Source organism: Rhinichthys klamathensis, unplaced genomic scaffold (genome assembly GCF_029890125.1).
Source record: "Rhinichthys klamathensis goyatoka isolate OS25496 unplaced genomic scaffold, OSU_Roscu_1.1 h1tg000271l_1, whole genome shotgun sequence".
NCBI lineage: Eukaryota > Metazoa > Chordata > Actinopteri > Cypriniformes > Leuciscidae > Rhinichthys > Rhinichthys klamathensis.
The window spans coordinates 1,832,788-1,904,876 of NW_026606791.1; the positions used below are offsets into that span (position 1 = coordinate 1,832,788).

Consider the following 72,089-nt stretch of genomic DNA (forward strand, 5'->3'; position numbering starts at 1 on the left):
TGAAATGCCGTAATGCTGAGCACAGCTAACTGAAGTCTCCTCCCTGACCTGCTCTCTCTGTTGTAGTAATAAAGATTTCTTTTTTTTTTGGTGGTCCAGCGTTAGTGACTACGTCCTCGGGTTGCATACGCATCCAGAACTTTATGTCTTAAACAGTTTTGAGTGTATTGGATGTGCATCAGTGCAAGTGGATCCGCATGTCATTGTACATGATCCGATGTCTTAAAGTGAACGTTGTGTAATAAAGTACAATGCGGTCTGTGTCATCAAGCAAAAAAAGAAAAAGAGATTAAAATTCACTGCTCGTTAATAGCTTTAATAAGGATTCATTATAATTAATTAATACAAATAAATATGTCTGCTGCTTGAAAGAATAAAGAATGATGTATGCAAGTAGTTATAAAGAATGCATGCATCATTCATTGAAAAGAAGACTATTCTACTTTAGGAAAAGTGGTTTTATTTAATTTTAAGATGTTTTTTAAGTCACAGTACTTAAATCTGTATATTGCATGTTCAAACTTTAAAATCATTCATATTAACTGGTTAATAGATGTTTTCTCTATTACAGTATAATTATGGGTTTGTACATTTTTGAGAAATTCTAAATTAATGCATTATTGAACTAAACCCATTATATTTTAGTCATCTGAACTGTTTTAGTTTTATTCTAGCTTTAGTCGACGACATACAATAAGATTTTAGTCGACTAAATCTAGATAGGGGTTGCATAAAGGACAAAAGCTTAGGCCGTGCCACAGGGGCCTATATGTATTGTAAGCATGTTATCAATAACCTTCATTGGAATATAAATGTACATAAGCTTAACAAGAAAATTAGTGTACCCAGGGCAGGCTTAGTAACAAAAACCCTAGAAATAAGGTACAGGTTCAAAAAAAACTTTTCCTTTTCCTTTAATTTACATTTTTCATTTACCTCAAATATGGCAGTTGTTAGAAAAATGCCTTGAGCCACATACAATAAAAAAACTCATTTTGGTGGGAATAAATCATAAAAAGCAATATTGATGCCAATATTTTAGAGTCCAAAACTAGATCAGTATGTCTCTAACAAAAACTGCTTTTTTTCCCCAATGTATTCTGTTGTAAAAGTTTAAATGTATGTTTTTAACTGAATATAGATCACCAAAACCCCTGCTGGCTTCCAGTGAGGAGGAAACGGACATCGAGGGAGATGTCTTGCCACCTACCCCTCCCGAGGCGTTTGTGTCTAAGAAAGTGTGGAGTGCAGGTGAAGACCGGACAAAAAACAGGGTTAGTGATTAAGTGTTTGAAATGATTAAGTGAAACGAGACCTACAAAAAGGAGAAATGAAAATGTCCCTCCTTCAATGAGAATGTAGATATAGTAGCATATGGTCAGGATTTAATTTATTTTTACTTTAAAGGGATACTCCACCGTTTTTTCATATTAAACTATGTCATTCCCTTTACTAAGACGAGTTGATACATACCTCTTTCGTCTCAGTGCATGCACTCAATCGCGCGAGACACTTTGATCGCACTTAACTAGCCCAGTTCATTCAATAGGGGCCAAGCAGAGAAGCGACCAAACACCTCCACGTTTTCCCTATTTAAATACAGTTACACCAGTAGAGTAACTCGACCAAGAATGGTGACACAAAATAAAACGTTGCGCTTTTCTAAGCGTGTAAAGTGGATAACTATAATGTATGGCGGAATACCACAGCAAGTGCTTGGGAGCACTTCGACTCGGCGTAGTATATCACTTGTGAAAAGTCCTCTCCCTCTCCAGAGTGATGATATTACTTCGCCGAGTCCATAGATATATATGCGCCGAGTCGAAGTGCTCCCAATCACTTGCTGTGGTATTCCAAAACCATTTGCTTTATGTGGCAAAGGTTTGCTTAGGTTTGCTTAATGTGTGTGATTAATTTAATGGAAAGCACATTCACTTCTAGTTGTGCTCTATTCTGCAATGTTTCGGTCTCCCGTGTGTGTGTGGCAAGCTGTACCGCCGGGAATGTGCAAAAAATAAATAAATAAAGAAGTGTCGACGCAAAAAATATGACGTTGACGTAATTTTGCCGTCGAAGCGTCAACATCATCGACGCGCCGCTACAGCACTAATATATATATATATATATATATATATTTATACCACGGGCTGTTTAAATACTCGATTCTGATTGGCTGGAAGGTGTGCAGTAAAACCGTTTAATGCACAGGTAGTTCCAGTCAGTTTGATTACAGTTCGAAATTAATCCGCTACTATAAACATTGGTAACCATAGTAACAGAGTTACACTTGTAAAAGAGTGAGAGAGAGACACATATGAAAACGTTAGGTAGGCTCAGAGCCATAGAGAGAAAGAGTTGCGACGCTCTTTGATGTCGCCGCGACGGCTGTCACGTGGTTCATGTAAGCCCCAATAGTTCCAAAACATACGCTGGCTGTCATGTTCTTCTATGGGACAGACAGCAGCGATTGCATTATTGACCGGTAAATATAAAATAAAACACACACCCAAGTACTTTTTCAGCTGTTACTGCATTATTGCATTTTATAATGTCAGTTTTGCATTTGGAGAGGCAGGGTGACAACGAAATAGCCTATTACTTAGATACGTTTTAGGCTTCTTTTTTTTTTGAGGGAAAAGACAGAGCTAGATAAGATCGAAGACGACAAAGATGAGGTCAATACGAAACTAAATGGGCAGTTAACACTTTCAGTGACTTGTTGCGCCAAAGACAGAACAATTGTGATTTCGAGACCTAATGTTACTCTGCTTCTCTTTTAAAGGCAAGTTGGAGCAAAAAAGAACCTTGCTAAATTGACTTATGCTCCCTTGTTTTTAGGTGCACTGAAGAGTAATGCAATTACTCAAAGTGTGAACCGCAAGCAAGTGGAAATGGCGCTGGGGAAGTGGTTCACCGGCGCACGTGACCGTGGAGGGGAGAGGGCTGCAAGAGCCCAAAGACAAAAGGGAGCATCCACCACGCCATGAGTGTATTTCGTATTAAAGGAGTAGTTCATTTTTAAAAAAACTTTTGCTGATAATTTACTCACCCCCATGTCATCCAAGATGTCCATGTCTTTCTTTCTTCAGTCGAAAAGAAATTAAGGTTTTTGATGAAAACATTCCAGGATTTTTCTCCATATAATGGACTTTTACTGGGTACCAAACGGTTCAAGGTCCAAAACACAGTTTCAGTGCAAACTGCAAACTGTTCAAAGGGCTTTAAACGATTCCAGACAATGATTAAGGGTCTTATCAAGCGAAACGATCGCTCATTTAAAACAATACATAACAAAGTTTAAGTTTTATAAGCTCAAATGCTCGCCTTGCTCTGTTCTGTGATGCGCGTTCGTGACTCTCCTGTTCAAACTCGTTTATCAAAAAGGAACGAATCTTTTTCCGAGTCATTTCGTTCGTTGAATGAACCAAATTACTTGAAAAAAGATTTGTTCATTTTGCATTTTGATGAACGAGCCCTTTGAACAGTTTGCACTGAAACTGTCTTTTGGACCTTGAACCGTTTGGTACCCAGTAAAAGTGCATTATATGGAGAAAAATCCTGGAATATTTTCATCAAAAACCTTAATTTCTTTTCGACTGAAGAAAGAATGACATGGACATCTTGGATGACATGGGGGTGTGTAAATGATCAGCAAAAGTTTTTTTAAAAGTGAACTACTCCTTTAATGTATTTTTTGGAGAGATTTTTTTTTTTTTTTTTTTTTTTTTTCAGAGATCTACTGTTGTGACATTTAAATTGTTTTTGTTGTTCAATTAAACAATATATTTCTTGCAGTTCAAAGCGTCAAGTGTCTTGTATTTATCTTGGACTTATATTCATTCTTCGATTTTAGTTTTTCTTAGATTGTTTCCTTAAAATATTTGGCATGGTTGGGCTTAGATAGGCCTTGCATGAAATGCCCAGTTAGGACCCACATAAGATCCTTACAGAGCCCACTTTAAGCCCATAGGGGCATTCACGGTTGAATCCTGGTGCAAGCCCACTTTAAACCCCTTTAGGTAGGTGGGGCCCAAATGGGTTTGACATTAATTACCCAGTTAAGAACCACATAAGACCCTTACAGGTCCCACTTAAAACCCATCTGGGCATCCACGGTTGGATCCTGGGTGCAAACCCACTTTAAACCCCTTTGGGCAGGTGGGGCCCCAATGGGTCTGGCATGAATTTCCCACTTAGGACCCACATAAGACTCTTACAGAGCCCATTTAAAGCCCATCTGGGTAACCATGGTTGGATCCCGGGTGCAAGCCCACTTAAGACCCATTTGGGCAGGTGGGGCCCAAATGGGTCTGACATGAATTGCCCAATTAAGCCCCATGCAGTACCCTTACAGGTCCCACTTTTAGTACGTCTGGGCTTCCACAGCTTGCCCCAATGTGGATACCGGGTGCAAGCCCATAATGGGGCCCACATTTGCCGTCCATCAAGCCCTCATATGGGCCCCACATGTCATTGCTGGCTGGGATGGTAGGCTACATGCTCAGAACATCATCGTATAGTACAATGGTCCATAGCCTGTCCAGTTGTTTGACCATGGTTCACCATAATTATCCATTAAGTTTTTTTTGTTTAAAAAAAAGTATATTTAGACAAGTATATTTAGCTGTATACTTGTAATATTCTCTTAATTTAACCGGATTCTTCTGGAAAATTATCTCATTTTCATAACATTACCTTATTACATTACATGCGTTTACGGAGCTACTGTCACACGCGGAGGGATAAGAAGTGTGTGCCGCGGCATGGAGCAGTAGCGGCGGAAGGACACAAAGAGGCAGACAGCGCGTCGGCTCTTCATCTCACTGGCATCATTCAGCCAGAGAAGCTTCATAATCCTCTGCGCTGCATATGCTATTCTATCATTATATCAAAGTCAGCCACATGTGCTTTTAAAACCAATGCAGCTTGGCCCATTCTTTCAGATTTGTATTCATTTAGAGCCCCTCTAATTCATTATTATGCATGGTAACCTTGTGTATATATAGATTTAATTTATAGAGAGAGGGTCGTCCAAACGCTGCCCGTCGTTATCCGTTCAAGAGCTTCATTTTTTTCCTTCTCTCCCGCTTGCCTGAAACCAAGCACAGTTGATAGACTGAAGAGACCGCGACTGACGGCTCCAAAATGGGGGTAAGAATCTATTTTAAATGCTTGGACATTCTGTATGACACCCTCAGAAAATTTAGGGGTTATGATATTTGAATGGCAACATGTCTGCATGTAATTTAGCCTGCGTGTCAAATCGTTGCATTTAACAGGTGCATGTCCTATTTCTCAATTAACGTAGGCTATTGCTTGCTAATGACAATACTGTAAATGATAAGCAAACATTAATCAGTTAGGCTATTATGTGAGACTGCAGGTAGCCTATAACATCATTGACATTGTGAAATAACGCTGCACGATCGTTTGGAATTTGCGTCAAGTCGGATTCTTTATTTTTGCACCAAATGCGCCATGATGTAGGCTAGTTAAAGGGAACAAATGAACCACATATTGGTGAATTTAAATTCACATGTCATATACATAATGTTCAAGGCGTTTGGCAAAGATCGCTAAAATTTGGAAATAGCCTAGGCTCTAGCCTACTCGTCTCATTTGATGCATAAAAGGCGCACTAGGTAGGATAAAAGCAAAAATGACATCAAATATCAAAATGAACTGTGATAACTAATATGTTTCAAATAGCCTACACGATGGTAAGATATCATAACAACACACATTCACTAATACAGTATGATTCTAAGGTTTCTGTTTGTGCCTCTGTTCGTTCAGTCAAACGTGACCGCGCGTCAGGAATAGCCTACCGTTGAAAGACCGTATAATGACCATTTGCGGCTAGCGAATTGGGATTACGATTTTTTTTATTGGTATTATGTTTTTAAAATGACACCAAAAGCGTACATGCCATTGAGAGATCATTTTTTAGTCCTCATGTGTGAAGTCAGATAACATTGTAGCCTATACCTTTTTGAAATCCACCGATTGACTATTTCCTTTCAATGACGATAAAGTGTACTAGCTAGGAAAGCGACATCTTAAATTATCCAGGTGGACAATTATTTTTGTCTGTAAGTCGTCTGCAAGTCTGTAAAGTCTGAGGAGACATTCTGCAAGTCTCCTAAATAAAAGGCGTTAACCCCCGATGGGTGGGGGTCTGGGGGGAGCGTAGCCGTAGCGTATGGATTTGGGATGACTACATCTGGACTGACCCACGATAGAAACGCAAATAAATCGAACTAGCTTGTTATATTGTGACCTTGCAATAAGCAGAACTGGGAATTCTTAATAAGAGAAAACAAATCAGTGAGAAATTCAATGGAGATGCTGTGTAGCCTATTGGAAGAATGTATCCCCTTCAAAGGATACCTTTTTATGGCACGGAATGTTTTGTCTCTCGGTTTCTGTGTCGTTTTTTCATGCTGATATCGGTCGTGATGCCGTAGGGATAACCGGGCTCGACGGTCGGTGGCTGCGTCAAAGTGGAGGCTGATCAATGAGAGTGGAAATTCCCGAACACGCACAGCGATTGGTCTGTGTAGCGCCAGGAGGGCTGCGATGACGAGAGGGCGGGTCATATTCACAGTCGCCGGTGATTGATTGGTCTTGAGCCAATCAATCAATGGCTAAAGGATGCGTGATTGGCGCAATACGCTAGGGCGAAATGAAGGGTTGGAGCTTGAGAGGGTGGTGGGGATGGAGAATAAAGTGAGCATGGAAAGTGAATGATGGGGTTATAGGAGGTTGTTACCTGGTCACCTTGAGAGAGGTAGTAGTGACTCATTTGTTGGAGGCTCAGGTGCTTGGGGATCTTGGCAATTTGTGTGAGGTGAACGTTTCTTGCAGAGTGTTTGCAATTACATATCTGTATCCTGTTACAGTTTCTACAGTGAGTGTATAATGTGTGTACAGTATTCATTTTTGCATGGATAGAAAACATCTTACATTTTAATACTTGCAGTTGTTTATAGCCTATTTCCAATCATTGTGAACACAAATATGTGGCAAACAGAATGAAGATTTATTGCATTGATTTACTGCCACTGATTTAGGCACATACTGTAGTTTGGTACGTGGTTGGCCTATTAATTATTCACTCCTTTCTGTTCCTACAGCACTAAATGACATTCACTATATGGAATAGTGAATGAGTGAAACATTTAGTGATTTCAGGCATAGCACAACATGTATCCCACAATGCAGTGCTTTTCTAAACAGGAAGTACTATCCCAAAGAACTTTCAGTAAACAGTTCTTAAAATAACTTTTTTTCCTTAAGTGTGAAGAACATTTTAAATAATTTGAAGAACCTTTTCACTGTAAAGAATCTTTTGTGGAATGGAAAGGCTCCATGGATGTTTAAGGTTCTTAATGGAACCATCCATGTAAAATTGTAAATAAAGAACCTTGTGTATTTTGAAACAATATTTGAAAGTTAAGATTACTCCCTGAATTAATCATGCAATATAGCATTTGCTTAATGGGATCTGTTTCACACGGTACTCTACATTGCTTTAACTCATCAAAATAAGTTAAGCAAATTTTTTTTAAAAGTTATACAAGATTCAACTATTTTTAAGTCAGTTTAATGTAATTTAAGTTGAAATGACTAAAACATCCAAGTTGATTGTATTTTAAAAATTTAAGGGAGCATCTTTCCAGTGAGAAAAAGTAGGCAGCATACAATGTAGACTGCATTGTAAGCTGTATGATAATATTCCATATAGCCGGTTTTGAGCTTTGAAATGGTACCAGGGATGGGCTTATACATAAGGGAATAAGGTGTGCAGGGCAGCAAAGGTGAACGATGGGGCAGGCGGTTACCTGGTGTCACCTTGAGAACAGCAGTGAAGCAGTTGTAGGAGGCTCAGGTGCTTGGGGTTGTCGGCAATTAGTATGCCGTGAATGTTTCTTGGAGGGTGACTGCATGCGATGCCCTTGGGATATGCATCCAAAGATGCAAGTTTGTCTGAAGGCTTCAAGGGAACTGCAGGTGATTAGGTTGTTTAGTATAGCAAGAAAGTCATCTGCTAGTGTGAAGTCAGTTTTATAAACTCAGTTGGAGCATTTACATTTGAACTTATGTTTGAGCTAAAACTGTTTCTTTTGGTCTTTCCTAGAATCCCACTATGGGGTCTGCCACCATTTTGTTTTGATAATATATCAATTTATCGTTGAGGTAAAGGTGGTGACAATGATGTTTAAATATCTATTTGTTTAACCTCAAAGTGATTTACATGTTGCGTAATTGATAATTGTGTATGCTGCGTGAGTGAGAAAGAGACTGGTGGTGAAATGTCTTATAATAGATGGTTGTGTAATGGACGCCGTTCAATAGCTCATTCTCATTGAGTGATTTTGGATATGTATGTGTGCACTTTTCCACTAAAGCATGCGATCAAGCCTTATTTTGTGTCAAAGCCCGGGGTCATATGAAGCAAAGCTAGCAGACACGCTATCAGTCAATTTGCCAGACACCAACATGATGTCATATCCTGTGGGGCCTTCAAGGTCAGCCAGCAAACTAATTTGATTGGCCCTCAAATGTCAATAGCAGGTTTTAATCAGTTTGTTCCACGTCAAGGTTGCTTTCCTGTACATCCCTGTACATTTTAGATAGTTTAGTTTATAGTTTTTATTAGATCACAGTGACCACCCATGATTGCATCAACAAACAGTCTGGGGTGCTCTAAAACTAATTCTGTATTATTATACAGAATTTTAATTCTATAAGTTTAGTATACACACAGATTATGGCATTTTTAGCCACAACACACATGTAATGTTTTTTCCCTCTTTAAGTTTATATCAAGGTTTATTTATAGAATTTCACACTTTATATATTCAAATGAGATAGTGAATTGTGTCTTTTTAATAGCATATATAAATCATGTCTAATTTGACCCTAAAATCAAATTACATGAAATCAAAATATAGTTTGCATGAAGAAAATAAAGCTTATTTTAGGATCATTTATTGCGTTGTGATTAGTTTCACCACATTTATTATTATTATCAATGATTTTCATAAATTCCCATTACTGTCATTTTTACGGTAAAAAATACTATATGCAATGATTTTTATTGCAGATGAGCTTATTGATTTAGAAAAATTGATTTAGAATAATTATTTTCTTTAAAAAAAATAATTTCACAATTCAAAAATCATAATGGTCATAAAAACCATTCAATTCTCAATTTTTGCGGTTATAATTAGGACAAGTTATACATGAGATTTAAACCAGTATTTTCAACACTTAAGGTTGCCTTATTACATTTGTAATCAAACCGTGATATTTCATAAACAGAATAACCCTCACACCCTCACTTTAGAAATCCATAGCACACTAACATACTAATTTTGTCTAGAATGCATATACACTATGCTTAATTTCTAGACATGACTCCCTGCACTGCTGAGATATCTACATCCATATCTTCACATTTGAATTAAACACCCATCACTCTCTTACTACTGCTGAATGATAGACAGATCTAACATCTAGTTATCTAGCCTCAACATTTGATGTGGTTTGTTTCATTGATGTCATATGTAGTTATCAAGAAGCACGGTTTCTTTAAAAGGTTTATGGTTTCCATGTCCTCAAGGCCTTTAGATGAAGCCTTGGACTTAGATAGAGAGAGAATCCCTTTGAAATAGATGAGAGAGCTATCATTACCATTACAATTTTTATCATTACCATTGCAAATCATTACAATCACTGCCATTTTGTGATTTACTTTTTGATGTCCACTAGCTCATAATACAATAGTTCTCCAGAAAATGAATTTCTTAAATGAATAATTTACCATGTATGTTCTAAATCTGTAAGATTTTCTTGTGTGAAGCACAAAAGGAGATGTTGGACAGAATGTTCACACTGCTCTTTTACATACAATGAAAGTGAATTTGGACCAATGGCTGTCAAACTCCAAAAATGACAAAACGCATCATAAAGGTGGTCCATATGAACCATGCAAGTCTTTAGAAGCCATAAAATAGCTATGATACCAAATATTTGGTTCATGTCTATAAAGATAACTATAACGATCACTATATTAGCATTCGCATGAGTGGACGATATAATTTTGTTTATTCTAAGCGTTGCAGATTTGTCGCCTGCCGCTTTAAATGCTCTGAAAGCTCTTTAAAGCAGGATTGATTCTGATTGGCTGTCGATGTTTTATCGTTCACCATCTGGAAAAAATTGTTCTAAAAGTTTTTCCAACAATATTGTTTCTCTGTGCCGTTATCGTTATAGTTGTGGTGTGGACTTTTCTATTCATTTATATTTAGAAAGATTTTTTTTAACTATATCTTTATCGTTATTGTTATAGTTATCATCCTTGGTGTGAACGTGCCTTTATGGACTATTTGTATGTTGTTTTTGAATCATTTTTAGACTTAGAGATCATTAACTTTATTTGTATGTAAAAGTGAACATCTTTTTTTTGTACACTGAAAAAAATAGCCGTATGGATTTACTTGGAAACAATTTTCACAACAAATTGTTTGTAAATTTCACAAATAATTGCAAAGAAATGGCAAAATAACACATTGAATTAAACGTAAAATTGTGAAGTACACCAGTAATCTTCGAAAAATAATTTCTTTACAGTGTAGTCTACAGAATAAAGAAAATATACAAGTTTGGACAACATGTGGGTGAATAAATGATGACAGAATTTTCATTTCTGAGTGAACAATTTCTTTAATATTAACATGATGGTCTCAAACTTCAAGTCCTCATCCAGGCACCTCTTACGTTTCAGTCGTTTGTCTCAGAGAACGTAATCTTAATCAGTCCTCAGACGATACCCTATGGATTTACTTTAAGTGGAGCTGCTACAGTTCTCCGGAAGCTTTGGCGATCACACATCCTATGGCACAGCGGCCAATGGGCTTTACCATGAATGTGCACGTGTCACACATCTGATCCCAGGGTCATGACTGAGTATGTAACTGTGACTGCACGTGTGCAGGCGTGCATGAAGCATGAAGAGAGAACTGCAAACAGTCAAATGGAGGATGTTATCATGAATGAATACAGTGAGAACACAGTGTACCCAAGTGAGGCCATGCTGTCAAGTTGGTTAGATTACATTAGACAGCAAACTCTGTAAACTAAGTCAGTGGAGGCGAGAATATATATATATATATATATATACAAACAGACAGCATATAATGTATCTCAAAGAATATGAGTGATTGAAATAGGAGAAAAGGAGGGAGCAGGATTACGGTTGTTCAGTAGGTTAATCCACACTGTAGTAAACAGTCTTAATCCTGCATTGCCATCTCACCCAGAGGATATAAAGAGGGAATCCTTGACAGATGGTCAAACCGTTTCAACACTGCCACAGGGATGCTACAATTTTGGCCTTTTTGCAATTTGTAGGGTTTTGGGTTTATTTTTTTATCCTTAACCTTTTTTAAATATAAGCAAGTCTGTTGCACATTTGATGAAGAACATAATGTATTTCATTTGGAACAGGTGTTTAAAGAGTTGTTTTATCATCATTTTAGGGATCTTTTTACGGATTGAATGATTTGTTTCCCCTCTGTTTTTATAAATACTATAATATAGTTTCTGAATATATGATGAAATATCATTTGTTTCAAATGACAAATAATAGTAGGTAATAAATTATAGCTTTTTTATCATCATTCAGTATTTGTAATCTGAATAATCTCAAAATATTTGACTATTTAATGTTTATATTTTATTAATAGTAATTTCTGGTTCGTGCTCTTGTAATAAAGTATTTATTAAAATCTAAACATTTAAGTAATTTTTTCCTTTAATATTTAATAATTTGATAAAATAATATTATCAATCAGCCTTTACATTTATGGATACATTTTATGCATTGCGTTTTAACACCTAAGCAAGCTGGTGTGCTGTAATGGTGGATTTAACCATAATGCCGTCTGGTTGCATGCAAGCTAAAATAGGTCACAGAAGCACACATGACAAATCAGGGGATGCCACATCAATGCAAAGCCCTAATGTGGATTTAAGCGCACTAGACCACGGCGCCCACGCTTATACCACCCCATATCCCGCATGGGGTTCCTGGTTAAGCTTCGCGGTTTCAAAGATAATCAGGATTGTGGATGAAGCATGATCTGGTTGGCATTTCCCCTCTCCTCTTTAGTCATGGAAAGAGTCAGTTCCTCAGTTCATGGACTGTGCGTCTCTCGCAGTGCATGCAAATTTGGCAAGGAACGAAGTTGTGATAGTCTTTTCTTCCCTATTATGATCCAAAAGAAATGGCTTCCCGAATAAGGAAAAAGTGTAGCGCGGGTCTTTATTTTTTGTCCGTCAGAAATCGATTGGATGGTTGTGTTTTGCTATTGGTCGATCTGATGTGAGTGACAGGTTGTTCCGCCCTCGAGTCAGTAAAGGGCCCGATATACTCACGGCGAAGTTCTTTTTCGTTCTTCGCTTAGGGGTAAAAAGTTTGAAATTCATGACAGTGGTATCCCGTTTGCGAACATCCTGACACTGCCCACACTGCTGAGTATATGTAAACATTTCCTCTCAATAACCAAATAAACACACAACAAGTGTGACTTTATTTCTCAGAATTGTGAGTTTATGGGCCCTATCTTGCACCCAGCGCAATTGACTTTGTACACCGACGCATGTATCATTCGTATTTTGCACCCGTGCAAAGCGGACTTTTCCCTCCACAGACGCACACCGGCAAACTAGGGAATGAACTTGCGCTCCCTGGGCGGTTCAGCGGGAAAAAGGAGGCGTGTTCCAGCGCAAACAATCCCTGGTGCTATTTTGCAGTTCCAGAAAACAATTGCGCCACTGACCAGAAAAAACCTAGTCTAAAGTCAGTGGCGCGTTGCGCGTACATTCAGATGCTATTTTAAGCGCGCATGCTTGGCCATAATACAGAGTGTGAACAACGCGCATACACTGTAGATGATTCTCTCATCTACACAGATGCATTTGACTTTTTGCAAATGATACATTATTATAAGGAAAAATATTAAAACACGAGGGAAATCATTGTTGTGTCCATGACGATGGGAAAGATAGGCATAAAGCTTACACATTTACCCAAATTATTATATGCATGTTTAACCGAAGCTAATTTGGGTGGGTTTGTCCCATCCCCAATGTCACTTCTCTTTCTTTTACGGCCCTGACGAGAACATCGATCTCCTCGGCTGTGAACCGATTCTGAAGCGCACCTGGTAAATGCGCCGTTATAATAGTATTGCGCCATGGAACAAGCGCACCTCATTCATCATGCTCTTAAAGGGAATGTGATATGACGCTCTTATTGGTTTGTTTCCCGTTACGCCCAAACCACACCTATGAATAATGAAGCTACTTCAGACCAACCCCTTTTAGATTTGCGTCGAGCGCAAGAGTCATTTATCCCGCCGGGAAAATAGCAACAGCGCCGGGATCCGCCCACAAAGTTACTTGCGCTTTGTGTTTGACACTTGCGTTTTAGATCGTTAAAATAGGGCCCTCAATCTTACAAATCTGACTTTATAACTCGCAATTGCAAATTTATATCACGCAATTCTGAGAAAAAAGTTGGATTTGCGAGATAAAAAATGACCTTTTTTATTTTTATTCTGTGGCGGAAATAAGCTTCCATATCTTTCACACCAAAAATGAAATGAATAAGCCTCAGGCTGAAGGAAATGCAAAGTCATGCCTGTTCAGTAGAGGGCGCACCTCAAGCAAACCTTTCAGCTCTGCTGCCATTCTGGATTACAGAAGAACAACCTTATCTAAAGTCGTTTTTGCTTAATATGGTTGAATTGGATCATCGAAGGTCAGCAGCAAAGACATTGGTTAATAAAGTGAGATTAAATACATAAAGTATATTTGTGCAATTTAGCTCATTTCATTCTCGCAGGTTTGCGTAATATTCTCAGTTTGCAGTTTGCATTTTATATTTATGCATATTCGTACAGCCTGGCTTATGTGGTAGAAATAAAAAGGATAGTTATTGCTTTGACTTCCAGTGTAAGCTGGCTTTATTCGAGGTGTAATTATGTAGCTGATCTAAACGGGAAATGTTTTCCCTGCAGTATGGACGGTCGGACAGCTACCGCGTGGCGACCACGCAGGACAAAGATGAGAAGGAGTCCCCCAAGAAGGGAAAGGGAGGGAAAGACCTGGATGACCTGAAGAAAGAAGTGCCACTGGTAAGACACATCCACATATAAATAAAAATCATATTCTTGTATGTACTGTATATGAATATTTTGCAAAAAATTTCAAACATATATATTCACAACAAACCTCTTACATCATGTCTACACTTTTTTAGTTAATGAGAGGTTTTGCAAACCTGCATAACTCAGCACTGAATAAATACTCTGGCGTTTTGAGCAGTGAGTGGATTCTGAACTTAAACACCTCTGATTGGCCTTTGTGTTCAAGAGATCAACAACTACATCTGTGATTGGCTACATTGCAGACCGCTGCAAAAACACATTGTAAATAGATATTTGATGTTCTCCAGAGCGCAAACACCAACATGCACTGGAGCCTTTGCCAAATCTGTTCCGCCAATATATTATTACTATCAACTGAGGGTGCTTAGCAACCTCTAGCACCCCTTTAGAACCGGGCCTGCCTCATACAGAAATTTAAGTACACCATATTGTATTGATTTTCAAATAGTACTTTGCCTTGAAACAAATGTAGCAAGGTTGTGATTTAAACTGTGTGGTCAGTTGCACTCTATAAAGCAATTCATCCTTTCTTTGTGCAGTTTTAGACTCTTTTTTTGTGATTCCTCAGACAGAGCATAAGATGTCAATTGAAGAAGTATGCCGGAAGTTCAACACTGACATTGTACAGGTGAGTTTCTCACATCAGCAGTGAACATTTCATACATTTTAAAAATAAATCATGAAATAAGACAGCTGTTTCATACGATAGCATTGAAGAGAAACATTCAAATAAATGTGAAAATCCAAAAATAGTATTACAATAGTAAAGTTTTGAGAATAATTTAATAATAGGCTTTTTACTAGAATAAAGGTATAGTTTTGAGAATAAAGACTTTAGATTAAACAGTAAAATTTTTAGATTAAAGCAGTGGTTGTCGAACTTTTTTGGTCTCCCCCTCTTTAAACCTTTAAAAAAATCTGGCGATCTCAGCTTCTTGCACGTCTTCTCGCCGGAACCTGTGCGCGCCACACTGAGAACCACTGGATTAAAGTAATAATATTTTGGGAATAAAGTTAAAATTATGAGAACGATGTTATAGTATTATGAGTATTAAATTAGCAATATTATGAGAATCATAAGGAAAGAAACATTAAAGTGAAGTGGAGTCGACCACTGCTTGTTATTTGAGATTTGCAGAAAAGAGGCAATTTCCTGAATGTCTGTCTTGTTCTTTCTCCTGAATGAATTCAATTTCCTTCATAACTGCTGATGTGTCCGGATACTAAAGATAATGCCTCAAAATCCATGCTGATGCCTCAAAAGACCAAGGATTTCTTTCTTGGTGAATCTTATGCAAGTATAATTGAACTAAATCCTTCATTTCCTCATAGATGAGGCTGCTGTGGCACTCTATTCCTGTTATTATAGTGATTTTTAAATTTTTTCTCCAAACATTATACTTTATTCACATAACGTTACATCGTCTGCTTCCTGGTTTTTGGGATGACTTTCTTGCTTATATGGAACGCCAAAAAAAAAAAGTAAATGCAAGTAAATGCCATCTGTTTTGTATTTTGAACCCATTTTGTTTTAAAACGTTATTGAGTGAACTGTCCCGAATAGGGCTGAGTATCTTTCAAAAATTTCACCATCGATACCGATACCATGACTTCGATACCAGTTTCTTAACTATACTTTTTCGATACCAATTTTATGAAATCCGTTTTAACGAGATTACATTACATATTTCCTTCCTTTTTTCAGTTTGTTGACTTTTATTACAGACTCAATGACACATATAGGCCACTGGGGGGCGGAATATATGCCTCACGCTCAAGCGCTTGCATAAAGCTTGCCGCAAAGCACTGGCAAATGTAGCCTAATGATTGTGTTGGGAAAAAATAGCAAAGAGACCTTTTAATTGTTTATTAATAAACTAGTGTTTTCTGAGTCAGTGTTGGCTGCAAAGATGAAGTTGACGTTTCTGACTCATCATCTCCGCAGTATAGTGAACGCGCACGCGCCTATAGAGAAAAATGCACCTTTCATTTGGATTACATAATCAGAGTATTTGTTTTCGATTTGAATTGGTTCGTTGAAAAGTAGACATTTCAAGCTTTCTATATGCCTATTTCTCATGTCTGTGAGGCAAGCAGCCTTTTGATTTTTTCCACATGTTTTCCATCTATGGGGGTTGGGATGCTGCTTACACACTACAGCCTCACGTGTGAGCCCCGTTTTTGGGCGTAACCGGCGTAAACTAGATGCCTTGCCACAGCCAATCATGCTTCATAATTATTGGCTCACTGGTTTTTTGATACTTGATGGTATCGAGGCAGTTCGGTCGGTGCCTAAAAAGTATCGAACTCGATACCCATCCCTAGTCCATACTCCCTTTAATCTTGTAACATTATGTCTGTATTATCACATTTTTTATTTATTATTGTAATGAGACAGTTTTATTCTCAGAATTGTTTTTTTATTTGAACGTGACACTGAAACGCAGTCATACTTTCACTATGTACTGCAAAACATATAGCTTCTATTAACCCTATAAAGCTTACCAACATGATCAAGCAAACATAAGAATAACTTTTATATTGTTTGAAATATTTTTTAAGATGAACAGTTTCTAGACTGAAGCAACCTAGGTTTAGTTGATTACCCAGACATTATTTTTTTAGAGAAAAAACATATAAATGTGAGTATCAAACATCAGGCTTCAGAGGAATATTTATTTTTATTTATTTCTCTCAATTATAATTTCATTGTATTGTTTTGCCCCCACAATAAAAACCACAGAGCTTTGATAATGAAAGAAAGTAAATATCATCTTACTCATTGGATGATATAGAGTGATATTTATATGCGTTTTATGTTGTCTGAAATACTGTTTGCATTACAAGCAACCGAATTGAATCTTTTTGGCCATATAAAGATCATCAAGTGCACCAAATTGTGTATATTTGCACAGTTTAGTCCTCTAAATAAAACAGGTGTTTTTTTCTTTCTCGAGTATGACTTCCATATCCTCCTATATCATACCATATGAGCCATAAAAAACACACGTATACTATACAAACATATTCTCCTCATCCAAAGCAGCTTAAAAGTAAACCATGATGAGCTTGTCTAAAGCACTACTTTTTTAGAGCAGGAACTGTGATCTCAACAAATCTTAGCCACACGGCCTCCATCGCCCCCTAGTGGCAGAGCAGTAGTGTTTGATGTGAACTCCTGAATCAGATTTCTTCTCACACTCTCTTGTCCCCTGAAGGGTCTGACTAACGCTAAGGCGGCGGAGTACCTCACTCGTGATGGTCCCAACGCTCTCACCCCACCCCCCACCACCCCAGAGTGGGTCAAATTCTGCCGACAGCTCTTCGGAGGCTTCTCCATCCTGCTGTGGATCGGAGCCATCCTCTGTTTCCTGGCCTACGCCATCCAGGCCGCCACGGAGGACGAGCCTGCGGGAGACAACGTGAGAACTCACACACACGCCTCATTAGAACGCCGCACAAATTCAACACAGTTGTATTGCAAGTAGATAAGTCCATGTTTGTGACACATGGTTATCCTATTCAGTAGCTTGACTTTTGTTTGTAATCTGGGTAGTGTGTTATTTGTGTTAAGTATTCCATATTTGATGCTGTGAGATCCAGGCAGTGCACCAATATTAAAAGTGATATATTCATTTTTATAGTATATTTTGCTTGGAGAAATGTCATGGGCGGCAGAAAACATTTTGAATAGGTCGAGTTGAGAATAAAACGAGAAGTAATACTGACCTACTCGCATTTTAATTTCAGTAAATTAATTCTTTCACTTTGTAAAGAGGTTACGTTTTTACTGGTTAGATTGGTCCATTAGCATGACCAAAATGCATCTTTCTCCTTTGACAGCTTTTCAAAACTATTCATATATTCTGGCGATTTTTCTTTTTTTTTTTTTACTCCAAGAAATATGTACTGTACACTAACTTTCAAACGTTTGGGGTCATTACTACTACTACTACATAGTTTGTTTCATTACTACATTTACATTACATTTATTCATTTAGCATACACTTTATTGACTTATAAAATAAATTGCCTGTCATTTTCTTAATTTCTATGAATAAATATATTATTATGTTTCAATATGTGGTATCGTCAGGTTTTTATACCTCAAATTAAAACCCAGTGATGTCCGCAAATCTTATGATAACAAAACAAAAACGAAACTAAGATTATTATTATTCCATTTGGGTTTGTCACCAGGTGGATCAGAGAAATCAAGGCTAGTGAGATTGTCTAGTTTGATAACCTGTCCTCTGCTCTGCAGTTGTATCTGGGGATCGTTCTGTCTGCTGTGGTCATCATCACCGGCTGCTTCTCCTACTTCCAGGAGGCCAAGAGCTCCAAGATCATGGAGTCTTTCAAAAACATGGTCCCCCAGGTACACAAGATCACTTCCTCCAACAGCCTTTATCCAAATTATAATTCAAAAGTGCCAACCTTCACATTGCATATTTCTAGTTGTGCTTCTCAACTCGAAAATAACAGTCTGGGTGGATCAAAAGGAGAGCGAGGAGCAATACTCAAATAACCAATATACTGTAGTCCAATAATCTTAATAATCCCCTGTTTGCCTCTCTGGTCATAATCCTAATTATTATATCCCTCCGCAGAGTCTCTGAATCCTCTAGACTGTATTAATGCTCTTCTAATCTCTCCTTTGGCCTTAGAGTCATTAGAGGTTGAAATTGATGTGTGTGTGTTTGTGTGTGTGCGTGTGCGCGCGTGTGTTTGTGTGTGTGTGCGTGTGCGCGTGTGTGTGTGTGCGTGTGCACGCGCGTGTGTTTGTGTGTGCGTGTGTTTGTGTGTGTGTGTGTGTGTGTGTGCGCGTGTGTGTGTGCGCGTGTGTATGTGCGTGCGTGCGTGCGTACGTGTGTGTGCGCGTGTGTGTGTGTGTCGTCCACAGCAAGCTTTAGTGATCCGTGAAGGTGAGAAGCTCCAGATTAACGCTGAGGAGGTTGTGGCCGGTGATCTGGTGGAGGTGAAGGGAGGAGACAGGATTCCTGCTGATCTCAGGATCATCTCTGCTCACGGCTGCAAGGTACCTGGATAAAACATGGATGGAAATATTTACTATGATATGAACACTTGAAATCTTTCTCGTGCACCTGTATGTAGTCTACAGTAGAGATATTGTGGGATATACTGTATTCAGAGATGTATGTATACTGCATTAATAGTTAATATAAATATAAATGTTATGTTCTGGAATCTGGTTGTAAAAATATAGTGGCCAGTGGTCTTAAATTCACATCATTTACATCAAAATTCTATCTATCTATCTATCTATCTATCTATCTATCTATCTATCTATCTATCTATCTATCTATCTATCTATCTATCTATCTATCTATCTATCTATCTATCTATCTATCTATATCTATCTATCTATCTATCTATCTATCTATCTATCTATCTGTCTATCTATCTATCTATCAGTGTCTATCTGTCTATCTATCTATCTATCTATCTATCTATCTATCTATCTATCTATCTATCTGTCTATCTGTCTATCTATCTATCTATCTATCCAGCTATCTATCTATCTATCTATCTATCTGTCTGTCTATCTATCTATCTATCTATCTATCTATCTATCTATCTATCTATCTATCTATCTATCTATCTATCTATCTGTCTATCTGTCTATCTATCTATCTGTCTATCTATCTATCTATCTATCTGTCTGTGTCTATCTATCTATCTATCTGTGTCTATCTATCTATATCTATCTATCTGTGTCTATCTATCTATCTATCTATCTATCTATCTATCTAACTATCCAACTATCTATTTATCTATCTATCTATCTGTGTCTATCTATCTGTCTATCTAATCTGTATATCTATCTAATCTGTATATCTATCTATCTATCTATCTATCTATCTATCTATCTATCTATGTATCTATCTAATCTGTATATCTATCTATCTATCTATCTATCTATCTATCTATCTATCTAATTTGTTTATCTATCTATCTATCTATCTATCTATCTATCTAATCTGTATATCTATCTATCTATCTATCTATCTATCTAATCTGTATATCTATCTATCTATCTATCTAATCTGTATATCTATATCTATCTATCTATCTATCTGTCTGTGTCTATCTATCTATCTATCTATCTATCTATCTGTGTCTATCTATCTATCTATCTATCTATCTAATCTGTATATCTATCTATCTATCTAATCTGTATATCTATCTATCTATCTAATCTGTATATCTATCTATCTATCTATCTATCTATCTAATCTGTATATCTATCTATCTATCTAATCTATATATCTATCTATCTATCTAATCTGTATATCTATCTATCTATCTAATCTGTATATCTATCTATCTATCTAATCTGTATATCTATCTATCTATCTAATCTGTATATCTATCTATCTATCTAATCTGTATATCTAACTATCTATCTAATCTGTATATCTATCTATCTATCTATCCATCTAATCTGTATATCTATCTATCTATCTATCTATCTATCTATCTATCTATCTATCTATCTATCTATCTATCTGTGTCTATCTATCTATCTATTTATCTATGTCTATCTATCTATCTATCTATCTATCTATCTATCTATCTATCTGTGTCTATCTATCTATCTATCTATCTGTGTCTATCTATCTATCTATCTATCTATCTATCTATCTATCTATCTATCTATCTGTGTCTATCTATCTATCTATCTATCTATCTATCTATCTATCTATCTATCTATCAGTGTCTATCTGTCTAGCCTGTAGAACCTTCAATCTTCAATATTTTAAAACACTTTCAGACAAGGCTTTATCAAGCAAACAAAAGTTTGTTATTTATATATACATGTATATATATATTAATTCTTCAGGTTGACAACTCCTCCCTTACCGGCGAATCAGAGCCCCAGACCAGGTCACCTGACTGCACCCATGATAACCCTCTGGAAACCCGTAACATCGCCTTCTTCTCCACCAACTGTGTTGAGGGTACGGTTGCCATAGCAGCTGCTTCACTGCTCCATTTTCTCCCCCATGGTGTCTCTCTCACTCTATTATTTCATTTCCTGTTCTTTATGAACTCATCTTCTCCAATCGATCTTTGCTTTTTCATTGCACTCTTTTTCCCATCTCTTCATTTTTTCCCCCTGGTCATCTTTGCCAAGACCAGCCGTAGAGGAAAGATGTTGTCATGACAACAACCTCTCACTTTCTCTCCCCGTCTCGCCACTCGTCAACTTCCCACGCGGTTGCTTACACACTCTTGTTTTTCACTCTGTTTTTCCACACATTTCTCTTTCTATATCACGCTTTTGGCTTCGTTTTGATGGTAAGACACTAATCAATTCAGATTCAACCGAATAAATGAATAATATTGCAGGAGCTAAAGACATTTTCATCACTTGCTTCACAGGTTTACACCTTCAGAATGATGATGAATATTACTTATAACAAATCCAGCTGCTTTAATTAAAGAAATGAGATGAGAGAGTTGAGTGAGTTGTGTAATGCTGTTGTTTTGATAGGTCAGGAGATGTTGCATATGTTCGGTGCTCAGTGTGTTTCGTGATCTCATGATGTTCAGGCTCAGCTCCAGGGTCACACTCTCCTGCCACCATGTGGTGGATTAGAGGATTACACAGCATGATTCTGAGCTTTCTAGAATTTTGCACAGAACTCGTGAAAAAACAAGACATCAAATCAATGTCATACTGGATATTTTTTTCCAGTGGTCCGAGATTTAAAAAGACAAAATAAGATAAATGCTAATATGAGACATATTAATTTCTTAATTATTTCATTTTTTTATTAAAGAGATTTATTTGTTCAACACCCGTTCAACAGTTTTTTGTTTTTTAACAATAATCTTATTCAGCAAGAACGCATTCAATTGATCAAAAGTAACAGTAAAGACATTTATAATGTGTCATACAAATAAAAGTATCATGGTTTCCACAAAAATATGAAGCAGCACAACTGTTTTCAACATTGATAATAATAATAAATGTTTCTTGAGCAGCAAATCAGTATATTAGAATGATTTCTCAAGGATCATGTGACACTGAAGACTGTAATGACGAGTAATGATGCTGAACATTGTTATTTTTTATTGTAATAATATTTCACAATAGTACAGTTTTTACTGTATTTTAATCAAATAAATGCAGCCTTCAAGAGACGTCTTTCAAACACACACACACACACACATTTATATATATATATATATATATATATAAACATCTCACTAACCCAATACTTTTAAACGGTGGTGTATTTATTATATATAATATGTAATAAGGCAAAAAATAAGTGCCAAACTAACTAAGAATGGTATAATTTATGTGTAACTAGCAATACTACTACACAATACAACAATATAACCGGTGGTCTGGAATACTTGATTCTGATTGGTCAATCATGGTATTCAGTGGCCACATATTTTATCACTCTACACTCTCTTTCTTCTCACGTAATTCGAATAATTTCAAACCAAATCAGTTTTGGTTTAAAACTTTTTCACTCATATATTTGGTAAGTAGCCATGGAATAATGTCAGATGATCATTATAACAAAATAAATGACAGGTTGATTGGGTCACGGGCCAGAACGACCCATTAAAAGCCGCTGTTTTCTCTCCTCTGTCAGGAACCGCTCGTGGTATTGTGGTCTGCACCGGTGACCGCACTGTCATGGGCCGCATTGCTACTCTGACCTCCGGCCTGGAGACCGGAAAGACCCCCATCGCCAAGGAGATCGAGCACTTCATCCAAATTATCACCGGCGTGGCCGTCTTCCTGGGCGTGAGCTTCTTTATCCTGTCAATCATCCTGGGCTACAGCTGGTTAGAGGCCGTCATCTTCCTCATCGGAATCATCGTCGCCAACGTGCCCGAGGGTCTGCTGGCCACCGTCACTGTGAGGATCGCTGCTTTTATTCTGTGTCCTGATGTCTATGCCAGTGTTTAAATGTCTTTCTGTGACACTAACATTTTTCAGTATAATGAATGTGTGTTTGTCATCTTCTTTGGTTTGGTATTTTTTGTTCATGGCTTTGTTCGGAATGGAATACTAACGTACTGCACAGTATGTACATATCGCCTAGTGAGTATGTGAAATATTATATGAAACAGTGCAAACATTTCACACAGTAGTGTGCTACATTGTATTCACACATTTGCATAATTAATTTATCAAGTGTCATCTAATAAGTCAGTAAATAAACTTGTATGTAGTACCATTCAAAAGTTTGGGGTAAGTAAAATTGTTTTTGAAAAGAAATTTAAACTTTTATTCATCAAGGATGCATTAAATAAAATAAAAAGTGACAGTGCAGATATTTAAAATGTTACAAAAATGTCTATTAATCAAAAATGACAGAAAACGATATTCTGGTTTACACAAAAATATGAAGCAGCACAACTGTTTTGAACATTGATAATAATAAGAAGTGTTTCTTGAGCAGCAAATCAAAGGATCATGTGATCATGTTGAGTAATGATGCTGAAATTCAGCTTTGCCGCATTTTAAAAAACTGTTCTTTTCATAATATTTCAAATGCAGGTTTGGTGAGCATATGAGAATTAAATTAAAGAGCATTAAAAATCGATCCCAAACTTTTTAACAGTAGTATATTTTATGTAAAAAATATGAAAAATACTGGCAGCGCAAACAAATAATTAGTCGGAAAAGTAAAAAGTTTACGCAAATACATGTTTGATATTTCGCTTTACATCACAGTAGAAAATAAATGGAGCACATTGTGGGATACAGTATCCCATGAAGTGTGCTTTGTTGACTACATGCATGTTCAACAGTATACACAAAAAATAGTAAGTCAATTTTGGTTCATATAGTTTCATTCTTATAATTTTACAGTACTAGTTAGGTCGGGACAGGTTACAGGGTTCAGTTCTCTAGTTCAAATATTAATAGTGTGCCATTCCGAAAAATTCCATGAGATTATATTTGGACAATTTAATCTGTGTATTTGTTGTCTGTCTGTTAATTTCTACATTATTCCTTTAGTTCCATCTGTTTGCGTGTCTGGTTAATTTCTTTTCTTCTCCAGTGTAACTCTTTACTGTGTTAGTGAAGTGTTGTGGCATCTCGTCCATTTCACAGTGTGTGTTCTTGAACTGTATTCCCTCTCTTTAATCCTTCATATCTGTGACTCTTTGTGACTCTATCGCTGTTTCTCTCTCTGTCTGTTTCTTTCCTGTGTTCTTTTGCAGACTCTCACTGTTGAAAGCCTATAGGTCAATATGAAAATCTGAAAAGTATTGCTCTGTGGTATCTCTAGTTGCCTGTGAAAGCTAGTGGCTGCCACATAGAGCCTGCCACTCTGAGACGCTGTGCTCAGCTGTGCATTGAGGTTGGCCTGTGCCTCTGGCTGCGGTACACAACTACTGTAGGCCTGAAACATACCCTACGCAGACGTCACACTCCGCTTCGTGCATCTTTGCCTTCCAAAATGTGCAATGTTTTTAATCTAACGCAAATATGCATTGGCTATAGATTCCCTACACCGACACTGAGGACGTTTGTATTTTTTGCATTAATGATATATATTTATTTTATTCTTTTGACTGTACCAACCTGGCAAATTAATATTCATTATATATCATAAACTATATTTTTAGAGAAAATGATAATTATTCGTCAGCATTAAAATGCATCTTTTTATTTCATGGGAAAAAAAGGAACATTAAATTAATCGTTTTTTTTTATTATTGCTATTTTGGGTCAGATTTACTAACAGCTTGCTCCAGCACAAACCCTCTTTTATGGGATTGCGCTCTCGCGCTAATTTAACCTGTTTAATAAATCTGGCCCTTTATGTCCATAAGGAAGAATTTGCATGCTTATCTCCACTACCTGGATTTTTCTTGTAGATTTTTTAAATGTTAAACCTTAATATTGTGAAATAGTATTACAGCCTAAAATTGTTTTCTATTTTTATATACACTACCGTTCAAATGTTTGGGGTCGGTACGATTTTAAATACTTTTAAAAGAATTCTCTTCTGCTAACCATGGCTGCGCTTATTTGATTAAAAATACAACAAAAATCAGTTATAGTATTAAATATTATTCCAGTGTAAATCAGCTGTTTTCTGTGTGAATATATAGTAAAGTGTAATTTATTCCTGTGATCAAAGCTGAATTTTCAGCATCACCAGTGTCAGTGTCTTCAGTGTCAAATGATCCTTCACAAATCAGTATAATATGAGGATTTGATGCTCAAGAAACATTTATTATTACTATCAATGTTGAAACAGTTGTTGGTCTGTCAGTTGTACAGTTTTTTTTTTTTTTTTTTTAGGATTCTTTGATGAATAGGAAGTTCAAAAGACTTTTGTAACATTATAAATGTCTTTACTGTCACTTTCGATCAAATTAATTATTCCTTGATAAATAAAAGTATTGATTTCTTTCCTCCAAAAAATAAAAATAAAATTCTCACTGACCCCAAACTTGAAAAAGCTGAATTTAAAACATTACTCCAGTCTTCAGTGTCACATGATCCTTCAGAAATCATTCTAATATTCTGATTTGATGCTCAAGAAACATTTCAATGTTGAAAACAGTTGTGTTGCCCTATATAACTTGTATAACATGTACATGTATCTTGATTTTTGGTGCAAAGCTTTGTCAAATGCATCACAAAATTACATTTTGATTGATTTTGTATATCAATTTACACACTCCATTTTCTTTGAATCTGATTATAGTAGAACTAGAACCAAGCTCATCTGTCACAGGTCAGATCATAGTCTAAAAGACAAAAAATACAGTTTCCTCATTTTGCATGTTCCCTGGCAGACAATTGTTAATTTATTAAATTGTTAATAAATTGAAAATAAACTGTGGTCTGCTCACTGCAAGTGAACCCTTTATTATCAATAAGGATTGGGTTATTTTTTCTTGTCTTTAAAAAAAAAAAAATTGGCTTTGGATGATGAGGGCATGTCACTCCTGTTCATGTTAGCATTTGTCTAATTTGACTGGCTCCAACCAAGTAACAGATGAATTTGTGCCAATATTCCTTAGATTTAGATATTCGATATCCGCTCATCATTTGACGTCAATAACAAAAGCTAGACAATCGCGTAGAGTATGTTTCTGACCACTCTGCTTTCTCTATCTGTGCTGTGCTTCGCTTTGATTTAACACTGTTCTATTACTGCACGATGTTGCATTGTGCCACCATGTGAAATATGTAATATCACTGAAATTCTGTTTGGTTCTCTTTCTCTCCACCTCCTTTTCCTTTTAACTTCTGCCTCAACCACTCTTCCTTTTGTTCTGTTTTTCTGGTCGTCTGTTTCCGTTCCTCTCGTTCTATCTTTCTGTTTCCGTGTCTCAGGTGTGTCTGACCCTCACGGCCAAGCGCATGGCCCGTAAGAACTGCCTGGTGAAGAATCTGGAGGCTGTGGAGACTCTGGGATCCACCTCCACCATCTGCTCTGATAAAACCGGCACCCTGACGCAGAACCGCATGACTGTCGCCCACATGTGGTTCGACAATCAGATCCACGAGGCCGACACCACTGAAGATCAGTCTGGTGAGCTGCGAGAGGAAGGCTAGGTGGTTGCCTGGGGGTTCTGGGTGTAGATAGATCTTACCATTCAAAAGTTTGGGGTCTGTAAGATTTAGTTTGGAAATAAATGAGCAGGGATGTGTTAAATTAATTTAAAAGTGACTGGACAGACATTTATAATGTTACAAAAGATCTCTGTTTCAAATAAAAGCTGTTCTTTGTGTTTGTCAAAGAACCCAGAAACAAACGTATGATGGTTTTCATATTATATTTAAAGGGATACTCCACCCGAAATGAAAATTCTGTCATCATTTACTCACCCTCAAGTTGTTGCAATCCTGTATGAGTTTCTTTCTTCTGCTGAACCAAACGGTTGTTTGGCACCATTGACTTCCATAGTAGAAAAAAATACTATGGAAGTCAATGGTGCCAAAGTTCCAATCGTTCTTCAAAATATCTTCCTTTGTGTTCAGCAGAAGAAAGAAACTCATACAGGGTTGCAACAACTTGAGGGTGAGTAAATGATGAGAGAATTTTAATTTTTGGGTGGAGTATCACTTTAACTTAAACTAAAATCATTCAATGATGTTTTCGTTACTTGAAATACAATAAACGTTCAGATCAAATAAAAAAAATAAAAAATGTATTTGCTGCCAACTCACTAGTTGCAACATTTCTCATTTTCATTTCATTTAACTTAACTAAAACCAAAACTGAAATAAGAAATGATAAAAACTATATAGACTTCATACAACAAAATCGCTAAAACCTAACTAAAATTCAAACGAAAAACAGATAAATAAAAATGAACCCAAATTATAATAGTATCTCAATGATACTAAAATATCACTGATTTCCACAAAATAATAAGCAGCAGAACTGTTTTTAACATTGATAATAATAAGAAATGTTTCTTGATCATTAAATCAGCATATTAGAATGATTTCTGAAGGATCATGTGACACTGAAGACTGGTGTAATGATGCTGAAAATTCAGATTTGCTGTCAAAGGAATAAATAATTTGAAAATGGAATTTGAAAAAAAGAAAAGAGTTATTTTAATAATACTTCACAATATTACTGTTTTTATTACTGTATTGTGCTACTGTAGTTTTGATTAAATAAAAAAGCTTTGGTGAGCAATTCTTTCAAAAACATTTGAAAAAACATAGATAGATAGATAGATAGATAGATAGATAGATAGATAGATAGATAGATAGATAGATAGATAGATAGATAGATAGATAGATAGATAGATAGATAGATAGATAGATAGATAGATAGATAGATAGATACTGTGTTGATCCCGTGTGTGATCTCTTCTAGGTGCGTCCTTTGATAAGAGCTCTGGGACGTGGTTGGCTCTGGCCCGTGTGGCAGCGCTCTGTAACAGAGCTGTGTTTAAGGCGGGACAGGATTCTCTGCCAATCCTGAAGCGTGACGTTGCAGGAGACGCCTCGGAGTCGGCTCTTCTCAAGTGCATCGAGCTCTCCTGTGGGTCCGTCAAAGCCATGAGGGAAAAGAACAAAAAAGTGGCTGAAATTCCCTTCAACTCCACCAACAAATACCAGGTTTGTTTTCTGTGACTGGATTTATAAAGTAATTGTAAGTCCTGCATCCATTAACTTGGTTAACATTCAGTCAACATATTGTATTTTTACTGTCGGTGCAAAATAAAATGTAAAAAATGTAAGTTTGGTGTAAGAACATTTCATAGTTATTATTATTATTATTATTCCAGGTAAATATTGTGCAACTCAAACCAATATTAAACAGTATGATATTATTTTTACTTTAATTGCAAAATGGATGGTTGACTTGTCCATGTCCAGGCCCCTTTTTTTTATTAACGCCAAGATTTTATGTTAAAATGTATTCGTATGTGTAAGGAAAGTGTATATTGCAGGTTCTGTCACCATTTATATTAAGTTTATCACCATTTTTTAAAACTTTTTTACTTTCATAAGTTCGTGTCAAATGGTCCTGCAATTAAGTGTTTTTCTATTACAAATATTCCATGTAGTTTCTCTTTTTTTCTCTATTTTTTTATTATTTTTAGATAGATTGATATTTTTTATATATTTAAATTATTATTGTTGTCTTATAATATTAATGTTTCTTAATTGCAAATATGATGTGTAGTCTCTCAGTTACTATAGTCATTAATATATTCTTTTGAAGCTGCGTGCATAATAATAAAAAATTAGCAAAATATTGTTTAAAATAGTTTTAGATGGATTATAGTATGTCACATCACAGAACACATGACACTTTATAACCAAACATATTTCATTTCAACTAATAATAAAACAAATAAAGAGAGAATAAGATAAGAGAGAAGAAAAAATGTATTAAATATTAATATATTTTATATTTCATCAATGCTAAAGATTATCCTTTTAATTATAATTTATTAAAAATAAATTAAGAATGATTTTGTTTATAGATAACTATAGATTTGTTTAGTTCATCATTAGACAGTGCCATTTTTCTAAGATTTTTTACTTTAATTCTTAGGGATAGTTAAACATGATCTTCATTCACATTCAGCACTTTATTCAGTTCTGATTAACACTCATTCTCATGTGTTTCCCATCAGCTGTCAGTGCACGAGTCGGATGAGGGTACCGATAGCCACTACCTGCTGGTGATGAAGGGGGCGCCAGAGCGCATCCTGGACCGTTGCTCCAACATCCTCATTCAGGGGAAAGAGCAGCCCATGGATGAGGAACTGAAGGAGGCCTTCCAGAACGCCTACCTGGAACTCGGAGGGCTGGGAGAAAGAGTGCTTGGTGAGAAATAGAAATAAAAGACACTTTTGTTTCCTGTTACCGCTCCACTATCCCGACACACACAAAAAAACTTGACAAAATCATTTTAAAAAGGCACAAATATGAATAGAAATCCAAAACATTGGCTCCTCAAAACTGTGAAATAAATCCATTCTGATTGATTCTCTTTTTTTTTCCCTACTTCCATTCAGGTTTCTGCCACGTGTTCCTGCCCGAGGACAAGTACCCCAAAGGATTTGCCTTTGACACCGACGACATCAACTTCCAGACTGACAAACTGTGCTTTGTGGGTCTGATATCCATGATTGACCCTCCCCGAGCTGCCGTCCCGGACGCTGTGGGCAAATGCCGCTCAGCTGGTATCAAAGTCATCATGGTGACCGGTGACCATCCAATCACGGCCAAGGCCATTGCTAAAGGTGTCGGTATCATCTCTGAGGGTAACGAAACCGTGGAGGACATCGCCGCTCGGCTTAATATTCCTGTCAGCCAGGTCAACCCCAGGTAGAGTATTAAAACACACAGAAAACTTCAAAAAATTCAACTCCACGATCCCATTTTGCCTGTTTCTTCCCATAATTTTCTGTAAACACTTAACTATTCTATGGATAAAAATCTCAAAAAAGGAAGAAAAAAAACACATTTAGGGAGGCCTGTGCTAAACGTTCATGATTTTCCCAAGGACATGTTCCTGGATCAACATACTTTCCTATCATCTGATCAGATTACAAGGTTGGGATTATGTTTGAACAGCGTTCATTTCCACCAATCGTATGCTTCTTGAAGTAGGCTAGGGTTAGGATTTGGTTTATGAATGCTTGATAGGAATATTGTTTCTAGGAATGACAAAGGATGTTGTTTGGCTAAATTGCATCATGCTGGTTTCAACCAAGGACATCTACAGTATAATACTTTCAAAAATCGGGCAGTGGTGAAGCATCTACAATAATATAACAAAATATTAGCAAATTATTTTTACAAAAGGAGAATAGATGGCTACTTTTGAATGTCCATCAATGGAGAAAAATGCTTTTGCCCGATAATGGTGCAGTTTTAGTATCTACCTGCACTCTAAACGATGCTGTGTTGTTTTAACCCAAATTTGGGTCAAATATGGACAAACCCAAATGTTGGGTTAAAAATGTAATTTAAAATTTTAACCCAACTTCAACTTTCACTTTCAACTGTAAACATTTTTATTACATTTTTAACCCAACATTTTGTTTTGTCTATATTTGACCCAAATTTGGGTCGAAACAACCCAGCATTTTTTAGAGTGTGCAGGGAAAAACATACAGGAGAAACCTAGAGTGCGTCTCAATCAGATTCCTAGCATCCTAGGTCGTGAATCAGTATATCGTTTACACTAATTCGCACACTGGTAAGGAAGGACAGTAAGGACACATTGGAACACTGATGACTCTATTTGCGGCGACATGACAACATCCTCATTGTACAACATCACTACTGGTATTTATAACTGATGTCATTCTAACAATATTTGTCAGTACTTTGCTTGTTACGTGTACGTGCAGCATTTTTAGCTGAAAATAAATGACCTGCCTAGCGATGTATATTTATGCTGAAATACAATGAAATAATTGTTTTTATTTGAAAAAACACCTATCGCGTGTCATTATGTGTATTGAGTTGAGTTGGCTCACGTGATTTATGTTTCGCGCTTCAGAACTTCCGTTAAGGGAACATAGTGAGCATCGATGCTCCCTGGTTTTCCCGGTGCATTGTGGGACTTTCTAGGGAGCAAAGGTTTCAGTGCACTGGAAGGATTTCGCGATAGAGACAGTCCTAAAAATGTCCGACTCCCTGATCAGTGCCCTGAATACTGAACTAGGAGCTGATTGAGACTAGTCACTCTTCTAGAACTACTAAAATTGTTTGTCAAAATAATGATCCATGTCAATAATAGTTCCTGCAGAGTGACGAGGGGTTTAAGAAACATTCGAGTAATTATGATGCTTTTTTGACCATGTTCACGTCTCAGACACGTTAATGTTGTGATGATTGGTAATTGATTGGTAATTCTTTATAATGTATGTGTGAGGCTAATTTCATTCAGTAATTATTGACTACTTAATAGGAACTATATATCAGTCCTACTTTTGCGATTACTTGCTGATTAGTTAATATTGTTTCCATATTAGTTTATAGTAGTAGCTGAAGTGTTAATGTACAACTCATTAGTCCTGCATTACTTCAGACTTCAGGTAAATGTGGCCCAAATCCAATTTATTTTTTGCTCGTATGTGAATCAGATCTGTTTTTCTCACGGCAGTGTGAATGGAATCTTTGTGCTACTTCCATATATGGCCACATTTAATACAACAATGTGAACAGCAAAAATCTGATTTGAAGAACTAAATAGTACAAGTGAAACTCGAAAAATTAGAATATCATGCAAAGGTTAATTTATTTCAGTAATTCAACTTAAAAGGTAAAACTAATATATTATATAGACTCATTACATGCAAAGTGAGGTATTTCAAGCCTTTATTTGTTCTAATTTTGATGATTATGGCTTACAGCTATGAAAACCTTTTTACAATATTCTAATTTTACATAAGCTGTAAGCCATAATCATCAAAATTATGACAAATAAAGGCTTGAAATATCTCACTTTGCATGTAATGAGTCTATATAATATATTAATTTCACCTTTTAAGTTGAATTACTGAAATAAATGAACTTTTGCATTATATTTCGAGTTTCACCTGCAATTGAGCACTAAGGCTCTCAGTGTGAACGTGGTCACCATCTTAATGACGGACCATTATTCTAAAGTGTTACCAAAAAAAAAAAACTGAACTGAAACTTCTGGATAATCAATGTGAAACTGATTTGTGTAATAATTATTGCTCATTATTGCTGTATTTTCTGATTTTGACACAACCGGAGAGCGAGTTTCCATTTAGTATTCTGCATGCGTGTGTTGTCAGGGATGCTAAAGCCTGTGTGATCCACGGCTCAGATCTGAAGGATCTCACGCAGGATCAGATGGATGAACTGCTGAGGAATCACACAGAGATTGTGTTCGCCAGGACCTCTCCCCAGCAGAAACTCATCATCGTGGAGGGCTGCCAGAGACAGGTACACACACACACATACACACACACACTCACATTCACCCAAAACACTATTCATTTAAACTGTTCATTAGTAATCATAAATAAGTGACTACACACACTCTCTGTGTGTCTGTGTCCTTTAGGGCGCCATTGTGGCCGTAACTGGTGATGGAGTGAACGACTCCCCCGCTCTGAAGAAGGCAGACATCGGTGTTGCCATGGGGATCTCGGGCTCAGACGTCTCCAAGCAGGCTGCAGACATGATCCTGCTGGACGACAACTTTGCATCCATCGTTACTGGAGTTGAGGAAGGTATGAGAGAGAGGGAGGCAAAGCATATGAGAAAGATTGAAAGAAATCCAGAGCAAGCCAGGGGCAACTCATACAAGGAGATTGTTTTCATCTATGCCTCTGATAGATTCCATAAAGCGGTTGCTAGTCGTCCACATTTAACATTCGTAATATAAAATTGTATAAATGTATGTTAAAAGCTCAGAATAAAATTTTCAGGTCATTAAAATCAACACAAATATGATAGAAAAACAATAAATAAAATGAAATAATAAAGAAAAATAATAAAATAATTATTTATAAATATATTATAGTATAGTATAATATAGTTTAATGCAACAACAGTAAAAAGTAGGTAATATTTAAAACAGATAATAAACACAATTGATTTTGATAGTAACTTCTCTTGATAGGAACGTTTTGAAGAACGTTTTTGAAATATGTATTAATTAATTCAAAATAAACATTTATTAAAAACAACCATATGACTTATGGTTATATGTAATATATGTAAAACAAATCTGAATTAAAATGAAGATAATTAAAATAAGAAATATGATAAAATGTTACAATATATCAGATTTTATATTTTTATTAATTTTATTTATTGTAATTTTATCGTATTTTTATCTTAGTTTTTAATAGCATACTTTAATTAAAAAAATTGAAATGACAACAACAGTGAAAAGAGTAGGTCATATTTAATTTAAATATGTATTAATTCATTTAAAATGTATTTTTAAAAACCATATGACTTATGGTTATATTTAATATATGTAAAAAATCTGAATTAAAATGCAGATAATTCAAATAAAAAAAATTGATAAAATATCACAATCAATCAAAATTAATATTTTATTTATTGTCATTTATCATATTTTTATTTGAGTGTTTTTTAACGCTTTAATAAAAAAATCAACAAACAAAACGACAACAACAAAGAAAAGTAGGTCATATTTAAACCATATAATAAACACAATTGACAGATTTCCCAGGCAGCATAAGTGTAACGCAGGGGACTTCTGTGAAAGCAAATTATCATGAAAAATGTTTGGAAAAAACAATACAAAACAGAAACAGTCTAGATGAATGAAAGAAAAGACTCGGGTAATAATGAGGTCTGTGTTTTTTTCTCTTCCAGGTCGTCTCATCTTTGATAACCTGAAGAAGTCCATCGCCTATACGCTGACCAGCAACATCCCTGAGATCACTCCCTTCCTGTTCTTCATCTTGGTCAACATTCCTCTTCCTCTCGGAACCATCACCATCCTCTGCATCGACCTGGGCACTGACATGGTGAGACTCATACACACCTAATGTTTTCATTTGAATAATGGATGTAACAGAAACTGGAGTAATTTTCTAGTGGCAATACACTTTTTTTCTCCAATACTCACACATTAACCAATTGTTGTATGCCATATCAGGTCCCTGCAATCTCATTGGCTTATGAAGCAGCAGAGAGTGACATCATGAAGCGCCAGCCTCGTAACCCCCACAGGGACAAGCTGGTGAACGAGCGTCTCATCAGCATCGCCTACGGACAGATCGGTTAGTGAGCTGCTACATTACAAAAATCTCTGTTATAAGAGATTAGACTTGAAATGAACTGAATAAAAGTGACGTATCCTCTGTCTTTTTAAATCTGGCTATGTAGGAATGATTCAAGCCCTGGGAGGATTTTTCAGTTATTTCGTGATTCTGGCTGAGAACGGGTGGCTTCCCAGTCTGCTGGTGGGCATCCGGCTAAACTGGGACGATCGCTCGAATAATGACCTGGAGGACAGTTACGGACAGCAATGGGTGAACATCAGATCACACAAACTATGCAGTGCATATTTGATAGAACACACTCTTGTCCAAAGCAACTTAAATTGCATTTCATTTTTTTTTACATTTATATTTAGCAGATGCTTCTAAAAAGCATCTTATCAAACTTTGTATTAATCATATTTTCAGTGTTGGCCTGTCTTTTGTCATTGGCTTCCATCTTAGCTATAAATGATCTGCTTTTTGACATAGTACAAGAAATCAAAACAATATAACAGAAGATGCGGATTTTAAGCATTTTTGATCTATAGAACATTTGGAGAGATATTTCTCAAGTGTTCATCAATGCAGGAAAGTTCAAAACCGATCGATAGATAACAAACAACTAAAACAATCTAGCAAAAATAATATACTGTACACTACCATTTAAAAGGTAAGTGTCAATACGGTTTTTTTAACCCTCTGGGGTCCTTCGGCCCAAATGGACCCGAAGCATTTAAAAAAAATTTTTTTTAATCATAGCTTTATCGGAATGGTCCGAAATTTGGTGACTTTGTTGGTACTTGGTATATGAACACCCAACAAATTTGGGGACAGGATGTGAACAGTCTAAGTGGTTGTAAAAAAAAACACTCAGGACCTTCGGGTCCAAATGGACCCGCATAGGAAATGAATGGGAAATTGGCAAAAATGTGAAAATACAGAGTTTTTTTGTGCGTACAATCTACAAATCAGCCACGACCCAGAAAAAAAGCACACAACAGTGAAGGGGTGAATCTATAAAACATCAAGAGTGCAAAACAGACACATCCACACACACACACACTTTTATACACATACACACTAATAAATTCAGATTACATATGGTTTTTGAATTTTTAAAATGCTCAGTTTGTCCATCTCGGCATCCATCTCATTTCAAAAATTGCTTTCATGAGGCCTAGACTTGACTCTAAAATAAAATACAGCTTTAAAAAAAAAAAAAAAGAAATCTATTATATTCAATGGGGAAAAAATGGGTCATAATTATTGCATTAATATTAATTATAAATAATTTTTATTTTTGAAATTATCTCAAAACACCAAAAAAGAAAAGAAAAAATATTATAAAAAACAAGTAAAAAAATTATGATTTTTTTTTTTTTTTTTAAATATGAATCCTGCCCGAACACCCCAAGTGTGACTGTTAAACGAACAACCCCAGAGGGTTAAAAGCATTACTTATGCTCATTTGATCAAAAATACAGTAAAACAGTAATATTGTGGAATATTATTACAAGTAAAAAACTTATATTTTAAAAATGTCATTTATTTTGGTGACTCGTGTCACATGATCTTTCAGAAATCATTTTAATATGCCGATTAGATGCACAAGAAACATTTCTTATTATGTTGAAAACAGTTGTAATGCTTATTATTTTCGTGGAAACTATAATACGTATTTTTTCAGGATTTCTTTGATGAATAGAAAGTTCAAAAGAACAGCATTTATTTGAAATAGAAATTTGAAATGTTATGAAAGCATTTTCTGTTACTTTTGATCATTTGAATGCAACCTTACTGAATAAAAGTATTCATTTTATTCCCAAAAAAATCTTACTGAGCCCAAAACTTTTGAACAGTAGTATACAGGTGAAACTCAAAAAATTTGAATATCGTGCAAAAGTTCATTTATTTCAGTCATTCAACTTGAAAGGTGAAACTAATATATTATAGACTCATTACATGCAAAGTGAGATATTTCAAGACTTTATTTGTTGTAATTTTGATGATTATGGCTTACAGCTTATGAAAACCCCAAATTCAAAATTAGAATATTGTGAAAAGGTTTTCATAGCTGTAATGATAACAAATCAAGGCTTGAAATATCTCACTTTGCATGTATTCTAATTTTTCGAGTTTCACCTGTATGTAAATGTGGAGCATGCAAGGATGTGTAATGAAATGATCTCTTTCTCTCAGACATATGAGCAGAGGAAGATTGTGGAGTTCACGTGTCACACGGCCTTCTTCGTCAGTATCGTGGTGGTGCAGTGGGCCGACGTGATCATTTGCAAAACTCGCCGCAACTCTGTGTTCCAGCAGGGCATGAAGTGAGTATCTGCTGCCCTGGGGCTAACTGACATTTGCTGGAATTAGTTGTTGGGTCAAATCTGAAGCTTAGGATTCGTAGCTAAATGATTGTGCTTGTTTGTAGGAATAAAATCTTGATCTTCGGCCTGTTTGAGGAGACGGCTCTCGCTGCCTTCCTCTCTTACTGCCCCGGCATGGATGTGGCCCTCAGGATGTACCCTCTCAAGTGAGTGTTGCTTCCTCGTGGAACATTACAAAGCAAATTTGATATATGCTACATCAATATCATAGCATTAGCTGAGGAAAAACTCATTAAAATAATGTGAATTCTCTTTTTTTTTTTTTTTTTTTTTTTCTTCTCTCAGGCCCAGTTGGTGGTTCTGTGCGTTCCCTTACAGCTTCTTAATTTTTGTTTACGATGAGATCCGAAAACTTATCCTGCGCAGAAACCCAGGAGGTACAGAGCCTGAATTACTCTCTCACACTGAGAAATAGAGCTTAGCGATATAGCAAGAAAATAGTTTTTTTTATATAAATATTAATATTTATGTATTTTCTCTGACATGGCTTTTTTGTGTACCATCCAAAAGTCAAATTTTTTAATTTATTTGAAATAAGTATTATGCTCATTGTTACATTTTTGTTACAATTATGTGTAAATCATTCTAATATACTAATTTGAAGCAACATTTGATCATTATTAATGTTGAAAACGTTGTTGTTTTTTTTCAGGATTTTTTTGATAATTTGAAAGTACAGCAAAGCACAGCATTTATTTAAAATATTTTATTATACATTTCTGTATTGTCACTTTTGATCAATGTTACGCATCCTTGCTGAATAAAAGTATTAATTTCTTTCAAAAATTCTTACTGGCCCTAAACTAAAATACAGTAAATATATCTATATTTGTAAAATATCTATCTTAAAAGAAAACTAGGATTTTTTTTCTACAGTTTTTCACTAAATGAACCAGAAGGAAGAAAAAAAAACAATACATAGCAAAGAAAAAGCTAAACTGACCTACATATATTTTATGTTTTATTGATGATGCAAATGAATCATTGTTTTCATCTGATTCGAGTTTTGAATTGATTCACTGAAGTTGAATCAAATGAATCAAACTTGACAACTCTTAACATTTTAGTTACTAAAGTGGCAAGAAGAGGATGCATTGCAAAAATCATAATATTCACAATGTTTCGAATATGAATATTCTGTGAATGTTTGATTTTAATATTCATGGTGTTGATGCTGAATTTTAATCACGTCTTTTTTCTCTCTCTGTTTTACTTCAGGTTGGATTGAAAAGGAGACATACTACTAAATTGTCAAATACTTCACTCATCAATTCTCCCCCATTCCCTCACTTTCTCTTTCTTAATCTCTTTCTCTCTCTTTTTTACATTCTACCCATCCCTCCTTTATAAAAACATCATCTCCATCCTTTTACTGAAAAAAAATAAAAAATGAGACGAGATGAGAGGACCAAGCAACCACAGAGGAAGATGACAAACCCAAAGACTACAGCTGAATCTGCCAGTATCATAGTTGTAAGGTTTACAAAAACTGTTAAACACACTGTTAGCATGCGCACACGCACGGCTTTGGAATGGATGTCGCGCATCACGTCTTTCCAGACCCGACAGCTGCATTTAGATTCCGTCACGGGCGACAGGGACTCCTGCACAAACACTGCCACGCTAGATTACTGTTGTTCATCCCGCACCGTCCTCGCCATCGGCAAAATACAAACAACCTAATGATCATGAAATTCATTTAGACTCTCGCCCCCTGCTGGGGGAAAAGAGGAAGACAGCCGCCCCGCTCCAAACCGGTCCCGTCTCACCTGCCACCTCCTCCCTTTCTCAGTGTCTTTTCTTTCCAGGTCGTTGTTGTTGTGTGTTTTCTTTCTTTTTTTGAGTGTTGTTTTTATTAATCATTCCTAACTTTTTAGTCCGATATTTGTTATGTTAGAAGTGTGTCTGAGAGCTGCTTGGTTTCATTTTTTTTCTCAGACACGACAAAGCACACTGCCACCCACTCTCTCTCTCTCTCTCTCTCTCTCTCTCTCTCTCTCTCTCTCTCTCTCTCTCTCTCTCTCTCTCTCTCTCTCTCTCTCTCTCTCTCTCTCTCTCTCTCTCCCCTTGACCCTGCACTGCCCCCTCCCTCCCTGCTCTCGCTCCTTCTGTCCGTTCCCGTCTGTTTGTGAACGATGTGAAGAAACCCCCCCCCCCACCCCGTTTCCCTCTTCCCCTGTTAAAAAAAAAGAGAAAATACAATCTTTCTGTGTCCTAGGAAAAAGAGATTTCTCTCTAATGTCATTGTTTAAATAAGTGCAGAAAAATGGAATAAAAGCAATGTTACAACATGTCAATCAACTGCGAAAAATGAAATAAAAAAGAAGGATCTCTCTTTTCTCAGCTTGGCGTCGGTTTGTTTTTGTGTCTGATGTCTGGTTAATGAAATATTCAACTTTATTTTGTGTAATTTATAGCCATTATGTAAACATGCATTCACGTGTTGTTTGAGGACAAAGTCAACACTTTTCATTTATAAATATCTTTAGAGTCAAGAAATCATTTTATTGGAGTGAATCATATTGTAGTGCATCCAGATGTCTTCTCAGTTCGTAATTCACATGATAATTCTTATTATGCACTCATTTCTGTATTAAGGTAATGTTATTAAAATTATATTAATTATATATGTAAATTATATAAATACTATTAATTTATTTAATATACAATTTAAATAAAATATATATTTTGCATAATCATAATGAGAATTTGGGGGTGAGAAATGTGAATAGATGACGTCATGAAAATGTATTATTTTATATTATATTATGTTGGGGCTGAAATACAAACTATATGTTCTTGTAAGATTCAGCAAGTTAATTGTAGTCCGATAATAAAGATATCCGCTATTTGTTCGATTAACATGGACAGTGCGAGAACTTTTGCCACTGTAATGGGTTTTCTCTGAACTCTGTAAGACTGTTAATGGTTTTACAGTCATTAATTCACTCTCACAGGTTTATAACCTTCTTTATCGTAGGTTTTATGAGTTCAGTGCAATGACATTTATATAGAGGTGGCTTCTCCCAAAATAATATCACAAAAATAATCATACTAAAAAAAAATCTCACTTGAAATCACTCACTAATATCTTAGTAACATTTGTCATTTTGAGGATGTTGTTTTTCAAAACAGAATGCTATCATAAATTTAATTTGAGATATAAAATAAATCCTGTAAATAAATAAATAAATAAAATAAAATTGCTTTTTCAAAGCCATATCACCTAGAGGTGTGGGTCACCCCGTTTAAAGAGTGTCTGCACACACAGATAGAGACAAAGGGCCTAAAACACCTTATATATTTATACAGGCTGTTATATATATTTATATATATATACACAGTTAGGGTTTTTATATGAAAGAGAAAGGAGGAGACGGGCTGCAGTAAAGCCTTTGATGAATTCCCTGGTTACATTCAGCCGCTGTTTCATTTTGATGATGAAGAGGGCTCACAAACACACACACACAGAACCACACCTCTAAAAACAGAATTACAAACATGCCTTGAAGCCAACTCTCCAAAATAACAGAAATATGTCTCCTCATTATGAAACACACACACATACACACACACTCCCCTTGTCAGCTGTCCTGCCTGCTTTAATCTTTCTGCTCAATGCAGACCCCCAATCTCTCTCTCTCTCTCTCTCTCTCTCTCTCTCTCTCTCTCTCTCTCCCCCTTTCCCCCTCTCCCTCTCTCGCTCCACTGTTCTGTGTGATAGAATATCGATCGCTTGCCTCGTCTCAGCAGAAAGGGGGAAGGGAGGGGGCAATGGTCAGATGTGCTCCAAGGTTGTCTCCTTGGCAACTGATAGGTTGAACCGGATAGGTCACAGGGTTGCCATGGTGCCTAGGTCGTCAGGGTCATCGAGATGGGGTGGGGTCATCGGGCTGACCAGTAATGTTTGGGTGAAGAGTAATTGTGGACATGCTCTGTGTTTGGGTGTGTGATGAGTGCAGGTCATGTTCATTCAGGATGCTCGTGTTTGGCTGTTTATGTTGTGTGCATTCTTAAAAATATAGGGGGTTTTACAGCAATGCCATAGAAGAACCATTTTTGGTACCCAAAAAACCTTTCTGTGAACTGTTCTTAAAAGAACCATTTTTTCTTAGAAAAAATCTTTTTTCTCTATAAAGAACCTTTGGTTGAATGGAAAGGCTGGATCTTAAAGGTTCTTCATGGGACCATCAATGCCAATAGACCTTATTCAGAGCAGCGCCATGACAGGTATGAAAGCGAGGCTGTGAGGACCATTTTTTTAATGGCATTCGCTGTAAAAAGCATCATAAAGCGCCAGATCACTTGTACTTTTCCACAGCTCAAATTGTCTGGGTTTTTTTGTTTTGTTTTTGTCTACTGAAGTTTCTTGAAAAGATATTTTTGCAGTGTTTTGTTTGTAGAACAATCCGAAAACACCTTAAATACTGTACAACCCACTGAAGACCCATGTCTATGGCCTCACAGCCTCGCTTCCATTCAAAATCAAAGATGGCGCTGCTGTGAATAAGGTCAATAAAGAACCTTTATTTTTTAAGAACGTAAAGACGTTTTGCCTGCTCTCTACTTCATACACACACTGACACATCACGTTTCATAAGTTGGCGCTCTTTGCTTCAATAGTTGTATTCAAACGGTCCAAAAAAAGAGTTTAACTTTGACGTGTTTAAAAGACAAATTCTCAAATAATAATTCATATTAAAGTTGTGAAGCTTCTGTTCTTCAAAACGGTTGAGGAACAAAGTAGCCCTATGTCAATACTAGCCTACAATATAAAGCAAACGTAAAAAGGAAGTCATTTTCGCGTGTTTTCTTTCGGCCTATATATGTATAAAACACTTTTTTGGGATATATTTCTTATAGCCTATGTAAATCTATAATAGCCTAGGCTACATCACGAATCCTCCTGGAAGCTCTCGCGAGGCGAACTGTTGCTATGGTTACCTCCTGAGGCGAATGGCACTGCACTTTGACTAACTCTACCTTGATCTAACTTTTGTCTTAATAACTTGTCTCGCTACTGAAATTAATGAAATCTATATACTTCAGACTCCCTCAACCTCCTGCTTTTACTTCATATGGGGGTTCAAACCTCAGTAATAGTCTCCACAAGGCATTTGGAGACATATATGATGATCCTGATAATGTTGATCCTGATTCCCTGTAGAGAACGATTCACACCGCTAGATGGCGACCAAACTCGCCAAATCATGTGATTTCCTTTTGATATTTATTTGAACGCCGACTCCGAGTTCAATGTTTCAATGGAGATTCAAGATTCTCCGTATCGAAGTTAATCCTTATATCCAGGTGATATATTGTTACACATTTATGCTTATGCACACTTTTGCTTGCTTATCACACTAAAGGGGCTACTGACACGATTTAATATTGAAAAGTTATTCTGCAATTGTTTTATTTGTGTATTCCAGCCAAAAGGGATTAGACGTAAATTATTTTGTGGCTAGAAAATAAACGATTAGGTTGGTTATAAACTGTTATTATGAGGCCCTTACCTTACTGTTTTATAGTTAGACTAGGTTTACATTGTATAAAATGTTTGTTTACGATGTTAGCAGACACTTTCTCTCAAAAACGACTAGACTCAACTCAAATTTCGAGTCACGTTCAGAGAAAATGTGCGACAGTCCCTCACAAAAAAATAAAACATAAATGTTTCCAGCTTGTGTTTTGTTACATGATAGTTGGTTTTTAGTTGGAACAAGCTGGTTATTTGCTAGTCGAGCAGCAACCACCATGTTCCAAAGACCATGGTATGACCAGGTTTGTTGGATATACCTGTGCCATGCTCCAAAACACAGCTACCATTTTAAGCTATATTTCCAGTGTAGGCCTGGCCTAAAGATCCAGTAAAAAAACCAACAATACACAAGAAATGAATGTTGATCAATCAGTTACAATTAACACTAAATCTTACAGTTGCAGATGAATGAAGTTTAGACAAGTGTTTCAATAAAGCCAAATGTATGTTTTGTGGCGGTAACACATGACAAGGTGTGTCTATCTGAAAGCTTTGATTTGAACCGATCAGCTGTTATGATATTTAATATTTGGAGTTTGTTCCAATGAAGAACCCGATAGAAAATTCTGGACTTGGATGAGCAGGAACTCTACGCTTCGAGGGGATTTAAGCCACCAGAAATGGCTGATTGCAGTGACCAGACTAGAGTGTACCAGTTTGATGAAGGATTTTAGGTAATGGTTCTGCTGGCTATTGCAGACTAGGAACAGTGACTTGGGTTTAATTCTTACAGTTACTGGCAGTCCGTGTAGTGAGCTGAGCACAGGCGGAAAATGAGAGAATTTCCTGAGGTTAAATACAAGTCGAGCGGCAGTATTTTGGATGCACTCGAAGGACCGTATAGCAGATACAGGTGGACCAGAGAAGACTGAGGATGGAGCAGTAGTCTATCTGTGATTTAATAAAGCCTTGACAAGCACTAATAGTGTTATTCAACATATTCATTTTCTTTGTTGAGGAAAAAGTTAGCTTAACTGGCATTAACCTTACTGTATCATATTTGATACACAAATTTCTAAGGCCTGTAAATTATCAACAACAAGACAAAAACTTAACTAAAAAAAAAAAAAAAAACTTGAATAAAATCTACTACATTTATTCAGCAATGTAGCCTTTTTGTATAATTCTAAAAATGTCCACCTTCAGGTTGTCTTTTTGCTTTAAAATCTTAAAAACATAATAACTTTTATATTGTTAGTGATATTTTAAGATGAAAAATCCTGTTAAAAGATCAAATACAATCAGGCTTTTAAAAAAATTATTTGTACATTTCTCGATCATCATTTTATTGCACAGTATTAAGTTTTACCCCCACAAAAACAACTATAGAGCTTTGATCATAAAACTAATTTAAATATCGTCTTGTGAAGTATCATCTCATTTAATGTAACTGTACTGTTATAAAGATCTCATTGATTTACATTACAAGCTATCATAATTTAATATTTTCTGCAACTGTACCAAATGGCATATTCAGGCTCATTTTGGGAAACTTTACAGTCATCGATCGATGTCCAGAAGAAATTAGGTATTAAAGCGTGTTGAAACATGTTCAATGTGTGTAAACCAGGTAGCCACACAAACTGCCTTTCAACCCATTTTATAATTTGTTTTTATATATAATGTGTATTTCAAAGTGAAGAAGGATATTTAATGACAAAGAAGTTGGAGAGAGATTTTATTTTACCCATTAGAAAGTTGTTGCATATTTTCATGAGATATTACAAAGCCAAAGATTTTTTTTCTTTGGAATAGAGTGCACCGATGAATCTGACGAAGCGTCAGTTTTGAATTCATGATGACTTGCATTATATCGAATAGTACTGTGCGAGTTTTATTCGGGTCATATTATAATATAACTGTGCATACATGCAGAATTATAAAGCTCACCCATTAATTCATGTATGATGGATTTTAAATGTGTCAATGTCCATCAAGTGGAGTCCCACTCTCAATAACTCTCAGGCTCCCTCACAAATGTGCCCCTCTTCCCCATCAGTATCCACTCGGTCGTCATGGAAACAGCCAGGATGCTGGGTACAACAAGGGAAAGTGAGAGAAGGAGAGATGGAGGGTGAGGGACGCAGGGAAAAAAAGTGTCTGAAGGTCGCTCACAGATTAAAGGTTGGTGATGACAACTGTTCAAGTTTGTGTCCTCATGTTAATAACATGAAATATTTCTTTGAAAAATCATATTTGTAATGCTGTGTTTTTGCATAGTCCTGCACAGACCCCCAAATATATCGCACTTGGTTGTTGTTCCGTCGGTTTCTTGCCATGTCACGCCCATTGATCTTCTACTTTCTTTCTTGCTCACTCTTTCTCCCTGAAAGAGCCAGATGGGGTGAGCGTTTTTTATTCTCGGAGGCCTCCTGCACGTGCCTCCTATTCAGAGCCTTAAAGCGTTTAATTCATGAGGGGTTTGATTCTACAGAGAAGGGGCCTCGACATCCCTCCCTCCACCCGCGTTCTTTCGCCCCTCTCTCTTTCTCTGATCCACTCTTACACCATCTTATTTCTTCCTCTGTTCACCTCACTTTTTTTCCCTCTCAGCCCCTTTATTCACTCCCTTCCTCTTTTTGACCATTTCTCTCCTTCAAACATTTCTGTTGCTTCTCTCCATTCAGCCTCTTTTACCTTGGCATTCTGTTTATTTGCCATGTTCTTAACTAAATTTCATATTTAAAAGCATGGCCTTACCTTTTGTAAAAATGCAATGCTAAAAATAGGCAGTGTAATAATAGTCATATGTTGTATTTGATCAATGTAATTTAACTTAATGCACATGCAACCATCATTTGACAAAGAAATGTTGCTTTAAGCTTGGGTTTTTTGTTTCATATAGATGCGTAGAGTATGTGCAAGATTGACCCTCCCGCTCTCTGATAATTACACACTGAGTTAGTGACCATTATCCTGTCAGGTGCCTGTTTGATAAAGCTGTGATAAACCTTTCTCCTGTCCTTGCTTTGCTCTCTCACTGTCTTTCTCTGTTCTTGAATTTCAGAGCTGGTTTGTCTCCGATAGCTTGAGATTCTGGGATTTTTATCTTTTTAAGAATATAAAAATTTGGACTTGCTGGCCCCTGGAAACGTTCCCACCTTTCACCCAGCTTCCGCGCTGGTCACAGATAAATATATTTGAATAGCTTGAATAGGAACTGTTATAATTTTAAGAAGATTGAAGAGGTTCACAAAAATCAAGGACAACCATAACTGACATTGAGAGAGTAGTGCTTAAATATTCTCATTGGCTGATTGTTATATATATATATATATATATAAAACAATCAGTAATTCACTTTAACGGCAATGAAAAGGTTATTATTCAGTTATAGAAATGCCTTATTTTCAAAAATGTCACTGATAAGAGTAAAATGAAATACAGTAAAATGTTCATTTAAAAGAAAAATGTCAGACTGGCTTAGAGGTTTTTCCATCTGAAGTCTTCACACACACACACACACACACACACACACACACACACACACACACACACACATATATATACAGAATTGGGATTAGAAAACAATGTGTGTGTAGTCCTTATTCTCTCATAGAACATGGTTTGTCAGATAAAGGTGTGCACGTCCGGTGTGCATGCATTTTTTGGCCATTTATGTTATGAATATGTTAATGTATTTGCTTAATGCTTATTTCAATTTATTATAAATGTATCTATATCAAATGACACAACAGAGCAGGATATAACTAAAGGAAAAATGTGTGTATGTGCGCTATCCACCTTTAAAATACACGTGTTCCCACCATTTTGACGACCTCTCCACCTGTCGAGGGGACCCCGGTGGCAGAAACAGTGGGATTATTTAGTGCCGTTGGGCTTTAATTGATATTGAATGTGGTCAATATTTATTCGGCTTCAGTTAACGCCAAAATAATAAGGCCTTATGTTCGCGACCGACGTGTTCCTGGATAGAGAGGCCGATGCGCCGTCGAGTGAAAATCGATGAACACACTGAGTTAATTATGAGAAATCAATTAAAAGGATGGAATTGTGACTTTTATAAAGAGCGAACTGCCATCGGGATATCGACAGGTCGAGAGGGGCGCGAGAGACACTTCCTCCCAGCGCGCGCGTGTTTGAAGTCTCGAGCGCGCGGCTGGTATCTCTCTATCTAGAGAGAGAGAGAGAGAGGGCTGACACAATCTACAAAGATTCAGAGAACATCTTCCAGGTTTAAACTCCGTCTGTCTGTCTTCATGAAGCTGTATTGGCAGTGTAAAGGGCTTCACGATGCAACGTATTTATATTTGTATAGAGCTGTACATTTATGAAATCTTAGAAATTTGAGCATTGTGTGTCAAAAAAATGTCCAAAAAGGGTCCACTTTTACATGACTTCACCCAACATAACGCTTAAGACATGTGAACCATTTTTTTATTTAATTGGAACATTCGTTTAAGGGTTAAGTAATTAGACATAATTTGGGGAAAAAACGGATTTAAGATTGGTCTTAACCTCAATTGTTTAGAGATGGTTTGCCTGTTAAATGAATATGATATTTAACCAGACGTTTTCATTACTTGTCTGCAAGAAAGAAAGAAAAAAGATATAGACATACACGTGTCTAGCCTAAGGTTTTTCTTAAGCTTTATTTGTTTTTCAGCAAATACAATATTCAAACTTTTCTTATGTTCACTCTATTTCAGAACGGAATAAAAAGTATTCCGCGCATGTTTCTGTTTTATAATCTAATAATTTGATACCTTTCGATTGCGGTGTTTAATCCAATGTTTGCTGTAGGTTTTATTTAACTAATTCTACACCTTGAAGCCCTTTTTTGTGGTATTTAGTGTAGGCTAGTGCTTAAAAAGTAAATAATCGAATTTACAATTTAGTTTAAATATTATGTTGCATTGTTTCAAATGTAGGCTATTTATTGCTTTTAGATGTGTCATGTTCATGATGTAACATATTGCTAAATGGTTACAATTTATAATATGGAAGCATTTGCATTTAGTGTTTAATTATGCATTAACATATTTGCATTTTTGCATATTCAAAAAGCAAACATGCCTTACATAAGACTTTAATCTAACGAACATATTAAAGTCTTGAGTGTAAAATAAACGCAAATTTATGTACAAACTTGAATATTAATTCTAGTGTCTTAATCCCTTTGACTTCAATCGTCAAAATTTCGATTAAGAACTGAAAGAATATTTACTACAGTCTTTTTATTTACGACCTGAAATAACGTTTAGATATTTGAATTTAAAAATGCAAATATGCACTTATTAAATGCTAGTTGCAGGGAAAAGTGTGTACCTCGGGTAAGAGCTATTATTAATGCGTGCATTGATAATGAATGTAATGAACATTTTGTTTAATTTCTTAATGTGTATTTAGATGTATGATAAATGTATCCATTTCAAATGACAGAATTACTAAAAGGAAACTGAACGTGCAGTTGTTGGTAAAAAAAAAAACTAAATGGAAGATGTAAAATCTATGCAATGGTCCTTACTCTGCACATCCTTTTTTTTTTTGGTACTGCTTTAAGACAGAAATATAGTTATTTATTATCATATGCATGCATATGCTACAAAATAAATGTATATTTTGTAAAGTTGTATCTTAATAATTCATGTAAAATAACTCAAAATCACGTAGAAATATTGCATAATAAATTAAATGATAAATCAGTGTAATACAATATTCATGCTTCCACATATTTCATAAATATATTAGTGTGGGACATATCGTTCGCATTTTACAACTAAATGGGAGGTAAGATGAGTGAGAACCTTACTATGTTTTGCCTTGAAGGACTCGTCGGGTTCGTTGTTTTCCCTGCTAGAACATTTCGCTCACCTCAGCAAAAAGCGGCAAAATAGTATCGATCTGTCAGTTTTAACAACAATTTAAACATCAACTTATGGTTCAAAAGGCTTTGACGATCTAAATATAAAGGGAGAAAAAACAACCCTGACATTAACGCTAAAAAATACCATTTGTCCACACAATGTGCAAAGCTGTGCAAAGCCCATTAGCTCGCGACCTCGGTGTCAAAGGGCAGCTGGTCAGTCTCCTGACGCACTGGCCGCGAGAACGCGCATCGTCTTCTGTCTTTATTGCTCTATATTTCATTAGCGAAGAAGCACATGCCCAGCATACACATCAAAACAATATAAAATATTAGACATCTGAGACCTTATATTGTGGTACTGTAAATATCCATACCTATTCATATAGCTATTTCGACTTAAATGAAACCCAATAGGCTATTTTAAATATTGTACCAAGACTTAGGCTACATTCATTTATTTTATTTTATTAATTGTATAATATAAATGATATGCTAAATAATATAAAATGTATGAAAGTTAAATATTTACATAAAATACGTTCCTCCAAAATAGTACATTTTATAGATATTAAGTAATGATATGGTGTGATTTATTTTAAATAAATGTCGCTGGACACGTGTCCTGTCCTATATAATGGAAACAGTGTGTACTCTGCAGTGGATGTCATATTTGGTCTGGTTGTAATCAATAGCTTTGATTATCTTGATCTGATCATTTGACTTTTTGATGTGCCATCATAAGGAGAGTTGGTGAGGTATTGACCTCCAACACTGATGCTTTGCTTTGGCTTTTTCTGTCTTTACTGTGTGTGCTTATAGACCAAATCAAGTGTGTGTGTGTGTGTGTGTGTGTGTGTGTGTGTGCATGCATTTTTTTTATGTAAGTTTTTGCTGTATTACTTCAAACAAGCCAACAAAATCTGATGAATCCAAAAAGTTCATTTGAATGAGCTAAAATAATGATAATATATTGCCAAAAAAGGTTTGCCATTTATCCATTAATGTTTTATGTACAGAATGAATAAAATGATTTGATTGCTTTGCGACAAACACACATACGCATGCACACACACGCACGCTCAGTGAGCTCTCTGCTGGTTGGTTGTCCAGGTGGTTAGAATGCGGGCAAGCGATCAAGTTGAGGGGTTGAAGGTCAATTTCATCCCAGACGAATGACCTCATTCGCTGCAGGCTGACCCCTGTGGTCAAACTGGTAAGGGCTGGAAAGAAAGAGATAAATAGAGAGAAAGAAAGAAGGAACGATTGGTCATCTAACAGTCATGATGTTGTCGTCTTAGGTGTGAATTTTCCTTTGGTCAGATTCCGCCATTGTCCTATTATATTAACTAGATTTTCACTCTCTATCCATACGTCTTTCTTTCTCTCTCACTCGCTCTCATGAATTAACACCTGACCTTGACCACTGACACTGAACCTAACCTTCAAGAGTGCCTAAACATCAACCCCCACAGCCCCAAAATGCACGCGCGCACACACACTCGCACATATAAAGAGAAGGAAGAGAAGAACAAACACACACAGATGTCCAGCTAGAAGAGATAGAAGCTTGTGTGAGGATGTTAAGTAAATGTCGCATCATGAATTGCACTTTAATCTACACAGGATTCTCCTCTAAAAATAAAGCACTTTTTTATTTAATACAATAATGAGCGATGGTGCATATCTCATTTTCTTTTGCTTCTTTTTTATTTTAATTTTTTGAGAAAACTACAGTAATAAAGACTCAAAATGTGAGTTTTGTCATCTAGCTGTTGAAAAAAAAAAAAAAAACACCGCAGGCCTTTTTCAGTTGAAGTAGTAGGCTATATTTTCACTGGCAGCTACAACCATATATATATATATATATATATATATATATATATATATATATATATATATATACATATATAGGCATATGTACACGCACACAAACAATTAACGCAAATATACACCTTAAAAATAGGCTATAGGCTAAAAATAGGTTTTATGTATGGGCATCTAAAATATATATATATATATATATAGTATTAAACACAAGACACAAACGAGGGAATGCAAGGCCAGGAAGAAGAAAAAAACACTAACCATAGAATTCTCCAGACTAAGTATTTACACTCCTATAGGTTTTGTTACTTCTCCTCCCCCAAACACCCCTCTCTTTTTCTTTCTTTCTCCTTCTTCCCGCTTAATCCCTGCCTACTTCACCACATGTTTTCTAATCCCAAATATCAGAGGTATCCCCCCATCGTCTTTGAGCCCCTAATTCTGTAACCTCCTTTGATACAACCTTCTTTGCTTCCTCTTTCCCTTTTTTTCCTTCTTCTTATCACTCACTCACACTCCCTGCAGTTGTCCTCTCGTGCCTTGTGTATTGTTTTCCTCAGTTCTTTCTCTTTTATGTTTAAAATTTCCATTTTGTTTGTGCCATTTATTTTTCTGCATTGAGACTTACCTTAGCTAACAAATAATTGCAATTAAATGCATTTTAAAATATACAGATTGTATATTTTAAATCTAAAAATGTATTTCTTGAACTTGATGGGAAAAAATCCCATTGAAAAATTATTTTAAAAATATTTTCATTTACTGTATCTTGATGTCGGTCAAGTGTGAGAATATGTAGCCTCGTGCATGTTTGTTCATGTTGCCAAGTGTCATATCAATAGGTTAATGGGCGTGATGTCACATTCAGTAAGTCGCTGATTAGTTGGCACTTCACCAATCCATACACTAGTCAGGAGTCATAGACCCTTCCGCATTGATTTCCCCCTTGCCTTAAGAATGAGGTAGAGGTCGGCATGGGGTTCAGGCATTGATCGACCCCAAATCACAACCCACCCGTTCCTAGTCAACCTGTGCCACCATAGCTATCCCATGCTTTGCTTTGCTTCTGCCTCACCTGATTGGCTGAATGCGGCTCGGTCAAGGTGCGTCCGTAATTGGGCCTTGTTGTGATTGACAGCTAGGTTTACATGCTTACCCATGGATGAGCGCCCCTGTGTTTGACCATCTGATGGGACCGTTGAACCAACTGCTACGCTCGCCCATACAAAACATGGCCACGGATATGCTCGCTAACCTTTGACACCCTAATTTGCTTAGTCACCATTTAAAGTTGTGTGATGGTCCATTTAGGTTGGCCGACTTCCATAATTGAGTCCTCTCGCCTGAACTCGTTCATTATTTGCGTCAAATAATTCCTCCCTTCCCCTCTCCCGTCCGCTTTTTCTGCCTTTTCTTCACTGCTGGATAATTACAAGTCATAGTCCTCTGTTTTTTCTTCATCTCCACCAGTTTCATTGACTCTAAACATCCCTTTTCCTCACCCACTTCCCTCTATCAATGTTCAGCTTTTCAGCTTCCGGATTCCCAGCTGTAATCTCATCGGCGTTGCTCCCCTCGTTCTCCTTTTTCTCTCTCCCCCTCTCTCTCTCGTCTTCACTGTGTAAGCAAGAGAGTAGAGGTTGTTAAACATTTTTCTTCTCTCTTAATTGTTTTGACTTGTGCCATCGGCATCCCGATTAGGGCCCATTGATTTCCTAGTGCTAAGTGCATTGATTTCTACATTTCTTATTGATCTCGGTTCTAAATCTACCCACACACAGTCTCAATGCACAAGGCGAGACAGCGGGAGAGAAAGAGAGAGAGGAGGAATCTGTTAAGTGTGTCATTGTTAGCCTCAAAAGGAGTTAAAAACTTAGTAGAATTACCTGGAAATGTGGCTCTAATGATATGGCTAGTCATTGGTTGTTTACTTATGTTTGATTAGTTAAATCAACTGAATTTACTTTGAAAATGTGCATGGCATATTAACCTTTTAAAAATTATACATTAAATATGATTATATTAATTAATTAAATATTATAGTAATACTATATTAAATATTAGTGTTTTTTTTTTAATAATATAATTTTATAAATATTTTTATTCAGTGAAATGGTTTCACAATGTAATTGTTGATTTATGAAATTTAACATCCATTTTTAACGCAAAAGTACAAATAATGGACATAGAAAAGTGCACACATATTTACACCACCGCACACATGCTCAGAATAACACACGTGCTTTACCTTTTGCCTCTGCGTAGCCACACACACACACTCGGCACCCCATAAAGATCACAGACTGTATTGGGGCTTTATCCTCTTCCGATGTAACGGTGGATCACATATTCAGCAGGCCTCTGACGGGGCAAAATCAGCTCCCCCTCTCAAGCTAGTCTGCGCACTACTGATAGCCCCGTCCATGTCATAGCATTAGGCCGCTGCAGGCCGCTGCGGGCGAGACACATCGCAAGCACTTTGGGGGTCGATGTCTTTTACTAGCGCTGACTGCTGGATCTTCAGCTGCTGTTTCCCAAGTCTTTGATCGTGTTAAAGCTAGCATAGCGTGGAATGATGGTAGAATCTGTATGAAATGGAAAAAGACTCTCTGTGGCGGGTCCTGTAAAGGATGCATTAATAAAAAAGAAATAAAAAAATCTTGTTTGTGAATTTTAGCCCCCATAAGCAAATGTGTGAAATCGGAATATTGTAAGAGTGTTTGGAAGGCTATGCAAGAAGGCAAAAGATGTAAGCAGCCTAGCGTACGTCAAACTGTATCTGAGATCATAAAGCACATTTGTTGTGGTATGTTTCAAGTCATTATAATATTAACTTCTGTAATTGAATATCTTGTTCTTCTCCCTTGGCAACAATGCCAATTTATCAATTAGGAGATGGAGCCAAAGTATAAATCCTTTAAACAAGAAATCTCGTAAAGAACTACAAATCCCAACATTACCTGGCATTGATGAGCAGGCTATCTGTCAAGACGACAAGATCCATATGTCTATTGGTGATAAAGAGAAGACAACATTAGCACTGTGCAATTATTACCCAACTGCATGTGTGTTAAAAGAGCTACGGCGCAGAGGATGGATATGTATTAAGGGTATTGGCAGACTTGAGCTGGGTATTGACAATATGTCAGCACTGATCATTAGATCAGCTGAACAGAGAAAGTGTGTAAGTCCCTGCTTGAATCACTTCTAACTCCATCATTCAGGAATTGAACAGATGATGGCTAAAGCATAGTAAAAGTTGATCATTTTTACATCTTTTTTATTGTGATTAAGCAATGTGTATGCGTAACGTGCTCAAAGACTGAGTTTAAGAAAGTACATTATATTCTTGTTTGTGTTAGAGGAATCTAGAGTTGTTTTTCTGTCTGTGTTTGTGAGAAAGAATGATATTGTATTCCGTGTGCTGTGTGTGTGTACAAGGGTTGCACCACAGTGGGAATGTGTCCTAGCCACAGTATTAGCTGCTTGTTACAGCAAGAGGGGGTGTTGATATAATTGTAAGCTGGTATTGATTGGGGCGCCTTGTTATTGATGAGAGAGAATTTAATTCGACCAACGCATTTGTCAACATGACATTGCCATTTAACGATGAACTCTTTCACTATCGCTGTCTGGTTCACCCAGTCACACAGGAGGAAGTTTCTTTTTTATGTGTGCACTGGGTAATGATTATTTCTATTGATCGCCAAGTTGTTTATTTTTTATCACAACAAGAACAACATAAATAGTGAAAATGAGGCCATGAAATAATATTAATATCTGCCCAAAAAAATTTGCATAATGTTAAATCATTTTACAGTGACTTTATTACTTTATAGTGGCGGGTGCTTAAACTATTTTAACTGATGTCTTTGTGTACATTTGCAATTGTAATGTTTTTTTTCTGAAAGGAGTTTTTTGTGCATTTTGATTTTATTTTTTTAAATGATGACATGTCAGTCGTAATGGCTACTGGTGTTCAGGGACATACTGAGCTGACCATTGAATGTAACCAAATGGAAATGTCATATTTGGAAACTATGTTTCAGTCTGCACACCTTTCTTCCTTCTCGCGTTATAGACGCGCAAAACACACTATATTCTACAAGAAATAATTGCTTTTGTCTGGAAGGAGTTTGGATGGGGGGGTTCGCAGCGCGTGCCCTTTCAGGCGAGGGGGGTTCGTGAAGGACAACTTGTCGCTTCTTTTTTTTTTTTCTTCCGATCCCCCCCTCTCGCTCGTTGGACACGCGGATGTCATCTGTCAAATGGAGGGGGTGCTTGGGGACAATAAAGCTCAAGGAACCATTGTGAGGCTGTTGTGTTGCAGGAAAATATGATTTTTAACAAATAAAATTGTAGGCTATGGTATTTAAAAAAAAAAATCAAATAGCTAATGCATCTTTCAAATCAATTAAGAAAATGTAGGCTAGTTATAAGTATTTTTTTCTCTTATGATAACCCTATAATTGATATATATCAAATCTCTGGCTTCGGATATAGTAGAATAGATAGACAGATAGATAGATAGAGACAGGAAGATTGGGGCGAGTGTGCGTTTGGGGGTGGGGATCAAGCGCTGCGCTTTCGATTTTTCCCGTATTGACTGCGATGTTTAGCGTATAGATTTTTCTATTTAAAAAAATCTATGTCGGCAATAATCTGGAGTGTAAGTGCGCGGCATAGATTGTAGCTTTATTACTGACAGCATTCAATGTGTCGGAAAGAGGGAATGAAAGGTAGAATCGGTGAGAGAGAAAGAGAGAGAGAGATACCCTAGACTAGCAATAGACCAAATGAAACTTTTGTGAGGTAGCGATAATCGGTTTCTATTTGTTGCCTATTCACAAATTCACAATGCAGCAGCTTCGTTAAATAATCACCATAACATATCAATGGCTTCTCCATAGGATGGTCGCTTAAATCGACCGTATCTTTTCCACAGACATATAGGCTACTTGCATGTAGATGAGGATATAATCACCTGATGTAAGCCACTCTGTGAATGTGTGTAAGCCTATCGATCAGCGGCCCACCGCGATCATCAGAGTCATCATAATGAAGAGTAATCAAGCGATCAATACGCAGGATAGCTTGCCTTATATGGGATTAGTAAAAAAAGGGAAGGGGAGAGGGGGAGGAATGGACGGAGGGAGAGAAAGGGGGGCGGGGGGAGTATAGCGGCTGCTCCTCTCGTTTCAGTGTTGCTTTCGTACCGGGAGGCGGACAGAGCTCGCAAGCTACCGGGGTTCCCAGATAACGGGACTATCGTAACGGACACACACGCACACACAGACGGATGGTGGGACAGAGCCAAAGAGCCGAATTCCGCTTAATGGGTACCGTGTTGTTTTCTTTTCGTTCAGTTTTAACATTTCGTGCCCAAGCAGTGTTGCTTATTCATTTATTTATCGATTGATTGCGTTTTAATTACTGGCTCGTGAGTGGAAGCGAAGGGAGAGCGTGTAGAGCCGCTGCGTAGCCTTACACGTACGTGATTACTTAAATATATTAAGCGATTATTTTATATTTTATACAAAAATAATCATATGCTGCTTGAAATGCATGCAAGGTGCGCGAGATAAACCACACAGTAGGAGAGCTAGAAACCAAATAGAGAAACCAAATATTCCTGTTAAACGTTTGTAAACCGTTTTAAAGCCAGCAACCGCGATTGATTGTAATGAACCAAATAGTTTTTGTACTAAAGTGAACAAAATTTTGACTCGAGATTTGTTTAAAAAGCGAAACCAAAGTGGAACCAGATCGCGGCGCGCGCAAGGCCATTGTGACGTTTACCGGCCGCACACCTGGTCTCGCGCGGGATATGCAAAACCCAGGAAATCTTATGAGTTAAGACAACAAGTGAGTTTTGAATTTAAAAAGTTACAGTTACAACCAACGGTTCGACATTTGCTAGCCTATGTCTAAACGTCCTGTTATTCAAAGTTGCTGATAAGATTAACGGATTTGTCAGCTAAGCAATTGTTAAATCATAGTTAAGTGACCACAAAAAACACTTTTAATAGCCTATATTTAGACGATATTAAGACCGCTTGAAAGATCCGGACTATCCGTCTGTGTGTCAGTCCGAGATAGAGCATCCCCGAGGAAGCAGTAATGACTGAGAGGCGCAATACCAAAAATGTAAAGATAGCTTGAGCAATTTACTTACGTTATACATTCTAAACCAAATACTAACTGTTACCAAAAAGGAACAACCTCAAAACAGTCTACTTGACAAAAAAGCAACCAAAGATAAAGAAACTCAAGACAAGCGCCAAACACAAGAGACCATAGAAGAAAAGCCCAGACGACAACGGATCATGTTTGTTCCCTTGCCGGTGCCGTTAGTGTTTCAGAGAACCGCTCCTGATTTCAGCGCCTGGCGACTCAAGTCTCCGCTGCCTCTGCGCTCCGGTAACTCCGGTAAGAGAAACCTTTACCTTCTTCTGGTTAATGTCGATAACAGCTTTACTTTTCCCCCCTCAATATTAAGAAGAAGAAAAAATAAATGTAAAGTCGAAGCACCTGTTCAGACCCAATCCATATTTTGTGTATTTCTTACAAAATATATCCGTTTGTGTATGTATCATTAAAATGTGCCACTTTGAGTGTGTATTAATGAAGGCTAGTTGAGGTGAAAAGACGTCTGGCCATAATTGCCCTTGTTTGAATGTTTAGTCTCGGCCTCTTTTGGCTTCTTTCATCCTTCTGTCCTCCCCGTATCTGCTGCTCCATCTGCCGTCTGACTCTCTTCTCACGACCGGTTCAGGGAATATTCATGGTAATTTATCGATTCCGCCGAGATCGATACACGCAGACACTGGGGGGAAAAGGACAGAGCGAGTGTGTGAATTTAACGACAAGTTTAAGAATGATGAGACTGAATGTCACTTTATTTGTTGATGTTTTTGTCGATTTTAAGTGCTTTCACTTTAGGGTTAAATAACGCAATTAGCTTCATTTAATCTCAAATTAAAGTCATCAATACCTGACTGTGCGAAGAAGAAAGCTTTGAAATGGCAGAAAGAACTTTTATTTTTAGACTTTTAGGTAGACTTTGCATTGTTGTATTCATGCAGTGTCTTTTCATATTGCAAATAAACAACACTTGCAATAATATAGGCTTAGCCTATATTCTGTGGAGCTGCTTGTAATTTAATTAACTATTTTTTGTGTGCAAATTATTATTGTAGCCTAGACTTTTTATTTTTTTATTTTTATTTAGGCTACATTAAACGTGTAACATGACTCTGTAATGCGAAGTATTACCTGCTTATTTGTAGTTGTAGGCTAGTGAAAAGAAAGAACATAGTATTTTTTTTCGTGTAGGCATAAGGAGTGTTGGTTCTAAAGTGCTGCATTAGTGAGGGGGGCGGGTACGCGCAACGTGTGCGCGCAACGTCTGGCATTCAACGAAGCGGAAATTTTCCAACCAGCAGATGTATTAAACGTACGCCACTTATAGATCATCTGTCACCTTGTGGCACATCCTCACACGGAAACAAGGAAATTTAAATACATACTAAATTTCTGGCTGTCTTTAACTCTTAAGGGTAGTTGATAGGCTACTAGACCTTATTGAGATTGGACGCCATATTTATTTTCAATGTACTTTTTTGTTATTGAAAACGCGGCTGTGAGGAACACAGGTAGTTCCCTCAAAAGGTTGGGCCTAAAGTCTATTTTTCCCCTGCTGTATTTTTGTTGTTGTAGGCTATATCTGCAGAACGATTGGCGTCAAAGTTAAAAATTAATAAAATACAACCAATTAAATGGAGTGTGTCCCTCACAGCCTCGTTTTCATTTTCAAAAAGTGAATATGGCGTCTGCCCTGAAAAAGGTTTAGGCCTACACCTCAAGAAATGAGAGTATTTAATTACTTACTGGCGCCTAAATGAGCAAAGAGCCAGACGTTAAGCTTTCGTCAGCTGCACCACATAATGGGCCCACATGGTGATGTGCTTTCTTGAAATGCAGGTAGTGTTAAAATTGGATTGGCTTGCTTGTCTGAGGCTGGTTGGTTAGGATTTGGATTTTTATGTCAGAAGTGAACGGGAGGATATTGAGGGAACATAAAAGAAAGATGGTTCTATATTGGCTAGGACATAGACATTCTTCAATTTACATGGGAAAAACAATGTTAAAAGTTGTAATGTAAAAATAGTGAATACAATTGTTAATTTTACAGCAAATATATTTTGAACAGGTTCATGTGATTTTTTTCATGTTTTAATGGCATCATTGATCAAGTATTGATGTAACCTTGTGTCCAGTGTTTTCCACACTGTTTTGTGTTTGTTTTGAAATAACATTATCACTCAATGTGTTAAATTTTTATATTTTTTATATTTTAACTTATTAGACTTATTTCCATGAAATTGGAAAAGAGTTTGGTGTGTGGTTGCCGCGTGGTTTCAAGACTTTAACCTTTTCGGATTTTAAAAAAATGCCATAGGTTATACCTTTCACTTCCTTGATAAAATAAGACTCAAAATGGACACCAGGCGCCACAGCTGACATTAAATGCTGCAGAGGTCAGAGTGACAAGCAGAGCAGCCAGTGAGGATCTTTATGTTGGGTGAGGGAAAGTACATTTATGTTCAGCCTTACTTACAGATGATAGACACTATCAAGGGCATTGGTTCAAAGTTTTTTCTAGATTTTTCCTGGCGATGAACATGAAGATATCTTACAGGTTTTACCCTGAGTATTTGCTGTAGAATCTTGGCGTCATGGAGATTGGCATAGTCTACACACTAGATTTATAATGGAACTGTGAGTGCTTAGTCTGTTGGGGAGCGTCTATTTTCTTCAAATTACCGATGCATCAGTGTTCATTTTACTAAATAGCAAAACTTCATATTGCAAACATTATTGTCTTTAAATGACCTGCCTGTAATTGTATGCATCAACTATTTCACACATTGTGTAACACACTCTCACATTGGTTCTGTGGATTCCACTAGCCTTGGTTGTAAATGTAGCTAATAGAACCAATGCTCTTTATAGTGTCTATCATCTGTAATTAAGGTCGAAAATAGATGTACTTTCCCATACTTAACTTATCCTTATTGGCTGTTCTGCTTCTTAAATCAAAATGTACAGTTTGGTCTAAAAGTCTGAGATGACATTTCAAATATGTTGTTTTTTATTTTATTAAATTACACCTGTAGAAAATATTTGGGGATACAAAAAAACAAGTGGTCTGAAACTTTTGGACTTTTATTATGTGTTTTTAGCACTTGAGAGCGAATGCTTATAGAGATGTTCACAGGAAGGTTCAATGGGTCCACCATCATCTGTTTAGGCCTCGTCATGTTGTTTTCCTGGTGCTGTGAGTATTGTTGCATTGTTCTGCAACACTTTGTTTTAGTGTACCTGTTACATAAGTTACACAGTTATTATATCAGTAATTATAAATTGTGCATAATTACATGCAACTAACCCTAAACCAAACCCTAACCCTATAGTACACTGTATACAATTATATGATCAAAAAGTTATGACAACATAGGCTATGTTTTTACATTACTCTTAAAGTTATTCAAGATTCAACAAGCCAGTAGATTGTAATTTAAGTTGAAATGACTTTAACATCTAAGTTCATTGTACTTAAAATAATGAATTACACTGTAACAAGGACACATTAAAAAAGTGTAATCCATTGTTCTTTTTTTGTGCATTCTCTAAACCTTTTTCAGGGTCACTTTTATGGAATAATAGGTTTTTGTGATTCTTATGCAATAAATATTTCCACAGCCCATATTCACTGCGGCTCAACCAGAAAATAGTTTTATGTTGCAGTGTAAATCCAGAAAGGGCGATACAAGTAGCTACTGTTTAAGATAATTTAGGGGTCTGCTTGAGGTTAAAGGTCAAATGCGATCAGGTCACTCGATGGTTCCGTCATGTCGTGTCTGTCTGCGCAGGCGAGCTGTGTTTACACTGATACAAATTTACAGTTTGATGCGCCGTAAAGTGTTTTAACCTCAAACAGGTATTGATTAAGGAAGATCAGCCCTGCCGTCCTCAGCAAGAGAGAGCGTGTGTGTGTGTATAGATCGGATTTGAGCGGGAACGTCGGCGAGTCCCAGTGCTAACGTGATTGCGAATGACAAAATGTCCACCCGGGTTTGTTAGGGACATAATGGGGAATCAATAGACACAACAGAGATGTCAATACAACATGCTTTATTGCATTAAACCACCTCTCTCTTCCCCATCCCGACACCTAGGCTTACCCTCCACGCTTGCTCTAACTCACACACGCATCAACACACACATCCACTGGTTCACGTCTTTTTTTTTCTTTTTTGATGTTGCACTTACAGGAAACTGAAATCATTTGAAGTACTGCACTCATTGCACTAAGTATCTCTGGGCAAATACACACACATGCATTAAAACAAACGCACTCACACACGCACAGTAGTTCCCTGCTGAGAGCCTACCTTTCCGATCGGAGCCATCTCTGTCCCTCCATCCATCTCTCTCTCTCTCTCTCTCTCTTGAGTATCCATGGAGACATTCATAGGCCATTAAGCAGATGGTAATAAAGGGATGTAGGTAAACACTCTCTCCCCTGCGCCGGCCCTCACCTCTGCGATGGAGACCACCATCAGGACCACTGCCGACTAAATGGACCTCATTCGGACTCCAATACCCCATATCTGACAGGGCCAAGTGGTTTTTTTTCATGCTGTAGTGTGTGTTTGTGTTACCTGGTGTGTAGGTGAGGACGTATGCGTAATGATCGCTGGAGGGACAGTGTGTTGGCCGATTTCTGATAGCTCTTAACACACTGAGCGCTATTACGGTCCAACCATCTGAAATGGAATCCGGTGGTCATATTGTGCAGACGGAGCAAGACATCACAATCTCTCTTTTCTCTCGATGGACCTTTATCAGACTCATAAACCAAATTACACGGTACGGCCATGTTAATACACTCTCGCTGGTCAACTGTGACCTGTCCCTTTATGTTTCTATGTCTCTATTGTTGGAAAAGCAAGTGACACCAGTTTAAAAGAATAGGTCACATTAAAACTGTATGACTTTCTTTCTTCTTTAGAACACAAAAGGAGAAGTTTTGAAGAACGTTCATGCTGCTTAAAAAAAGTGGATGGTGACCAAGAGCTGTAGAGAATAAAGCGCCATATAAACATCATGGAAGTAGTCCATATGACTCTTCTAAAACCACATGATAGCTTTATGTGAGGAACAGCCTCAATTTGTGTTGCTTGACTGACAGCCACCAGACGTGGTCACCATTTACTTTAATTGTTTGGGGAAAAAAGCAGCTTGGACATTTTGCTTAAAATATCTAATTGTGTGTTAGATTGAAGAAAGTAATGGATTTTGAGTAAATTATGAATTTTCTTCACTTCTTTATTGAAGATTTATCTATGGTTCCATGAAGAACCTTTAAAGTCAATGGAACCTTTCCATTGGACAAAAGGTTCTTTATAGTGGAAAAAGATTCTTTAGAATATCAAAATGTTCTACAGACTAAGAAAAAAACTGTTCTCTGGGGAACCCAAAATGGTTCTTCTATGGCAATGCTGCAAATCCCCCTTTTGGAACCTTTGGGTGAACTATTATTTTAAAACCTGAAACATAGTTTATGTATGAACTATACGGAAATGTATGTACGAATGCATACTTTGCCTGAACTCATTTCATAATACAATGCAAATACAGTGGGGTCCACGTTGAAAATGTGGCATTTGTTTTATTTTAATCTGGAAATAAACAGTTTTTAAATTGTGAACATTTTAAAGCAATTCAATTAATATTTACTTATTTCCAGCCCAAATAACCATGACCAAGCAGCTGAAAACCAGGTCCAGATGGTAAACAACTAACTTGGACCAGTTAGAAACCTCAGAAGCTTTGTTTCACAATCTATTCTCAATCACCCTTTCACTCTTATACTAGTTGTTTGTACAGTATGTAAACAAATAACTCAAACCTTTGCCTTATTTACAGATTGTAAATATCACTCTTTTTATTTCCCTGGGAGCAGCTTGTGAATAGCTCTAGGGGTCTACATTGAGGTCAGGGTCTTACCGCCTCTTAATTAACATTAAGAATTAGATTTCAGCACGCGCGCATACACACAAAAACACATACATTTACACCTATACAATTCTTATTGTAGAACCTACAAATGAGCCATCTTGCATTGCTTTCTCCACCACATTCCCACTTTTTAAGCCCTTGTAAAAGAGTCGGGGTTCACATTTTATTTTGGAGATAGTAGCCCTTCTGTTGAACAGTTCTGTAAAACAGAAATTGTTAGCTGTTGAGTTTGTGTTTAGAAGAACAAATGTGTTAAATAAAGAGTGCAAAACAATCAGGTACACGTTAATATTGCTTTGTATCTCCAACTTGCTTGAATTAATATTCACTTTTAAACTTTTATTGATTGATCTAGGTTCACCATGCAGGTTTCAGAGTGTGCATGTGTGTCTTTTACCAACCGACCACCTGTGATGTGTCTATTTAAGTAATAACTTGGGCTCGTAACAACCAGAGCTTGTTTGATTGAATTTGTCTCCCACCCCTTCATTTCATATCAGCTTCTGGACCAAGAGTGTCCCTTTTTTGGGCGGGTTTTTCACCACCCAGTTTAATTTGATGGATAAGGTGTATGAAAATGAGCACGTACATGTGTGTGTGTGTGTGTGTTTGGACCTCAGGGACGTGCTGCCCTTCCCCATGGCTGTGTAGTGGTTACAGTTAGGTTCGAAGGGAGAAATTTAATATCCCTCCACAATGTATACACAATGAAGGGGGTATTGCAACAATGGTGCGGAATAAGCGAGAGAGAGGCGGGCGTGAGCAGCAGCTTTTAATAAATCTGAGTGCTTTTGCGCTTCAATCTTCTCAAAGTAACCGCATCTTTACCCTACACCCCCCTCCTTCAAACACACACATTCACACACAATGTGAACATTTACTTTTTCACACTTTTGACAGTGGATGTGGCCAGATGAATTTATAGAAAGTCATTCAAGCCCACGTTCATGGAAAGATCACAAACTCTTTTGAATTTCAAAATTCTATCAAAAATATTTTTTAGCAAAAATCTACTGAAGGTTGAAAGAAATTATTGAAAATTCAACAACATGCTAGTGAGTCCAAAGGAATGCTGAGGGCTGGTTAAACACCGCACATACAAATTGTTAGGTCAAGGGATTTGTTTGTTTTTACACAAAGACAAGCGTCCATTTCATTTTTTTTTTTGTTATTTGTTTTATTATTTTAATCTTTTAATTCTTCTACTAATCAAACCGTCTTCTATATTTCTTAGACCCCTGTGCGACTAATCGAAATTGGATTCATTTATATATATATATATATATATATATTATATATATATACATGTATATGTGTGTATTTGCACTGTAATCTGTGTAAAAGCTTATTTATCCTAATGCGCACGCACACACACACACACACACACACACACACACACACACACACACACACACACACACACACACACACACACACTGTACAGGTAAACAGTCTTAATAAGCTTACAAATCATCTTCTGATGGTTTCTTAAGGGGATTGAATTTCATGCACAAGATCAGCACACATACACACACTGATATAAATCAAACACATCCTCTTTCATTCCCAGACCTTGGTGTGTTGAGCTGTGTTTGCCAAGCTTTTGTCTGAAAACACAACACCATTCAGTTATCTAGTGACCAAACCACACTGACTGGTCCATGATCAGGCAGCACAGAATGAGTAAGGAGCCGTTCACCAGTTGTTGAATTCAAAAGCAGCTGGATGAAAAATATCTCAGGAATTGTGTGTGTGTGTGTGTTTTAAGTTTAATGACTTAAAGGCTTTGAACGTCACTTTCCTGTAACTTTTGATCAATTTAATGCATCCTTGCTACATAAAGGTATTAAATGACTTGTTTTGCTATTTTTATTTTTATTTTTATTTTATTTTGTACTTTTATTTGGGCAAATATCGATATGATATGATGTTATAAATTTGGCTTCAAAGAAGAATTGCACAAGTAAAACTTTAAATAGCAATAGTTTCCAATCTCCTAATGCACTTCTGTGTTTACTCATGATGACACCTTCTGATTTGTGTATATATGAATAATATGTATTTGTATGTTGAAAATAACTAGGTCAGGTGACCCCCATCACTCCTGCTCCTCCTCCCTATACATCTACCCATCTTCCCCTGTTCCATATGCAGGATGAATATGGTGAGTATACGTGGCGGTCAGCTGCATAATTTTATAAAGAAATCCCATGCTGATTACCCAAGAGGGTAACCACGGGAATGGTGCAGTTGGTGCGGGGTGTGGTTTACCTGACAGGCCGCCCAGCTAATCCCACAGCTAAGATAAATAGCTAGCCTAGCGCAGACCGTAAGTGGACTTGACCTCTGCCGGCACGGCAGCGGTGCATGTTTTAAGATAATGAGGGAGTTGTGACATGCACTCATGCGAGTGTTCTGTGTCTATATTTAGCAGGAGATTTGTTATCGTTTTCTTTGAGTCGTAGCGTATGGCAACAAAGGAAATCTCCAGTCGCATTAACGTATTCAAAAGAGCCCGCGTGCATACGTGAACTTCTAGAGCGACTCTTGAAAAGACGGCTCTTGTCAGGGTGACTGTGTATTCAAATTTCTCTTTTTGGAGACCTTGAAAAGAATCTGAATGTCTCAACCGGTTCAAATGGACTCAAAAGGATGCGCCATGAGCGTGAAAGACGCTCTTTTTCTGTGTGTGGCTAAAGAGACACCCCCGAATTGGAGTGTGTTCACCAGTTGTCCATTCAGCCGTGCACTCTGACCCCTCTCGCCTCCCTTTGTCTGCCCATGAGGGGCAGTGGGGGTTGACAAGTTGACCCCTGACCTTCTCCTCAGCCCTACCCCTCCTCCACCCCTTTCTCGTGCCCCCTTCCATTCACATGCAGCCACTCATCATCCCCCCTCTCCTCCTTTTCATCTTGTCCCGTCTTTCTAAAAGCGCCGTTTTCTTATTGACTCACTCGCCGTCTCAAGTTCAAGGCCTTGTGGGCCGCTTGCATTGAAGCAGACTGAGGAAACCTCTGTCTATACTGTCTTAATACATCATGTTCTTGAATTGCAAAAAAACATTTTGGAAATAACAAGCAACATGAAGTGCACCAAAATTGCCTCCAAAATTTGGAGATATTGCACATTGTAATGTTGTTTGTAGTAGACCATTGAGATTGCCTCCAAATTTATCTCCAAAATCCAAGTAAATCAACTGTGGTTGGGTTTAATATAATTGTGTATAATTGTGACTTGTGTTGCTTATTTTGGTAACACTTTATTTTACAAGGAATTTTTTGCCATACATATTGGTTCAAAAGTGTTTGACCTCAATATCCAATGCTCATTATAATTCCAGCAGTTTTTACAAGATTAATCAAAACACGCAGGAATAACTTGAATGAGGCACAAAGTCCTTGGCTGTCAGTAAAAACCGCAATCAGGGGCGGCGCCAGAGAATTTTTAACGCAGGTGCTGAGGGGGTGCTTGATCATTGACAGTTGGAGCTGCGCAATTATATATATATATATATATATATAAATACTATTAATAAATGAGCAAAACTTGGCCACTCAATATTTAATATTCAATTATTTTAATTATCACAATTAAAGTTTTAATTTTATTAAATTGAACAAGCACAACATTCAGCATTCAATCAAATATTCTTAAAGATTTATTATTATTAATAATGTTATTTCAACATATGTCGTTATTTCGACATAATAAGTGTGCGTGCAACAATCAAGATGTGCATTTGTAAATCCAGTGACACGTGTATTGACACAGAAAACACTAGTTTATTAATAAAAATCAGTGTCGGCTGCAAAGATGAAGTTGACGATCGCCATCGCCGTAGTGAACCCGGCTTTAGAGAGAAATGCACATAATGGATTACATAATCAGAGAGTAGCCTATTTCTTTTCGTTTTGAATTGTTTCGTTTAAAGACATTTCAAGCTTTCTATAGATATATTTCTTATGTCTGTGAGGCATACGCTGAGTTTCGGTTAATTTATGATGAGATGCGCTCCAGTTCACGTGCAATGCAAGTGACCGCGCCGGCGCCTCCATGTCATGATTATATTGGCTGCTATATTTGCTTCTTATTTATTAAATCCAGGCAATTGGTTGATGAAAGATTGCTAAAAATTAAGATACAATTTATACAAAAGGAAATTCACTTTAAAGAAAGGCTTTCTACAAAACAATACTTAATGAAGTGATCAAAATCATGTCTGACCCACTCCATGTCTTCCGATATATTGTGCATCCTATCTTACTCATGCTGTTCACTTTTCATAATTAACATAGATGGAAAAAAAATAACATTATAATATTTTAACAAATATGAAACTAAATGCGCTTATTTAATGGCTACAACACGTATAGTGGGCCTAGACTCTCTATTTGTACATATTGCTGCACATTCATTTAATTCAGAATTTTGCACACATAAGTTGAAAGGCATTTGTTTGTGCATATTAAAACATATCTGCAACATTTATCAAGTTCACGGATAATTGTGCGTGCATTTATTAATCATTATGATACTAAAATCATAATAAAGTAGGCTATACTATGTACAAAAAATCAGATGAGCCCAGAATATGAACGCAATGTGTTTAATTACACGTTAAGCATTTTCCTCCCATAGAAAACTATTTTAAGAACGCTTAATGTGGCTTAATGCAGATTAGAACATAACGAGTTATGTCGAACTAACGAGATATTATGTTGAAAAAACGACTTAATATCGCGAAATAACAAGATAAGTTTTCTTTTTTTCTTTTCTTCACCATGTGGTTCAGGGCTTCCATAGAATACAGCCTGAATATTGCTTCCAGAAATTATTTTTGGGGGTGCTATCGGGGTGCTTTGGTCTTTCTTGGGGGTGCTGAAGCACCTGCTAGCCCCTCCCTAGTGCCGCCCATGACCGCAATACGCAACCAATGACCTTTCGCATGTCACAGAAAAACAGACTGTGGAAACACGTGAAAGAAACATGGCCTCTCGCGCACAAGTGTCCTTTATTAGCTGCTCAGCAGACACACATTCACATGTTTTCCCTCTGTGTGGTTCAACACAAAACGAGAGGTGAGAGGTGGAGGTAAGCGACGTGTGAATCGTTGAAAAAAAGATGCATGTAAAGGGTGAAAATTAATCAACATACACATATAACTCATACAATGTCTGTGTGAATGTGGTTATGGTGTCTTTACTTTGGATAGTGCAGTTAAATGATTATCAGAGTGACCTCAGAGTTGAGGATTGAAAATAGAAAAAGGAGGAGGATTGAGATCGGGAAAAAGGCAGAATTTGTCAGATTTCACATGAATGTGAGCTGTAGAAAAGACAAATCTCAAAAGGACATGATATACTTTTGGTGCTACTGAGTCTGGATGTCTTAACTGCAATGTAAATTGGAAAATTTTTGCAACGTTTTTTGGTATACTCTTTTAAACTTAAACTCTTTGTTAAACTTAATTATAATATTTACTGATTGTTACATTGTTCAAATTAGCTTGACGACAACAGACTGCCTAATGTTCTATCATAGAAGATGATAATAGTTTATTGTACAGCTGTAAAAGGAAATGAAACATTCTGTACGTACAATCTGTAGCAGTTTTTAAGACCCCTATTTTAACACACACACACACACACACACACACATACCTACTTAACCACAATGTGAGGACGTATGACTGGGAACCCTACCTTTAGGGACACCCCTTTCTGAAGGGTCTAGAGACAAAAGAAAGACATGACTGCACTTCTGGAGAAGCTGTCATCACACTTATCACTTGATTTTATTAATAAAAGTCTTCCTTAAAGACCTGACATTTTGCCTTCACTTTAGGGACAGTATTTTTTATGTCCATTTTGGGGACATTAAACACAAACTCTGATCAAGTCATACTTTGAGGACCATGGTGATACACAGACTCTGGTTAAGTCATACTTTGAGGACCATGGTGATACACAGATTCTGGTAAAGGTATAATATCAGGACTTTGTTGAGATGGTATATATTTAGTGAGTAAACAGTTTTTTATTTTTATTTTTATTTCGTCAAGATCACAGAAAATGGGTAGCCAACATTTTTGTCTGATTTGTAGCTTGAGATGAAGTGTCCTTCACTGCTCAGTTGGGGAATGACAATTAACATTCAGAAATATTATTCATTTGACTGTATTTGATTGATTGACTATCAGAGAGAACCAAAGATGGAACTGAAGACAATAGTGTCATTATTCAGCTCAATTCTATTTCAACTGTAAAACAGCTCTACAGAAGTCATTTAATAATTGCTGAAATTTTACAAGTTATGTGCCTGAAGTAGAGGTCAGCACAGGCTTTAAACTTAAGCCCAAACCCGGCCCGTACCCGAAATCATTTAACCTGACCCGAACATTACGGTTATATTTTAAGCCTGAGCCCGACCCAAACCCGAGGTCCGTTTCTCAGTAAATTGCTTTTTTTTTGTGCAATATGCTGTATTTTATGATTGCTTGCCACGATAATTAAAAAAATAAGCTACATGTACAAACACCGTTTCACCAAGGCACATCGGCCCCTCATCAGTCAGCACACAAGAAAAAAAAGAGAAAAAGCACAGAACTTACTAATTACGAAACTTTGATGAGGTTGAAAAGGTGAAACAGTCATAAATTCCCCTGGAACCCAAACATTAAACTTCATAAAGTTTGCGCAGTTGCACAACTATTTACACAAATATAGCCTATCCTTCTCAGTCCGAGTTATGAATGAAGGGAACAGCATCGCGAGCTGATGTTTCAGCGCATCCTCTGACTGCGTGTTGTGACTGAAATTGTGTGTGCGGGAGCACATGCACAAAAAAGTTTTGTAAAATGATATATGATAAAATAAAAATGATTCATATATCATTTTACAAAATTGTTTTGTTTGTTATTTCGATCACATCACAATCAGAGGAGGACGGCTGAAACTGCACACATCTACTTTCTCTCTCGCGTGATCGTATAATTACGATCACAACACAGCAAGCAGCCGAGCACACGGCACGCAAACTAATATATATATATATAGCCTAAATAGTTTTTCTAAGACCACGGCCTGCATCCCTCTAGTTAATTTAGCATCGACTGCAAAATAATCATTATCACAAAAACATCTTGAGTCTTTGGCTACTCACTGGTAGCCTGGTTCTACCAGACTCTCGTACATTTCATTTGTACAGAGAGTCTGGCCTCGCTCCATTGAGAAACGTTTACTTCCTTGTAGGCGGGTTCTCTGTTAAAGTTCAAAACTATTGGATCTGCCCAGCGTCACTCAGGATCTGCCATAGCCAATCGCTAACGTGTGGTCGTGACGTATGTCATGCGCCGTAACCGGCTGGAAACAACAAGTCCGAATTCCATATTCATAAATCTAAATATCTAAATGCTAAACCTCTCTTTCTTATATTTGTGAAAGAATTTTAAAAATACCTCTTTTCAATTAAGTTGTCTGAGAACAAAAAAAGCCTTAAAAACATTAACTGTTTGTAATTATTTTCCTTTTTCAGTGTCATGTAATTCTCTTAACTTGTTCATGTTTATTTTATATTATCCTCCTACTGTTTTATTTTTGTTTTGTTTTTATTATTATTTTTTGTTTGTTTTTGTATTATGTTTTCTGTTATTACTTGTGTATTGTTTTAAGCAATAAAAAAACAAGTCCGAATGATCAGAGGATTATGTTTAGAATAAGATGTCTGTCAACGAGAGCTGCATGTTTTGTTCATCGAATTTAAGAGTTCAAGGAACAATTCTAAATTCTAAATGTTTATTTGACACTAAGGACAGTGATGTATTCAGTCAACTGTCGAAGCTGGGTGTAATCATTAACAATACGCCGCTGCGGTCGTTTCGGATCTGCCGCAAATGCTGTACAGTGATCATCGTGCACGCCGAGCTGCCCAGCACCAACTCCTAACCTTTCTGCCTCCCTCACTTGGTCCTCCATTAGTGCAACAAGAGGAGACGACAACAACTATCGGCTTTGCATCCTATCGTTCGCCTTAGCTAACTCATTCACCACTAGCGGAGTGAGCTGGAAAATTAAACTTTTCCCGAACCCCTTGGGGAGGAGGGCCACAACATCATGGCCACCAACAACACTTAGCAAACATTGATCTTGCTCCGGCTTTAACTTCTGGATATTCGGCAGTTTTGCAACAACGGACCGAATAGATTTTCTCACGTCTTTCTCCGCTGCCATTACTGAACTCCAACTCAAACTGACGCGCTACATCAACGTCATCGTTCTCAGCCACTCCCTCTGTTCGCTGATTGGACCGGTAAAAAAATTATTTCTGGAAACCAAAGTCTACAGCACAATCCCAGACGTAGTACTGAAGGAAAATAAAATTGAGCGGAAGTGCGTAGGAGGGCGGAGCCAGGCTAACTCACTGGGGCTTTAACACATTAGTCATGTTCTTCTGTAAAGTGTAGTAATTGTCCAAAAAACAAACAAAAAAAACACACACTTCAATTAAATGACTCTTTGGGGACTTGATAGACACACACACACTCCGATTAAATGACTCTTTGGGGACTTGAGAGACACACACACTCCGATTAAATGACTCTTTGGGGACTTGAGAGACACACACACTCCGATTAAATGACTCTTTGGGGACTTGAGAGACACACACACTCCGATTAAATGATTCTTTGGGGACTTGAGAGACACACACACACTCCGATTAAATGACTCTTTGGGGACTTGAGAGACACACACACTCCGATTAAATGACTCTTTGGGGACTTGAGAGACACACACACACTCCGATTAAATGACTCTTTGGGGACTTGAGAGACACACACACTCCGATTAAATGACTCTTTGGGGACTTGAGAGACACACACACACACTCCGATTAAATGACTCTTTGGGGACTTGAGAGACACACACACACACTCTGATTAAATGATTCTTTGGGGACTTGAGAGACACACACACTCCGATTAAATGACTCTTTGGGGACTTGAGAGACACACACACACACACACACACTCCGATTAAATGACTCTTTGGGGACTTGAGAGACACACACACTCCGATTAAATGACTCTTTGGGGACTTGAGAGACACACACACTCCGATTAAATGACTCTTTCGGGACTTGAGAGACACACACTCCAAGTAAATGACTCTTTGGGGACTTGAGAGACACACACACTCCGATTAAATGACTCTTTGGGGACTCGAGTGACACACACTCCAATTAAATGACTCTTTAATATTAACAGTCTTGAACACATTGTGTTGAAAGTACACATTGCAGTTAATGACAGAAATTCAAAAACATAAAAAAAAAAAAAAAGAACAATGAAAAATCAATTAACTTGGAGGTGGGAATGATTCTCAGTGCACAACCATCCTCGATATTTCCTCCATCCACCCATCAAAATCTCTACCTCCTCCTTTACCTTCACTCCTCCCTCTTTACCTTCACTCCTCCCTCTTTTCAACCTCTTTACCTTCACTCCTCCCTCTTTTCCATCCTCTTTACCTTCACTCCTCCCCATTTTCTCCCTCTTTACCTTCACTCCTCCCTCTTTTCCATCCTCTTTACCTTCACTCCTCCCCCATTTTCTCCCTCTTTACCTTCACTCCTCCCTCTTTTCCATCCTCTTTACCTTCACTCCTCCCTCTTTTCTCCCTCTTTACCTTCACTCCTCCCTCTTTTCCATCCTCTTTACCTTCACTCCTCCCCCATTTTCTCCCTCTTTACCTTCACTCCTCCCTCTTTTCCATCCTCTTTACCTTCACTCCTCCCTCTTTTCTCCCTCTTTACCTTCACTCCTCCCTCTTTTCCATCCTCTTTACCTTCACTCCTCCCCCATTTTCTCCCTCTTTACCTTCAATCCTCCCTCTTTTCCATCCTCTTTACCTTTACTCCTCCCTCTTTTCAACCTGTTTACCTTCACT

At 37.1% G+C, this 72,089-nt stretch overlaps 1 protein-coding gene and 1 long non-coding RNA gene across 2 annotated transcripts; one reads left to right on the forward strand and one right to left on the reverse strand.

Moving 5' to 3' along the window:
* The first annotated feature begins 4,799 nt into the window (after positions 1-4,799).
* Positions 4,800-38,215, forward strand: atp1a3a (ATPase Na+/K+ transporting subunit alpha 3a). Its single transcript, XM_056268304.1, has 21 exons — positions 4,800-5,151; positions 14,091-14,207; positions 14,809-14,868; positions 17,459-17,662; positions 18,505-18,618; positions 19,144-19,278; positions 21,106-21,223; positions 22,880-23,148; positions 26,599-26,797; positions 28,100-28,344; positions 29,373-29,565; positions 29,757-30,069; positions 32,520-32,670; positions 32,792-32,960; positions 34,081-34,235; positions 34,367-34,490; positions 34,597-34,742; positions 36,672-36,802; positions 36,907-37,008; positions 37,148-37,239; positions 38,081-38,215. The coding sequence occupies exons 1-21, from the start codon at positions 5,146-5,148 to the stop codon at positions 38,107-38,109; spliced, it is 3,072 nt and encodes a 1,023-aa protein (XP_056124279.1). The 5' UTR covers positions 4,800-5,145; the 3' UTR covers positions 38,110-38,215.
* A 472-nt stretch (positions 38,216-38,687) lies between these two features.
* Positions 38,688-38,980, reverse strand: LOC130102313 (uncharacterized). Its single transcript, XR_008809186.1, has 2 exons — positions 38,935-38,980; positions 38,688-38,867 (listed from the first exon to the last, which is right to left on the reverse strand). It is a non-coding gene; the product is annotated as an uncharacterized LOC130102313 (long non-coding RNA).
* Positions 38,981-72,089: the final 33,109 nt, after the last annotated feature.

Bases quoted from the DNA above. Each gene is read 5' to 3' on its own strand.
- atp1a3a (XM_056268304.1), top strand. The intron at 21,224-22,879 runs GTACGGTTGCCA...CTCCTCTGTCAG, and splicing joins CTCCACCAACTGTGTTGAGG to GAACCGCTCGTGGTATTGTG. The intron at 32,961-34,080 runs GTATGAGAGAGA...TTTCTCTTCCAG, and splicing joins CGTTACTGGAGTTGAGGAAG to GTCGTCTCATCTTTGATAAC.